This window comes from Ipomoea nil, unplaced genomic scaffold, assembly GCF_001879475.1.
Source record: "Ipomoea nil cultivar Tokyo-kokei standard unplaced genomic scaffold, Asagao_1.1 scaffold0873, whole genome shotgun sequence".
Taxonomy (NCBI): Eukaryota; Viridiplantae; Streptophyta; class Magnoliopsida; order Solanales; family Convolvulaceae; genus Ipomoea; species Ipomoea nil.
In genome coordinates, this window is record NW_017617301.1 from 855,718 (window position 1) to 916,351 (window position 60,634).

Genomic DNA, 60,634 nt, shown 5'->3' on the forward strand with positions numbered 1-60,634 from the left:
AGCGTTCCACGCTTGGGTCAAGCAGGATCAAGCGATCCTCTCTCTTGTGATCTCCTCAATGTCAGATGAGGTCCTGTACCTAGCTCTTGGCCGCAACACGTCTGCTGCAATATGGGAATCCATTACCATGGCGTTAGGTTCCTCCAGCCAAGCTAGGTGTCTCAATTTGTTGGGACAATTCCAGCTTCTCCGCCAAGGGAATTCCACCACCGCCGATTATCTTGGACGTGCGGGGGTGTTGGTGGAATCTCTCATTCAAGCCGGACGGCCCTTGTCGTTGATGGAACAAAACCTGTACGTCATTCGCGGGTTGCGTCCAGAACTCAAGACCTTGGCTGCCTCATTCACCTCCGGCAACGCTGTTACGCTCTCACATCTCTCGGATTACTTGCAGGCGAATGAATTCATTCTCGTCGATGAATATCCTTCGGTCGACGGAACTGCTGCCCAAACTGTTTTTTACGCTGGCTCGGGTCGTGGTTCGTCTACTGGAGGGGGACGGCAGCAGCAACAGCAGTCCGGTGGCCGAGGCTCGCAGCAGTCCGGTGGCCGAGGAGGGCGCGGTGGCCGGCAGAACAGAGGGGGTCGCGGAGGTCCACGGTGCCAGATCTGTCGGTCCCATGGACATTCCGCCATATACTGCTTCAAGAGGTACCATCCGCAACCTGCTGCACCGCAAGCCCACGTGGCCGTGTCAGGTGAGACTCCGCCGGCGCCGGTGCATGCTCCTACGGACGGATGGTACCCAGACACCGGTGCGACCGCACATGCGACTCCAGATGTAAACATGATGGCCCAGTCAGAAGAATACACTGGTTCTGATGTACTCCGTGTGGGCAATGGTGCAGGTTTGGCCATTACTAGAGTCGATCGTGCATCCCTCCCGTCCGCGTCAAAGTCTCTTAATTTAAACAATATATTACATGTTCCAAATCTATCGGTCCCGTTACTTTCTGTACATAAATTTACAGTAGATAACGATGTTTATTTTGAGTTTCATGATTCTTGTTTCTTTGTGAAGGATTCCATCACCAAAGCGGTCCTGCTTAGGGGTCCAGTTACAGGCGGGCTCTACAAGCTTTCGGCGTCACCTTCACATTTTGCATATGTCAGTTCCCGGGCCACTCCTACAGTTTGGCACCGAAGGCTCGGTCACCCGCACAAAACGGTCCAGAATAAAGTCCTACAAATTTGCCCAGTCAAACCCAATAAAAATGATCCAGTCAACTCGTGTCACTTGGGGAAATCGTCGCGGTTTAAATTAGACAATGTACTACGTTCTAGTGAAAATGTACTAGATCTTATTTTTACCGATATTTGGGAACCATCCCCGGTCCTGTCTGTTAGTGGATATCGTTATTTTTGTTTGTTTGTAGATGATTTCTCCCGTTTTTGCTGGTTTTATCCGTTACGGGTAAAATCAGACATATATAAATGTTTCGAGTCGTTTCGTGTTCTGGTCGAGCGCCAATTTGGGCGTTCTATAAAGTTAATCCAATCGGATCTAGGGGGTGAATACAGAAAATTACACACTGTATTTCAAACCTTAGGCATTAATCATCGCCAGTCATGTGCATATACACATTAGCAAAATGGGCGTGTAGAGCGCCGCAATCGACACATTGTCGAAATGGGCCTAACTCTACTTGCTGAGGGCCAAGTACCTCATGAATACTGGGAATATGCCTTTGAAACGGCCACTGTCTTAATCAATTACTTACCATCTTCTGCTATTAATTATGATAGCCCATACTCCCGTCTGTTCAAAACACCACCTCCATACACCTTTCTTCGCGTCTTTGGGTGCCAGTGTTACCCGTATCTACGCCCGTATAACAGGCATAAGATAGAGTATCGCTCCACCCCGTGCGTCTTCCTAGGTTATCCACCCTCCTTTAGGGGATATAGATGCACTGACTTGGCTACTGGTAAGACCTATATCTGTCGCCATGTCCGTTTTGATGAACATGTGTTTCCCTTTTCAGCGAAGAAAGTGCAACAAGTTACGCCTCCCCCGAGCTTACCGTGGGCGGCAGCACCTGTTGTCACGACGAGTACATCTTTGGTACTCACTGATCCGCCGGGTCCACAAGAGGTTGTTGAGCCTGACCCCATGCCCTTAGCTCGTGATCCACCGCAGCTGGCAATCACCCACACCGCACCGGTTCGAACCCGGAAAAGGCGTGTTCAGTTGCAAGGACGAGACCATGTCATGCGTCTCCGGCACATGACTAAAGGTACAGACGAGCCCTTTCAGGCCTTAACTATCACTGCAGACCCGACGTGTTATTCCCAGGCCGTTGGGCATGCCCATTGGCGTGAGGCCTTGGATCAGGAGTTTAATGCTCTTCTCCATAATCATACTTGGCGCCTTGTCCCACCAGAACCCCATATGAATATAATTGGGTGCAAATGGGTGTTTCGCACCAAGCGCACCGCGGATGGTTCAGTAGAGCGGTATAAGGCTCGTTTGGTTGCCAAGGGGTTTAACCAGGTTGCCGGGGAGGACTTCTTTGACACATTTAGCCCTGTCGTCAAACCCACCACTGTACGCATGTTGTTTTCTTTGGCGGTATCCAAAGGTTGGACTTCACGGCAGTTGGATGTCCACAACGCCTTTCTAAACGGCCATCTGGACGAAACAGTTTATATGAAACAGCCGCTGGGGTACGAGGACCCCACCACACCGGGTCATGTTTGTCATCTACAACGGTCCTTATATGGTTTGAAGCAGGCACCCAGGGCCCGGTTCAAGCGTCTTCACGATTTTCTACTGTACACAGGCTTCCAGGCGTCCAAAACCGATGTTTCCTTGTTTTACTACACTGCAGGAGATTCTCGAGTGTTTTTGTTAGTCTACGTAGATGACATCATTATGATGGGCAATGATGTCAAGCTTGTGGCCACTTTACTTCAGAAACTGTCTACGACCTTCAAAATACGAGATCTAGGGACCCCGGGATTCTTTTTGGGTATCGAGACAGTTGTGGTAGGTACAGGTCTTCTCTTATCACAACGGCGCTATATGACAGATCTGCTTGGTCGTTCGGGTATGGTAGACTGCAAGCCCCTTACTACTCCAGCTGCTGTAACCAAACCAACCACTACGGCGGACACCCCGTATGATAATCCGACGCAATATCGGCGTATTGTTGGCGCGTTACAGTATTTAACGATCACTCGACCAGACTTGGCTTATGCGGTCAATCGGCTCTGTCAGTTCATGCATTCCCCAACCGAAGGACACTGGAATCTAGTCAAACGTGTGCTGCGTTATATCAAGGGTACCTTAGACTATGGGTTGCAATTCACACCGTCTACTTCTACTGTCATTCATGCCTACTCTGATTCAGACTGGGCTGGCTGTCCCATTGACAGGAAGAGTACTAGTGGTTATGCTGTTTACTTGGGTTCCAATCTCATCTCATGGCTATCCAAGAAACAGCGCACTGTGGCTCGTTCTTCCACTGAAGCTGAGTATAAGGCCTTGGCTGATGTTTCGGCTGAGGTTACCTGGATTGTTTCGTTACTCAAGGAGCTTGGGTTACATTCTGGTCAACCTGCGACTCTGTGGTGTGACAATCTTGGTGCTACGTATTTGTGTGCAAACCCGGTTTTTCACGCTCGCACTAAACACGTAGAGATCGACTACCACTTCGTCCGTGATAAAGTGGCTGCAGGGGATTTCATGGTGAATTATGTGTCGACTAAAGATCAACTAGCGGATATTCTCACCAAGCCGCTACCGTCACCGCGTTTTGCTACTCTCCGAGGCAAGCTCAATGTGGCCTCACTGCCACCTTGCGCTTGAGGGGGTGTATTAGTGTTATTATTATTTCAGATTATTATTTTATAATATAGTCTTGTAATATATAGTTGTTATTAGTTAGTCAAAGCTTGTTCTATATGTCAGGGACAGTTAGAGTTTTAGCTGTTCTGATATACTCTGTAATCTCTATCTGTTTTGAATTGAATCGAAGACATTCTCTAATCTAGTGCACAACTTACAACACTAGGTTGCACAATCAACACACACGAATGCACAATCGTACTACCCAAGCATTTATACATATACACGACAATCCAAATATAGACAATATTATACTCAAAACAACGAGCGAAAAAAAAATAAAAAATACTGATTAGTTTGCATGGGCGAACACTCAATTAATGATGAAGAAATCGCGGCTCCAAATTGCAATGGTGATGATCCAAGAAAATAGGAAACCAATTTGGGCAAGGATTACACATGCGTTCACACTTTAAAAAAATAGAAAAAGACACTACTACCCCACTTTAACAAAAAAGATCAATCCATGTCATCTCAAGAACTCAAATCTGGGTCATCCAAATAAAAAAATAAACGCACAAGATTAGTCCTCACGTCCTCATCTAAGATTAGGTCCTCACCTGATCCGGATCCTATATATATATATATATATATATATATATATATATATATATATATATATATATATATATATATATATATATATATATATGTATGTATGTATGTATGTATGTATGTATGTATGTATGTATGTATGTATGTATGTATGTATGTATGTATGTTATGTATGTATGTATGTATGTATGTGTATATGTATATGTATATGTATGTACGTACATATAATTTATTTAAATTTATATTTATTGATAGATAAAAATTATAATTAATTTAATATATACATTTATATAATACATTATATTTATTAAATATAAATATTAAATAATGAGCAAGGGGTATTTTTGGTATTTCTGATATGAAAGCTATTCCCAAGGGCATGGGAATAGCTAATACTAAGCCCCCCTAGGAATGGCTATTCCCCTTGCAAAGGTAATAGCTCATTCCTAAGAATGTTATTCCCATGACAAAATGACCCAACCAAACAATGAAATAAGTCTAATCCAAGAAATGTTATTCCATTCCTGACCTATTCTATGAACCAAACATGCCATTAGTCTAATCTATCAAGGTGATCATGTAACACCCCCGATTTTCAACAACTTTTAAAACCAATCAAAGCTTAAGAAAAGGGATAAAGTCTATTCATTAAGATTAAATAAGGCGGAAGCTAACTAAACAAATCGGAAGGTGCTATGCCACACCTATATCAAACATAAGTGCACAGGCAGATACTACAACTACAGCAGTCTAACTAATCAACTACTTAGGCTCACAGGCCTCAATGACTATTAAAGGAAGAGATTAATCTATCTACAGGCCACTAGCGCGCTCTCCAAAGCTACCCAACCTGTAAAGCAACAAATAGAAATGGGACGACGCCCGGTCAGCGAAAAATGCTGGTAACCCACCAATACCTGTTAAGTATCATATGTAGATAGGATATATATACACAAAATCATTTGCGAAACGGGATATACATATATATGTTCAAAACCAAGAGCAAAAGTCAACACAAGACTCAAAGCACTCACAACAAGGTAAGGGAACACATCCCAAGACCACAAAGGACAACAACAACTCACAAGGACGGCTCAAGGTATAATCTATCATCACACAATAGATTAACACCCGACATGCATAACACAAGAGATAGGACACAACCAACGACAACACATGCCTTTGTGACTACACACTTCACAAAAAAAAAAAAAAAAAAAAAAAAAAAGGAATACACAACAACGGCTACATAAGCCTTCGTGACATCACCCATCACGAATTGAGATGCCTTCCTTATGGCCGGTTCCAACCTTATGGCTACCCCCAACCTTATGTCTAGTTCTAACCATTACCTCCAGGACCCCTGTACTTCTTAGTCCAACTTTTTCCCTCCTGGGACCGTCGTCCCCCACCAACAAGACCACCGATTCATAGTACACAAGGTACCGATCACACACATGGCAACACATGCCACCCAAGAAATACGTGAACCCATCACTCAGGTCACAAACTCCATAATCGCGTCATGGCCACCACGAGGACCACTGCAATACCTTGGTGACTAGTGTCCCATACCACTAATCGTGCAATCCAGGTAAAGCCACACACACATCACACCACAACAGGAATCAATCAACGGATCACAACGAAGATATGAAACCATACTCAATCAAGGAATGGATCACAGTCCAACAACAACGATGAGTAACACAAGTTATCATCAACTATAGGAAGGTACAAACAACACACACGCTAGCATTTAAACACCGAACTATCATGCTTATCAAACGGGTAAACCAAACGTAGTTCCGAAGAACACACAAGACTCATCACGGTTCAACGAAACACAATGTTGAACACTTAGCACGATTCAAGATACCAAAACCTACATGGATTCCTACCATATAGTTCTAGACATACGAAACATCAATAAGACACTGAAATAGTTCCACAAAAGAACATCGAGAAGTCAAAAGACCAAATACCGAGTCAAAAGAATCACAGGGAACAAATCCCAAACATCAACCATAATGTTCCCCGCGGGTGGGACCACGGGTAGTGCCCTAGCCGTGCTCCTGCCCGCAGGGTACATACCCAACCCCACATTGTTCCTCACGGGTAGGGACACGGGTAGTGCCCCACCTGTGCTCCTGCCAGCGGGGAACACGAAGCCACACATAAGTCCCTTCGGGGATTTTCAACACCAAGCTCAAATTCAAGTCCAAAACATGCCAAATCTCACCAAATACAACAAAATGACTTGAATCAAAGGAATAGCCAAGCAATGACATACAAGAACCCTAATAACAAGCTCTAGATATGCATTTTCACAAGACAATGCATAAACACTCACATTTCATAGCACATTCGCTTAACATCCAAAAACCACACCACTTAGGCTCAAATCACAAAGCCAAGCTACCGGGAACCTGTGAATCAAACCGATCATTCAACTATTAACACAAGCTATTATTAAAACATTAATAGCCACTAAGGGGATTTAAACCCTAACTTAACTCAAGATTAACCCCCAAGCTCAACCATCTAAGCTAGGCTTCCTATTATGAATTAATCACAACATTATTAAACCAAAAGCTAAGCTAGACAACTAAGCATTATTAAGACTAATAAACAAAACCAAATTATTAAGCTTTTAGGATTTGAACTCTACCCAAACTACCACATTATACACCCCCTTACCACCACACTAATTAACCACTTGGTGACATAACTTAACAAAACTAAGCTAATAAGAAACTAAACAACAAGAACAAGGAAAGAAGCAGCTCACCAACTGCCATCTTCTTCTTCGATCATCTTCATGCAAACATGAGGCAGCGGGTGGAACACGGGTACATCACCACCCATCCGACTACCCGCGGGGTACACCGGAGCCACTACGTCGCCGGAGAACATCCACCATGCCCGAGGAAGAGACTCTAACCGCGAACCTGCCTGCCACCGCCGCTTGTCCTGCTCCGATTCGCCGGGAACTCCATACTACTCCATGGAAAGACAGCCGCTGCCATCAAGTTCCCAAGCTTCATCTTTGACGGCCTCGTACTGCCGGAACTGGGCAGAGTCGAGGAAAGGGCTGATACTGCTGCACCGTCGGAGAAACAAGCCACCGCCACCGAAACTGGAGCTCGCCGGAGATGGACCACGTCGTCGGAGCGGTCGCTGCCCTGCTTGTCGCGACTTTATGCTGCCGGAGCTATCATCTCCACTGCTGAGACACAACCTGCTACGCTGGTCTTCCTCTGCCATCACATGCTGCCGTTTGGTTGAGAAGAAGAAGAACGGGAGAAGGGATGTAGGTCCACCGTCGTCATAGCTTTGTTCTGCCGGTCGAACAACCATGCCGGGAAGGTGGGGTCACTAGCTTCTCATCCATGGAAGCTGATCGGTGAGGAAGGAAGGAAGATTGCGGCTGACATTTGGAGAGGAAGGAATGATACCATACACACAAACACACAATAGAAGGTAGGGTTCACAATACTAGTTTGGACTTAGACTAAGCTTGGGTTGGGTTTAGATCAATCGTTATATCCACACCACGGCGCACATAGCACTGTGCGCCGCGCGCCTCCCAAAACGACGTCGTTTTGGGGTAGTGTTGGGAGGCGCGGTAGGAAGTTGCTGAGATTATGTGTATTTGTTCACAACGTTATGTGTATTTGTTCACAACATTATGTGTATTGGTTCATACAGTTATGTGGATTTTTTATACAATTATGTACATCCGAATCAGAAAATTTGTATGTATTATGTTAAGAGTTGATGTGTATTATGTTAAAAGTTTATGTTTATTATGTATTATGTTAGATTATGTGTATTATCTTTTAAAAAGAGTATGTATATTTTGTTATATAATTATGTACATTCATGTATAACATTATGTGTATTCTAGTATAACATTATGTACATTCTTGAACAGCGGGTTTTTTTTAAAGAAAAAACTACTGCCATTCACTGGGGCGGGAAATTTCAAAAAAAAAAAATAATTAAAACGATGTCGTTTTGCATCTGGGCGCATAGTGCAACGCGCGCCGTGGTGTAAGATATAAATTGCCGGTTTAGATAGGTTTAGGGCTTGATAGAAATTACACATTATTTTGGGCTCTCAAAATAATAATAACATATATATTATACAAACATGTGGGCTTGACTAGTTTGGGGTTCAAAACTTACATATCATATAATAAATACATTTTTGGGCTTAAGGCATTTGAGCACAAAAATGCCGGTTCACAATAATGGGTAGACCCGAGCCCTTTTAAATTAATTAGCTATGTATAAATATTTTTATTAAAAATATTTATTATCGGGACTATAATTTATTTTAGGAAAATACGGGGTGTCACAGATCAAGACTGCCAAATAATAATGGCGGCCAGGAGTTGAGCAATAAACGCAGAGCCAATGCACTTAAAGCATGGCCACCATCTCATGAAGAAGCAAAAGTTATGGAGGGTCAGGGCCCTTATAAAGGAGAGCACCCCGCACTTCTTAGGAGGCTATTGTGATTATTATTATTGTAAATATTATGTTTTGTAGCTATCCACCAGTATAAAAACTAAGCTCATGTGATAGGCGGGGGACACGCTCACAAACTTGTATTGAGAGTAATAGCAATACAACTTGTATGTTACTTACTTGTAATAACTTATGCCAAGAGTTCCAAGTACTACTAGGTCAGCCCGCAACCAACTAGTACAAAAATGAACAAAGAATACTGACTTTTAGCAATATTTCTAAAAAGAACAGTGGTGTATTCTTTAAAAAACACATGCGGTGGCATAATTGTAAATATTTGAATAAAAATTCGCGACAGTTTTTCGCAAAAAAAAAAAAAAAAATGCTGTTAGTTTTCCGCAATTGTTCCTTTAAAGAATAGTTGCGGAAACTACCCGCATTTAAAAAATAAAAAATAAATAATTAGTTTCCGCTACTGTTCCACAACAGTCGTGAAAAGTCCAAGGTGCGTCAACCTAAAGCTTTAGGTGCGTGGTTTTCCTTCTTAAGGTGCGTGATTTCTATGTTTAAGGTGCATTGTTTTCCTTATTAAGGTGCGTGATTTGTATGCTTAAGGTGCGTCAGTTGTTGAAACTTAATGTGCATCATTTTAAAACTTTAGGCGCGTGGTTTGTGTTCTTAAGGTGCTTTGTTTGTGTGCTTAAGGTACGTAGTTTGTGTACTTAAGGTGCGCAAATTTTAAAACTTTTGGTGCATAGTTTGTGTTCTTAAGGTGCTTTGTTTGTGTGCTTAAGGTGCGTGATTTGTGTACTTAAGGTGTGACATTTTAATGTTTAAAGTGCGACAACTGCACAACCACACAGGAAGCTATACCTGCACCTAAACCTAACCCTTCCACATATATATATATATATATATATATATATATATATATATATATACATATATATATATATATATATATATATATATATATATATATATATATATGTATATATATATATATATATATATATATATGTATATATATATATGTATATATATATATATGTATATATATATATATGTATATATATATATATATATATATATATATATATATATATATATATATATATATATATATATATATATATATATATATATATATTGTGACACCCCGTAAATCCAAACAGTAATCGAGGATTAATTGAAGCTAACCTAGCAAGACTCTCTAAACCATTTCTAAAAATCCTGAAATTTAATAGTCGAGGGACTAGATTTTGACTAGTCACTTAAGTCAAAAGGTTGTACCTTGTGCTTATTGAGTTGTGCCCTTGCTTTTCCAACTTTAGTAAGGGTAGAAATGTCTTTTCACCTAAGATTTGTGATTCAAGCTAACCTAGCAAGACTCTCTTATTTCATTCACCTTTCAAAGAAAAACTCAAAAAACTCTAGCCTCTCTCTAAAATGATTTAGCTTCTTCTTCAAGCAAGAAATTGAGCATCCAAGCTTTGCAAGATTTTTACCAAGATTCTTACTTTCTCCTTCTTGAGCACAGGAAAGGGTAAGATCCTTAGCTTTTTGGTGTTTTTAACCTTCTTTTAGGTGTCTTTTTCTAAAGTTAGGATTTTTGTTGTGTTTTGGTTTGTGTATGAAGTTGGTGTTTTTTCCTCCTACGCCTGTGTGCATGAAAGTATGTTAATGTGTGCACGAGCTTTGATGGATGGTTGTGATTTTTCCTCCTACGCGTTATGTGCATGTAAGTATGTTAATGTGTGCACGATCTAATCCCAGAAACTGTTGGCAGTGCGCCCTGTGTGCATGTAAGTATGTTAGTGTGTGCACGAGCTCAAGTTTGTATTTTAAGGGGGTTTGTATTTGAATGCAACCCCATATATATATATATATATATATATATATATATATATATATATATATATATATATATATATATATATATATATATATATATATATATATATATATATATATATATATATATATATATATATATATATATATATATATATATATATATATATATATACATGTATATATATATATGTATATGTATATAGAATGACTTCCCGTGCGGTTGGATGCACATTAAGCATTAAATTGACGCACTTAAGCACACAAGCAAAACACCTAAGAACAGTAATCTCACACACATTAAGCACAAAACTCACGCACCTTAAGCACAAAACTCACGCATGATAAGCACAAAACTCATGCACCTTAAGTTTCAACAACTTAAGAACACAAATCTCACGCACTTTAAGCACAAAACTCACACACCTTAAGCACAAAACTCGCGCACCTTATGCACAAAACTTATGCACCTTAAGTTTCAACACTACTCACATTAAGTACACACCCACGCACCTTAAGCACAAAACTCACGCACATTAAGCACAAGACTCACACACCTTAGGTACAAAACTCACGAACATTAATCACCGCACAAGCGCACAACCGCGCGGAACAGGAACTTAATTCCATATATATATATATATATATATATATATATATATATATATATATATATATATATATATATATATATATATATATATATATATATATATATATATATATATATAACACTCCCGATTTTTACCACATTTTTAAAACTTAAATCTCAAAGGTAAGCATATAATCATCAAGACACAAAGCAAGCGGAAGCTATATAAAATCGGTAAGCGTTATGCCACACCCATAAACCATGGGTGCACAGGCTAGTCAACAACAATCTATCAAAACAATCACACTACTAAAGCACACAGGACAACAAAGGATAAACGTCTAGCAGGGGATCTATTCTATCTAAGTCCACATCTAGCACGCTCGACATTTACTCAAAACCTGTAAAATCAAGGGATAACACCTGGTCTGCGAACATTGCTGGTAACCCATCAATACGCGTTAAATATCATAGTAAAGATAGTTATAATCAAAACCATTTGGAACGGGAATACAATATATATCATTTCAAAACCAAGGAGGAAAGTCAAAATCAAAGACTCATCAATCACTCACAATAAAAACACGAGGATCATCATCCTCACAATAACAACAACCACAAACATGAAAGGCAACACAACTCAGGATGCATCTTACCGTTCACAAGGTAGAATACATCAAGACATGCTCATCAACAAGGAAATAACATCCATACGGTGACAACTACATGTCACAAGTTACATAGTTCCAACCTTATGGCTACCCTCGGCCTTATTTCAGTTCCAACCATTACCTCCTAGTGCCACCCTGTACTTCTGAGTCCAACCTTTTGCCCCCGGGGACCGTCGCCCCCCCCTCCCCCCCCCCCCCCCCCCCCCCCCCCCCCCCCCCCCCCCCGCCCCCCTCACCGCCTACACTCCTATTCACCGTCGATCTCTCAGTACACGAGGGTACCATTAAATATCATAATCACACAACCGCCAATCTCGTGAGCAAAGCTCAAGTAACAAACCACCAATCTCAATCATAGTCACACAAGGTCATCATCATTACCAAGAAGACTAAGGCTCAACAATAGCCTCAATCAAGTATCAACAAAGGTTACAACGATTTACATACGATCACATCATAGGAATCAATCAAGAGATCACAATAAAGACATGAGACCATACTCAACAATCAAAGGATCACAATCTAACACCAAATGATTGTCAACACAAGTTGCCAATCTCAATAAGAAGGAACAAACCGCACATACTATCACATCAACATCCAACTAGCATGCTTATCAAACGGGTAAATCAAAATTAGTTCCAAAGAACATTCAAGACTCACATTAGCCCAACGAATCACAAGTTGAACCTTTAGCACGATTCAAGACAACAAATCCTACATGGATTCCTAACACACTGTTCTAGACATACGAAACATCAAGAAGACTCACAAATAGCCCAATAAATCAACAACGGGAGGTCAAAACATCAATACCGAGATGAAAGAATCACCGGGAACAAATCCCTGGCATCAACCCACAACGTACCCTGCGGGTACATACACCCACGAGACCACGTTCCCCGCGGGTGGGACGGCGGGTAGGCCTCCGCCCGCGATTACACCCTCCTGTACACAATAATCCCTTCGGGGATTTTCAACAACAAGGCCAAGTTCAAGTCCAAAACACCCAAAATCTCACACACAACAACAATATGACTTGAACCCAAGAAATAGCCAAGCAATGACATTCAAGAACCCTAAGAACAAGCTCTAAACATGCATCACCACAAGATAATGCATCAAATCTCAAAAATCAACACAAGAATCACAAGTAGAAGCCAAGAATCATCATATAAGTAAGAAAATAGGTTTTGTAAAGCATGGGTTACCTTTGTAGCCTAACAACTTCCTCTTTTCACCCTTAAAAGCCTTTCCTAGAGCTCCTCTTCCACACCAACTTCATACACAAACCAAAACACAACAAAAATCCTAACTTTAGAAAAAGACACCTAAAAGAAGGTTAAAAACACCAAAAAGCTAAGGATCTTACCCTTTCCTGTGCTCAAGAAGGAGAAAGTAAGAATCTTGGTAAAAATCTTGCAAAGCTTGGATGCTCAATTTCTTGCTTGAAGAAGAAGCTAAATCATTTTAGAGAGAGGCTAGAGTTTTTTGAGTTTTTCTTTGAAAGGTGAAGGAAAAAATCACAGTCATCCATCAAAGCTCGTGCACACATTAACATACTTACATGCACACTGGGTACACTGCCAACAATATCCTGGATTAGCTCATGCACACATTAACATACTTACGTGCACACAGTTTGTATTTTAAGGGAGGTTTGTATATATATATATATATATATATATATATATATATATATATATATATATATATATATATGGGGTCAGAACATGTCAAATTTTTTTTTTAAACCATGTCATATTAACAAATAGATGTTAGCGGTTGGCAGAAAAGTTATGGCCTTGTTTGATAACATAGTTAGCTTATCAGTCAATTTTGGCTTATTTGACTACTATTAGTTGTTTGATTTGGTTTAATAGTCGATATGAGTGTTTGTTAATCAGCTTTTTGTAATACCTTATTGCTCCAAAACGTTAAAATCCAAAAAACTGCTCAAATTAACTTTTTGAGAAAATAAATTATACCTTTAAAGTAATTTTACATGTAATCAGCTATTAGCTAACAGCTAATTTACCAAATTAAACATCTTTCTACAACCAACTAATGCTATTAGCTAGTCAAACCCGCTAACCCATTCCGCTAAAAGCTATTTTCCAAGCACTGCTATGAATCATGGAACTTTGATAAATTGTTTTTACACTTTTAGTCCCACGAGTATTATGACACTAACAATTTTGATCCACAACTTTCAAAACTTGCACAATTGGTCCATGAGTATCAATTTCTTAGCGCAAATGGTCTTTATGGTGAAATCTTCGTCAATATTTCACTAGAAAAGTAATTTCCCCTCTATAGTAGGGGTATAATGATCTTTTCCTTTTCATCAATTTTTAATTTAACACTTTTGGTCTCACAAGCATTGTAGCACTAACAATGTTGATCCACAACTTTCAGAACTTGCACAATTGGTCCACGAGTATCAATTTCTTAGCGCAAATGGTCCTTCGGTGAAATCTCCGTCAATTTTTCACTGAAAAAATTATTTTTATTTTTTAGTATGGGTATAATGGTCTTTTCCTTTTACCACTGTGTTTTCTCTTTCATATCCGAAAACAGTTCTCTATATCTTCTCTTGGGATTATCATGTCTTCGGTTTCACCTCTGCACATACAATCTGATTCCGGTCCAAAAAACATCCACCAAGTATTTTGAGTTGGTGACTTAATTTCCCCATTGTGGGAAGGAGAAGACCGAGGTTCCGATGGTGAGCGCTTCAATGGATGAATTTCACCCTCAATGAGTCACGAAACATGCCACGGAAGGGTGGGTCAGTTCATGTTCTTGCAGACACCATTGCACCATTTTGGCAAGCTCACCCGCTTGAAAGCTGAGCCTCTGCTAGGTGGCCTCATGGACCACAGGAAATAAACGCCGGAGTTCACTAACCCGTGGGCTATATTGTCGACTTGTTCTTGTCTCAAGACGACGATACTCCCGAATGATATGTATACCACAGAATGGGTTATTCTAGTGAAAATTAACGAAAATGAAAAGGCCATTATATCCCTGCTATAAAGGTGGAATAATTTTTTCGATGAAAAATTGACGAAGATTTTACCATTTGCGCTAAGAAATTGATCCTCATAGATCAATTATGCAAGTTTTGAAAGTTGTGGATCAACATTGCTAGTGCCACAATACTCGTGGGACCAAAAGTATAAAAAAAACTAATAATTAACAAAAAAGAAAACATCATTACACCCCTGCTATAAACGGAAAATAATTTTTTGGTGAACATTGACAAAGATTTCGCCGGAAGGACCATTTGCGCTAAGAAATTTACACTCGTTGACCAATTATGCAATTTTTGAAAGTTGTGGATTAAAATTGTTAGTGCCACAATACTCTTGGGACGAAAAGTACAAAAAACTCTTATATTTCACAACTAGACTTTTTGGCTCAAGTCACACTTGAATTTTCGAAAAACATATAATGTTATAAAAGTTTTTTTTTTCGAGTTAATTCTAATGGAGGTCCCTTGTCTTTGGTTGCAATTTCAAATTTAGTCCCACACTATCGTTTTTGCTATTTAACACCCAAGACTATCATATTTTGGACACTTTTGGTCCTTCCGATGACTTTTCCGGTGAAACCATATTTTAGGCAAGGATATTTTCGTCTCTTTAATTTTTTATTATTTTCACAACAAGTTAATTCTAGCGGAGGTCCATTGTCTTTTGTGTCATTTCCAAATTTAGTCTTAAACAATCATTTTTGTCATTTAACACCTCAAACTATCATATTTAGAATACTTTTGTTCCTTTAGATGTGTGTCCAAGTTCAATGTAAAAATTATGGGAGTTTGTGGCCCTACTAGGCTGGGAAACAAACGAGATCATGCATGTCTGATGGACTTGCTTGGATTACATTGAAAAGAAAAGGGAGAAAGTTTGTTTCATTTCAAACAAAGAATTCAGTGTATTACATTTTTGGGAGAACTAACTACAAGGCTGCAAAAGAAATTGAATTCGAATAGGAGGGAAAACATAGGGTTTTTAAAGCTAGCTAACTGATTCTAACCAACTAACTGAAACCTAACTATCTGACTGTAATTACAGAAAAGCCCTTTGCTAGAAGTAACTCCTTGTCTACTGTTGAGCTGCTTACACTTGCTGCTAGGATGTTTGCTTAGTTCATCACCCCCCCCCCCCCCCCCCCCCCCTTAAGTTGGAGAGTGAAGGTCTTAAAGTCCCAGCATAAAATGAAAAATTTCAAACAGTGAAATTGGTAGAGCCTTAGTGAAGCCATCTGCAACTTGCTTGTGGGAAGGAAAATTGATCAACTTGATCACTCCTTCATGGACTTTCTGTCTAACAACATGGCAGTCAATTTCAATATGTTTAGTACGCTCATTAAAAACATGATTCTCTCCAATAGCCACTGCAGACTTGTTATCACAGAATAAAGGTATTGTTGTGTTCTTGTTGACTTTCAAATCTGTTAACAGATACAAGAGCCACTAAATTTCACAAACAGTGGTGGCAATGGCCCTGTACTTTGCCTCAGAAGATGACCTAGAAATGGTAGCGTGTTTCTTTGTTTTCCAAGAGATGAGAGAGTCCCGAATGAAAATGCATAAACATATTATAGACCTTCTTGTCTCAGTACATGTAGCCCAGTCTGAGTCAGAAAAGCCTTGTAGTTTAATCTCAATGTTGAAAGAATAGAACAACCCTTTTCTAGGTTAGCCCTTGAGGTACCTTAATTAGCACTCTATGTGCTGCAACAAGGTGAGTGTCTCTTGGTTTATCAACATATTGACTCAGCTGCTGCACAGAATAAGATATGTCAAGCTTTGTGTTGGTTAGGTACAGCAGTTTACCAACCAATCTCCTATGCGATTCTGGATTATCAAGCAAAGTTCCCTCAAAGCTGGTATGTTTTGATCCTGGTCTGCAGGGTGTCTTTGCTAGTTTAGCATCTAGAAATCCATTTTCTTGCAGTATTTCTAGAGTGTACTTTCTTTGGCATAAGTTGATACCACTGGGAGTTCTAAAAGCTTCAATTCCCAAGAAATAATTGAGCTGTCCAAGATCCTTTATCTTGTAGAGAGCATTCAACATACACTTCAGCTTTCTTATCTCATTTGAATATGTGCCTACCATAAGTATGTCATCAACATACACAAGTAAGGTAATAAAAGAGTTGTTGCATGTTTTAGTAAATAGGGAAGGATCAGCTAAGGATTGTTTTTCATCCAGTTGACTTTGAGTATTGTGGATGGCATTGGATTGAACAAAATCATTGGCCCTTTGGGCAATTGCCCCTTTGATTTTCCTCCCAACCTTCAATGTCATGTTTAGAACCTTTTCCATATCTGGAATTGGATCCATGACAAGAATTCCAGACTTAACTATCTCATATTCTTCATTCAAACCTTCTAGAAATCAGATTATTTGATCATGTTCCCTTTGTTTCTGCATTCTATTGATTAAAGTACAGGAGCATCTAGGAATGCATTCACAAAGTAGTAAGGACCTTAAGGCATTCATTTGCTGCCATAAGGCATTGCTCTTAGTAATGTATTCATTCACAATCATCTTTCCCTGGACATTCGTGAAAATTTCATTTTAAATTTCAGAAATTTTGTGAGGATCGGATTGGGAATACCTTTTTTGCAAAGCATTCTAGATATTTGTGGCCTTGTCAAATTACATTATGCTCTCTACAATGCTTGGACTGACGGATCTCAAGATCCATGAACAAACTATTCAATTGTATCTCCTCCAAGTTCCGATTCTTGGATCGGTTTCATTTGGGATTGGAGCTGCTCCGTTGACAAAAACAAACTTGTTTTTTACTTCCAGTGCGATTCTCATCGCTCTACTCCAAGATGCGTAATTGATCTCGGTGAGGGGGGGGGGGGTGAAACAAGACTGAGATTGGGATTTTCTGTGACATACATGTAAAAGGGGTCGTCGAATTCATCGATGAGTTGGTTCTGTGGATTCTAATTCGGAATCTGGCTGGAAGAGGCTCTGGCATGTCTTGTTTTGCTGGGATTACCATTACCATCAGGTTCCATCACCACTGCCGCAACGTAGCTTCTCAACCGCTCTGATACCATGATGGACTTGCTTGAATTACATTGAAAAGAAAAGTGAGTAAGTTTGTTTCATTTCAGACAAAGAATTCAGTGTATTACATTTTTAGGAGAACTAACTACAAGGCTGCAAAAGAAATTGAATTCGAATAGGAGGGAAAACTTAGGGTTTTTAAAGCTAGCTAACTGATTCTAACCAATTAACTGAAACCTAACTAACTGACTGTAATTACAGAAAAGCCCTTTGCTAGAAGTAACTCCTTGTCTACTACTGAGCTGCTTACACTTGCTCCTGGGATGTTTGCTTACTTCATCAATGTCACAAGGCTAAAATATACATAGTTACATCATAATGTTTGGAACTACTTCACATGGATTTGATTAGATCTACTCAAGTTGAGAGTGTCGGTGGTAAGAAGTACATATATGTGATTGTTGATGACTACTCATGGTTTACATGGGTGATGTTCATCAAAGACAAGTCTAAAACCTTTGTAGTGTTGAAGAAGCTGTGCCTGAAGCTCCAAAAGGAAAAATGACATCCTATTGTTAGGATCATAAGGCTACAATCTGATTGTGCAGTGGCAATGAGTTTGAAAATTCTGAGTATAGTGATTATTGTGATGCCCATGAAATATGACACGAGCTTTTTTTGCCCCTAAGACTATAACATAATGGAGCCGATGAGAGGAAAAATTACACAATACAGGAGATAGCCCATGTGCTGATAAATAGCAAGCGACTACCACAATTTTTTCTGGACATAAGTAGTGCATACGACATGTCACATAATCAATAGTATATATCTTGGACCCCACATGGCTCAGACACCATATGAGATTTGGAAGGGCAGAAAACAAAATCTGAAATACTTTCACATCTTTGGAAGCAAATGCTATGTTCTAAATGATTGTAAAAGACATGAGAAGTTTGAACCTGATAAGTGCCCAAAGGTACTTAATTATTTCCATTAGATGTTTTGTTTCAATTTGATTTATTTCCTTTTTAGATTGCTTGAATTCAATACTAAGTTCCTTATAATTTGATTTTTATGAATTTCTAAGCAAGAATGACAAAATAGGACAATTTGCGACATGCTAAAGTGTTTTGACCATAACTCTATCATACGATGTTCGAATGGGGTGATTCAAGTGTCAATGAAAAGGTATGGAAGTCCTCTACAACATTTGTATTGAAATCTTTGAAAGATTCTAGATGCATTGATACCAGAACATCTAAACATTTCGACGCGTATTAATTAAGGAATCAATCATGTGACATGCTAATAGTACTTTTATCATATCTCCCTCATACGATGTCCAAAATTGAGGTTATTCAAGCAGCTATGGAAACCTAAGAGAGTGTCATAACACTTTCATATTCAAAGGATATGAGGATGGGGTATTTAAGCCCATTGTGAGATCTTTTTGAGTACTTTTAGAACCTAGACTTCAAGAAAGGTTATGCTTGGACTCAAGATTTCTTCAACGATTAAAGGAGTTTTCCTATGATATTCAGTTCTTTTATCATTTCTTTAATTTCGTTCATGTTTGCGTCCATATCGATTAAAGGGTTTTTCATATTAATACTTCAGAAACTGTTCTCTATTTTATGTTTTCTAATTTTTCAGTTTTCATTCTCTGTTTTCTATTTTTTTGTTTTGCGTTTAGAAAACTTGTTTATATTACGATATAACATAACTAAAAACATCTGAATAAGAAGCATATTAAGTTCAATCAAAAAATATATAAAACTTGTGTAGAGTTCAAGTTTTAATTTTATAATGTGAATAATGTCTAACTTTAAACTTAAGCAAATAAGTTATGTTTATATAAGTAAATGCGAGTAGAAAAGATAGAAAATGATGATAAATAAAAGATGTTAATGAATGTAATCATAGTAATGAATAAATATGTAAGTAGATAATGATGAGATTGTAGTTATAATGATATATATATATATAGCCAAATAGATGATAGTTGATTTTGTTTTCTATTTTAGAAAACAGTTTTTAAAAATTCTCCATTTTGCTAGAAAACTAGAAAATAATGTTTTCAATTTTTAAAGTAGAAAACTGTGCTAGTAATCATATTTTATGTTTTCTGTTCTCCAATTCTCAAGTTTTTCAGAAAACTGGAGAAATTCTCCAGTTAGTGAATTGGTCCAAAGCAAACTCCAAATGGTTGTAGTTTGGATGGGATGGTGAATAAGGTTGAATTGTCGTCCTCAGGGAATGGATTTATGGCATGCAATTTGTGGAGACTAGTCCTAGACACAAGGGTATGAAGCTATTTGAAAGCTAAGCAAAAGGGAGAATTAAGGAGGGTGACAAAGATATAAAGACCAAGGCAACTAAATGTAATAATCACACGAGATAGGATAAAATAAGGAAGGACCTAGGATGAGGGAGCATGATGTTCTAGGTGCCAATTACTAAAGGGATGGAAGTGAAAAATATCAAAATTAGGATCCAAAATATTACACAACCATAACTCAAGATTATAAACCACTTTCATGGTCAAACGAATTCCAGTCGAGATTTAGAATTGTCCCACTTTCGTGATATATCAATTCCCAAATTAATAAGTCCAAAAGCAATCAAATCTCCCCTAAATCCGTCCCCTATTTTTATAGAAGGAGAAGGGGTACAGTTGCAAAGAGAGGCTTGGGAATATCAATCCAACTTTCATTGAGATTGAATTCCCTCCCAAAATAATGCCAAAGGTGTTGTGCACCACATCTTAACAAGAGAATACAAAGAATCCCCCACAACATTTGGAACCCTAACAGGGCGTTTGGTTGGAGGGATTTTAAATTCCCACCTAATTCCAAAGGCCATTAAATTCCGTAGTTTGGTTGGAGGGAATTGCAATTCCCCCATTTTCATGGAATTAAAATCCCATGTCCCCCCTGGGATTTTAATTCCTGGGAAAAAAAGATAGTGATGAGTCAAAATTACCCCTTCCTTTTTTAACCTAAAATTAATGTCTAACAACAATAATTGACATTTTTGACTTTATACTACTTATTCCCTTTTAATTCCCATGTATACCAAACATTGGAATTAAAATTCCTAGTAATTCTATTCCTGTCAACCAAACACTGGAATTTAAATTCCACTTTATTCCCAGTAATTCAACTCCCATAGAATTACAATTCCTTTCCCCATAATTTTCCCCCTCCAACCAAACGCCCTGTAAATTGAAATTTTACCCCTTTATACAATAATATAATCATGAACACGGCATCTAGAAGCTCAAGTCACCCTCAACCCAAGTCCTAAAAAGAACTACTCAGACATATTTATTGTAAAGAAAGCGAAGATATAAATGACAACCAACATCATAAAAGCAAGAGAATAAACTTATGGTATATAAAGAAGAGTCAAGTATGTGCTTTAATTAGTTCCAACCCACAACTTTTCAAGCACAAAATCGAGTAAGTAGAGGGCGAATTATAGACAAATAAAGTGGTTATCAATTAACTAAACTAATACTACTTTTGTTCAATTTCAAGAAAAGCATATCATCTATGAGATAGCAGAAACGAAGTAGATGAAGAGCATCAACAAAAATAGTTCACCAGCTCTACAATTCAACACCACCTATTAGCTTTGGCAATGAGAAGAGGAACTCTTAGGTCATAGAATCACTACCAAAGAAACAAATCTAGATCTCATCAGCCGTATACCATATACCGTTTTAGATTGGGAATCGAAAGAAAGGTTCTAGTAGGGCGGGAGATCAAATAGAAGCCTCTAATACGTTGAATGGTTTTAGTTGACACAATTGCATACTCTGCTTTGTCTTCAACTTCTTTACAGAGATCTTCCATGTGTTGTCATGGCTTTGATTTTGATCTATATATTGCCGATGATCTCTTTTCGCCACTCTGATCGGAAGTCCCAAGATATGATGCCGTAAGTCAAAGTGGTATAGTGGTGACTAATGGAAATGATGGCTGCATGCATGGTGTTTAATTGCCATAAACACACAGCTAAACTAAAGATCGCACCTTTTCTGACAATTCAAGTTAGTTGATCTAATCAAAGTCGTCGTGTATAACTTTTTGGCTAGATTAGTAGTCAGGCAATATAATGGGGCATTCCAAATTTAATTTGCAGATGTGAAGGCAAAAGTGCATCATTTTGGCAACCATGAAAAACAGGCCGGATGACGATAGATCATTAGCAATTTTTTAGAGCTCTGATCTTGATGTAGTGAGAACCATGCACCACGGCGCACATAGCCATGTGCACCCCGCGCCTCCCAAAACGACGTCGTTTTGGTAAGTTATGTAGGGAGTTGACCCGATTATGTGTATTTGTTTATAAATTATGTGTATTTGTTTACACAATTATGTGTATTTGTTTATATAATTATGTACATTTTTTATACAATCATGTACATCTTTTTTATACAATTATGTACATTCGAAATAGGAAATTTATGTGTATTATGTTAAGAGTTGATGTTTATTATGTTAAAAGTTTATGTATATTATGTATTATGTTAGATTATATGTATTATCTTTTTAAAAAAAATGTATGTTTATTTTGTTATACAATTATGTACATTCATGTATACAATTATGCGTATTCTAGTATAAAATTATATACATTTTTGAACTTGAATTTTTTTTTAAAGAAAATTAACCGCCAATACAAGATAGCGAAATTCAAAAAAAAAAAAAAAAAATCTACAACAACGTCGTTTTGCATCAGGACGCACAATGCAATGCGCGCCCTAGTGCAGGATATAAATTGCCAGTGAGAACAATACTGGCATACTCTGTCTAGGAATGGCCCAATAACTCTCCCAAACCAAAATGAAATGTAGTGAATAGCAGAGATCATTGCTTCGATGTCGGTCAAGTAACTCTCTCAGACTCTCTTCTCAATTGAAAATGCATAACACTGGCCAACGACTGTCGAACGGCCGTCGATTGCCTTCTCATCGAAGAAGGTGACCCAAATGGTTTCTTTCTCAACGGCTATAGATGGCGACCATCTGGGCTGCCTTCTCATAGGAGAAGGCGAGTGTTTGTAGCCCGAATAGCGGCATAGTTGATCGGAGGATCGTTGAAATCCTAGTGACCTACTATTATATCACTAATTGATTTTTAATTTGGACTTCAATGCACCAAAATAATATGTTGGTGGATTTAATTGCACATGTTATAATTTTAGGAACCTAATTGACTTTTCGAGTAAAGTTTAGAGTTATATTTAACATTTTTTCCTAAAATAATAGATATTAGAGTTTGAGTAAGATGTGTATAAATTTAACAAATCATTATTGTGTGAACCATGGTCCACACAAGTTGTGTGAACCATATTTTGTATACTGTAAAATAATGTACATTTAGTACAAAAATAATATACATTCAATACAAAAATAATGTACATTATATTCAGGGGATGTACATTATTTTTGTACTGAGTGTACATTATATTGTATAATGTACATTCAGTAAAAAAATAATGTACATTTAGTAAATTTAAATGTATTTTTTGCTATGATCCACACAAGTGACATAACACTGTGTATTAAAGGATATTTGTGGGCCAAATTTTTATTCATCATCGATATGGCAATAAAGCTTTTTTTTTTTTTTTTTTAATTTATTCCGTTGTTTACCTCATTAAAAATGAAGCTCTTTTAAAAATGGAATTTGTTTATTAATTAATAAAATAGAAATCATATAGTGAAACACCGTATGGTTAAATTATTTATGTATTTACATACTGCTTAGTTAGCTTGTTCTCATTGGGCAATCGTTATGTTGTGAGCACGTGCCCACCTTGCAAGGTGTGCACGGTTCCATGCCCATAATTTATATATTGTAGATTCATAATTTCTATACAGTAGATTCACAATTTCTATACTGCAGATTCATAATATCTGTACTGTAACATAATTTCTGTACTATAAATTCATAATTTCTAAACTGTATAGTTATCAAATTATGAACATATAGTTCTCTGATTTGTGAAAACAGAGTTCAACAATTGAAATCTAAAGTATAAATTTTATGAATCTACAGTATAGAAATTATGGATCTACAGTATAGAAATTATGAATATGGAACCGTGCCCACCTTGCAAGGTGGACACGTGCTCACGGCATAATTTGCCCTCATTGGGTCTCCCCTTCCAAATAAATAAATATTCTTTTTATTCATTTTTTGTGACGAGAGAAATTCAGTCACTATTCGTAGGTGCACTGGATAAGCTCTTCCTTATAACCCTAGCCGGTAAAGGAGCACAAGGAAATATGGTGAATTTTTATTTTTTTTATTCATATAACACATTAAGACTATCCAAATTTAAGACACCAATATCCTAACCAAATATGTACACGAATATATCTTAAATTCACTTCAAATTTCTTGTTTTGGTTCAAATAATCCAAATAAGGTGACATGTTCATAATACTAGATTTACAACCATATATTATTCAATAAAAATTATTTTATTGCCTTAATATGAACACAATTAATGATAACTTTGACTAATTGATTAAACTTGACTACCAGGACTATGTGGTCTAATGGTATCCGAGTTGGACTTCCAATTGGAAGATTATGAGTTCAAGCCTCAGTGGAGGCGTTATTGGTTCTTTGTGTTTCAGTAGGTTGAGAAAGTATATGAACAGATACTACAATGTAATAGAACCAGTAGCTTTCAAAGAAAAAAAAGATTAAACTTGACTAAAAATAAAAATCCATTGCTAAACCTAAGGAACAATCAAATATTGGGTGCTGCAGTTTCGTACAAGTTAATACATATGTTTCTGTTACCAATGTTAAAACAAGATGACATGAGTATAAAGCATAATAAATACTCCGTAAATACCATCAAACTACCATATATACTAAGGAAAATATAACGTTGTTTTCGTTTTGACAACAATTTACATGCATGTACCTACTACGATTCAAATGTACAATTTATCTGATAAATGGAGTGTATGCCAGGAGTAGGGAAATAGCTACATAGCTCCATACAAACGTGGTGGAGGGACTGTTGCTCGATGGATTCCCGCGTGGAATAGGAAGCGGCCGTGCCCCGGTGGCTCCTCCGGTAGTTCCACCGTTGCTTCCGCTATTTCCACTACCGGGATCTCCGTCATCACCACCACCACCATCTCCACCATTTCGGCCGCCTCTATTATTATTTGTACCGCCACCTGTTCTAGTTCCACCACCCTTTGCACCACCTCCGCCGCTCGCTCCACCTCCCTTTGCTCCACCACCACCGCTACTGACGCCGCCGCCACCGCCCCGGGCTCCTCCTCCTCCTATGCTGCCGCCACCACCCCGGGCTCCTCCTCCTCCACCTCCTACACTACCACCGCCAGCCGGAGGAGCAACCACAGACGTTACAAGAATGCATATTAAAGAGAGCATAAGAATTGCCTTCACAACTTGCTGCATTTTCTCATATACTTGAACATGTATGTTCTTCTCCTTCTTATAATGGCAATCCACATAATGCTTGTCCAAGTCAAACACGAAAACGTGAAACTTCTTAGAACAATCGATGTTGTTATCTTGTTGACGGAATGGAATTAATTCAAGGGCGTTTGTTTGAAAAGTTGGAATTAAAAAAATTCTTACTTATTAATCATTAGAATGAATTTTAATAAAAATAATTTCATTATTTAGATGTAGATAATATTTGAAATTAATGTGTGTGTGGGGACGCGCCTATTATTTAAAAACGATGATAAACACCCTTATATATAATTATTATTCTTGATGTATATCATTTTATTATTTAGATATATGAATTCTTTATTAATTAGTTAAGATGGAGCCACCCAATCCAGGAAAAAAGACTATAATGTGACAAAGGGCTGGTCCATTTCCGTAAATAGGACACTTTTTTTTTTGGACTAAAATGTGAAAAAAAACATTTGGGACATGCGTTTTTGGCATGTCCCAGGTTTATTTTTTTATTTTTTTTATACTTTACCAAAGACGCATCTGGGAATTGCGTCTTTGGTATTGTATACGGCTGTCGCATTTACGAAATGCGATCGCCGTATATCAATAGCATACGTTAAAACGCATGTACGAGATGCGTTTGGAGTATTTACGTCCAACGCATCTCGTACATGCGTTTTAATCACCAGTCAGCCGCCGATTATATCGAATATATGCGTACATACATCCAACGCATCTCGTATTATACGTGTTGAGCGTCTGACAGTTGGACTGCGCACCAAAAACGCAACTCTGAGTTGCGTTTTGACCGCCTGACAGTTGGTTGGCCCATAACACGTATATTCACAATTATTAAACTTTATATTCACAATTACGGAACTCTATGTTCATAATTACAGAACTATGTATTCATAAATATAAAGCTATATATTCATAATTTTTGAACTTCATATTCACAATTATTGAATCTTTATATTTATAACTACAGAATTATATGTTCATAATTATGTTCACAACTCTATGTTCATAATTATAGAACTATATGTTCAAAACTTTTGAACTATATATTCATAATTATGAATAGTTTTGGAACAATGTCCACCTTACAAGGCGGACACGGTTCCACAACATAATTTGCCATTTGATTCGCAAGTGGCCTTGCCAAGAATATGATTTCTTCTTCTTGAACATACACAATCACATATTGTCTAACAGGCTTCATATTTCTTATTCTTTTTTTTGTATCCCAGATTCATTTTTCTAAAATTAATGAATTTTTTTCTTATTGATCCAGACTTTTGATTTGAATTTGTTTAAAGGGTTCTGACAATGTTTATATGTGAACTATCCATATTTAAGAAATGTTTGCTCTTTGGTTAATGGTGATTCCTTGTGGACTGACGGCTCACGGCTCTTGATCATTTAGAATTGATGATGTTTGCAAGTTGGTGGAGAAATTTTACCCTCAAGACTTTATAATATAATGATGTATTTTGGACTATGTTAAATGAATATTAATGTATTTAATTATTCTCTTTCAAATTGTGAATGGCCCCCCGCACCAACAAATCCTGGCTCCGTCCCTGAGTGCAACATCTGGTATATAACTGGGTTGTCTATGAAAACCAAGACAATGATTTTATAAAATAGGTTAGGATGCCTCTAGGAAAAATGGAACCCAAAACTTTTAACATAATAAACTAAGTTAAACCCACCAAGCCACACCAACACTTATGTATTTAAGTGCAACATCAAATATATAACAAGTTTGGTTCTATGTTGTCTCTGAGAACCAAGACAATGATTGTATAAAGTAGAACCAAGCTAAACCCACCAAGCCACACTAACACTTATGTATTTAGGCTAAACCCACAAAGTCACACCAACTCTTGTTTACTAAAGTGTTTCACATTATCTTTTACCTATAATTTGGACCTTCATTGTTTTTGTTACGAGATGACAATAGATGTTTACAAGATCTAGAACAAAAATAAAAATGTAATTAATTTTTTTTTTGTCCAAATATAATGCATAAAAATTTAACAAAGAAAGAATACAATTCAAAAGTTAATTTAATAGTTCTATTTTCATTTATATTTAAATATAAAATTATTCACCAAAATTTCATTGTCAATTTATTAAAGTTTTATTTTCAATTACAATTAAGACCAATCTATAAATTCAAATAATAATAATAATTATCATGTTGGTAATCGACCCTTCCGACATGCATGGGACAGGTGGAGAATGGATATGAAAGCAATCATTATTGCATGGACCATGGTCCACACAATTGTGTGGACCATAAATAAAAAGTACATTTTTAATATACTAAGGGTACATTATTTATGTACGTAAGGTACATTTTTTGAAAGTACATTTTTAATATACTAAGGGTACATTATTTTACATAATGTACCTTCAGTACAAAAATAATGTACCTTTAGTACAAAAATAATGTACTTTTAATATATTAAAAATGTACCTGATATTCATGGTCCACACAATTGTGTGGACCATGGTCCATGCAATAATTTGCCATATGAAAGAGTAGTTGATGTCGTACAGTTATCTATAACTCATTTCTTTTGCCGTGATCTTTGTAATAATTGGGCCGCCAGCTGTCTGGGTAATAAATCTCTGGGTAATAAACGGCAAATTATGTTGTGTAACCGTGTGCACCATAATGTTCTATGTTCATAATTACCGAACTATATATTCATAATTTTTTTGAAATTCATATTCATAATGAATGAATTCTATATATTCACAATTACAGAACTCTATGTTCATAATTTTCGATGTTCATATTTCTAATTGTTGAACTCTGTATTCACAAATCACAGAACTATATGTTCATAATTTGATAACCATGAATATACTTATTTAATTTGGAAAAAATGAAGGCTTATTATAAAATTAAAATAAAATTTCGTTATTTTCCTTATTACGGAGTATATTAATACATAGTATATAGTATATTGTATATGTTATGTTATTTCCCTCTTTGCAAAATAAAAACAATTCATTCAATTCTTTCCCTCTTTGCAAGTTTTAACTTAGTGCGAATTTTTCCCTCTTTGCAACATTTGCCTTCAACAATTCGACCGTCGAATTTCTCTCCATTGCAAATTTTCTCCTTCGACAATAACACCGACTAACACCGTCGTTACCAGTGCTCTCACCGCCTCCAACCACTACAAGAAAAACAATTTTTAGTGACAAAAAATTAGTGACGGGTAAAAATATCCATCACTAAATGTATTATTTGCCTAACTTTTATAAGGATTAAAAATTACTCTACTTAAAAATTTATGAGTTAGTGACGAAATTTACATTTTATAATTATTTTAAAAATTTACTCTTGCTATTAGTACAAAAGCTATTGTTACTCTCGCTATTGATATTTGAAAATTATTTTATTACAATCTAATTTGCACCAAAATTTTGTATTTGGCGGCTTGGCGCCCTCTTTAAGTCTTGTACATAAAATTCCCCAAATCCCCCAAAATTCCCCAATTCTGAAAATCCCCTCCACCTTCGTCCGTCTGAACACAGCCAAGCCCTCCGTCCTCCATCCGTCCGTCCTCCGTCCATCGCGGCTCCACCGTCCACTGCCAACCGCGCGCCTCTCTGGACGACTGGATTCCACCCTCGGCGAGTCGGCGAACTCCGGTCACTCCCTCACGCCCTCCGGTTTCTCCATAGTCCGTCCTCCAACGCCAACTCGCCAACGCCTTCTGGGCTTCCGCCTTCCGGCCTTCACTCCTCAGGTCAGTCCTCTCACCGACTCACGGTCCTCACTCCTCAACCGGCGGTGCAACCCCTCAGCCAGGTATTTATTTTTTTTTTCTCTGTTAATATTTTGTTAAATGTTTAATTAAATAAGTAAATTTTTATGTGTTATTGTTAATTTTGAGTGTTGAGTGTGGTGTTGCATTGTTTTAAATCCCTCTACCAGTGTTATTGTTTACGCCATTGAAGATTTAGTTCGTTAGCATTAAGGAGACATTCACTTCTGTCCCTTCATCCCACCACCTCAGGTGTTTTCAAATATTTTACCTTCCTATTTCTCTGATTTTTTTTGAAGGGAATAAGGCAAGAAATTCTTTAATGCAGCTTTACCTTACTACTTTTCCTATTCTGTCATTGGTTTCATGTTGCTTCTGGTTTGATATCTGTTGCAGGTAGCCAAGACTTTTGAGTTTAGTTTGCAAATATGTTCTCAATACCATCAAGATCTTGCAAATATGTTCTCAATACACTTATGCAGGCAATTTCCTTTTACCATTCACTAACCTTCTCTTGACTTTATAGAAATATTTTAGGTTCGGAAGGCACGAACTGGGTGGGACAGATTTTTGTTTTGGAACAATCTGTGTATCTAAACTGTTTTCCTTTTATATCTTCATGCAGACTTTTCAAAATAAAAATCTTGCTCATACTGCCAAGGAGAGCACTGTTCCTATACTTATTACTGAGCTTTTGCTCTGGCTTCTAGATGAAAGGGTTCCACGAATGGATGATGGTAGTCAGCTTCTGAAAGCCTTGAATGTTCTGATGCTTAAGATTTTGGTGAGTCTGCTTTTGGAAATTTAGTGATTTTATTCTTGTGTCTTAACTATAATTGGTTGGTCATATTCTGCATGTTCTATAATGCTGATCGAACAACATCATTCGGTGTGCTCATCAATCTTTTACGGCCTTTGAACCCATCAAGGTGGCCATCTCCAACAGCAAATGAGTCCCTAGCTGTTAGAAATCAAAAGTTCTCCGTTGGTTGTGAAATGTCTTATCAAACTTACCAAGGTGATCCTCTTGTAATTGTTATCAGTGGTGACTTGTGATTGTCATCTATTTGGAATATACTCTTAGGAACGTATTGGGTTAGAAGAAATCTTTTAAAGCATTACACATTCATTCAATATTGCATTTATTATATGCATATACATGTATATATTATCACATATTTGTGTAATTTTTTTGGTACTATTCTTAATAGGTAATTTGTGTAGCTCTGTGTTTCAAGTGAACTGTGTGTAGAGTTTTAGTAAGGATTAAAAGCTCTAATGGGTAGTTATTCTTTTTTTTTTTTTTTATGGCTATCTGTTAATTAGTATATATTTATAAACCTTTTTTGTGGGAAATCTCCAATTTGCTTCATTATAATATTTAGCAACTAAGCAAAAAAACTAATTTTTTTTCCCCCTAAAATTTTCCCAAGTTTTGCCTCAGATGGGAATTGCTTTGTTCTTGTCATTGTATGATGTTGATCAATTTTTCTTGTATTTAGTTTAAGGCTCATCATCTATGTTACTTAATGAACTGACTTGTAGTATTGTTAGAATTAGTATGAGAAACTTTCTTGGTAGTTGTGTTTGATACCCCAATGGTAAGAACCACCTTGGATTGCCGGAACATCTCTCTTTAGTTTTCTCAAGTGAGACTAGACAATCGAGGAGTATTGCCTACCAAGTGTAAGGTGGCAATCTTCACGTGATTCTTTCCCTTGGGAAGGTATCAACCATATAAGTATTAGGAATAGTAATATACATTTTATGTATTTGAGGTTTACAATTCTCTGAATCATTTTCATATGTTATAGGTTCTCCAAAGCACCATTTATGAGGTTGACCTACACCGAATTCTTCAAAGCATTCACATATACCTACAAGATCTTGGTATGGAAGAAATCAGGAGGAGGTATGTATAGACATAGTAAATAGATTGCATGATTATTCTTGTTTGTCTGGAATTTTGGTATATCTTGCTGAATGCTTGGCTCTGCTTCATTAATTAAATATTTTCTTCGGGTTTTGGTTTGATGGATTACTTAGAGCTGGAGCTGATGACAAACCATTACGAATGGTAAAAACAGTTCCACACGAACTTTTTAAGCTTCGTGGTACTGCCATAAAGGGTATGCTATATGCATGCTAGCTATCACAAAACCCTATAACTTAGGGACGAAAAGTCTATTTTTTTCTTTTAGTTCATTCATTTCGATCATGCAGCATGCAGCTAATTTAATTATTTAATTTAATTTGCAGACAATGAAATTTACAAGTGCAAATGTGAGAGTAGTGATGATACTCTCCTCTACCTTTACCATAGAGAGGACATGTCAGAACTGCTACTCACTGCAAACAAGTTTGAGGTTGATGATGATGCAATACATCAACAAGTTGACCAACAAATCAATGCTCACTCCTGCTTGCAAACCATAAGAACATGCCGGACATTGATGATAAAGATTCTGCTCAAGCACTGGTAATACATTTCATTTCTATTTTGTGTTTAAATTTATTCAGATTTGAATGTTTCAAAGTGGAAATATGATGCATTTGATGCTCCAGACTTCGATGATAAAAATTCTGTTCAAGCACTGGTATTACATTCCATTTTTACTCTCTCTTCCTTGTTTCTTGCTGTTATTTAATTGCAGAATGGTTCTAGGTTTTTAATGCTTTGTTAGCTTGGGTTTAAGCCTCTCTCTTTTTCACTTGATTTGGACAGTTATTGATGATAAATTTGATTTTTATTTTTTATTTTTTAGAATAAGTTTGTTGCTCTGAAATTTGGGTGTAGAATGCGTGTGAAAGCTCGAAATTTTGGGCATTTTAGTGCTTGATGTTTTGTAATTAATAAGAGATTTCTTTGTCGTTTGTGTTTAAGTTTCATGCATTATATTCTCATGAGATTTTATCTGAATTGTTTATCAAATTTGGGTGTCTAGTAATCTCTCAAAGACTTGAAGGCTAAGACAAGAACCTGAATCATGTGTATCTGATTTGTTAACATTTTTTTTTGGGAGTGCATTTGTATTGCTTTTTCAAGTGTCTGTCTTTACTTGTTGGCTACACTTGTTATGATTCTCTTTAGGGAACTCATTATCTTGTTATGAACAGCTTGAGTATGAATGTGGTGAGAGTAAGAGGGCAGTTTCATTTCATTGCAAATTATTTATATCTATACTAATTTATTTTCTTACTTTTTACATGTAGTTTCAACAAGTTGATTATGACAAAGCGGTTATTGATCTGGTGTGATCTGAATGAGCCGATATTCTATCAAGTCATATAGAGTAGGTATGATTTGGTCATTCGAACGCTGTGATCATTTGGACTTGAATTGGTTCGGGGAATTGTTTTTTGTGTAGTAGTATTATAACTTGGATGATAATTAGAATTGGTCATGGAAGTCTTTTGACTTGTTATTTTGAACCTTATTAGCTTGTGCACAATTATGTAACTACACTTTGCAACATATGGTGAATGGATAAATTAGTTTTTTTTATACGATTATAATTTAAACAGGTGAAAAACGGTTAAAAACCGTTGTCTATTTTACAATAGACAACAATTAGAAACCGTTGACTTTTCTACAAAAGAAAACAGTTTATGGGTGTGACAAAAGCGATTTCAACAACACACAATAGACAACGGTTTATAACTGTTGTCTTTTAAAGAAAAGACAACAGTTATTAAAAGACAACAGTTAAAAACCGTTGTCTATGTACGTGACTTTTAACAACACTGGTTTCAACAACGTTTAATAGACAACGGTTAAAAAACCGTTGTCGTTGGTAGAAAAGACAACGGTTATTAACCGTTGTCTATTGCGTGACTTTTAACAACACCGGTTTCAACAACACTTAATAGACAACGGTTAAAAAACCGTTGTCGTTGGTAGAAAAGACAACGGTTAATAACCGTTGTCTATTGCGTGACTTTTAACAACACCGGTTTCAACAACACTTAATAGACAACGGTTAAAAAACCGTTGTCGTTGGTAGAAAAGACAACGGTTAATAACCGTTGTCTATTGCGTGACTTTTAACAACACCGGTTTCAACAACACTTAATAGACAACGGTTAAAAAATCGTTGTCGTTGGTAGAAAAGACAACGGTTAATAACTGTTGTCTATTGCGTGACTTTTAACAACACCGGTTTCAACAACACTTAATAGACAACGGTTAAAAAACCGTTGTCGTTTCTAGAAACGACAACGGTTATTAACCGTTGTCTATGTGCGTGACTTTTAACAACACCGGTTTCAACAACACTTAATAGACAACGGTTAAAAAACCGTTGTCGTTTCTAGAAACGACAACGGTTATTAACCGTTGTCTATGTGCGTGACTTTTAACAACACCGGTTTCAACAACACTTAATAGACAACGGTTAAAAAACCGTTGTCGTTTCTAGAAAAGACAACGGTTATTAACCGTTGTCTATGTGCGTGACTTACAACAACACCGGCTTCAACAACACTTAATAGACAACGGTTAAAAAACCATTGTTGTTTCTAGAAAAGACAACGGTTAAAAAACCGTTGTCTATGCGCGGGACTTACAGCAATACCGGCTTCAACAACAGAAACTATATCCCTACGACAACGGTTAATAACCGTTGTCTATGTGCATTTTTCTTGTAGTGATGATTGATCTCAATATGGAGTTCTCCTCCTCATCCTACCTGAGAACTGCGAATTGAAATCGATTTTAGGATTTAAATCCATTTATTCATGCTTAAATTGAGATCGTAATTTAAAAAGGACGAAAATACCCTTAATTATTTCATATTTCGGCATGTCTTAAACGGAGGGGTGACAAGCGTGATGAATTTTGGCACTAAAGAAATAGTTGTGGATGAAAATTGGTACTAAAACAATAGTCGTGCATGAAAATTGGTAACAATAATTAAACATGTGGATCCAAACTGTCATTTTACTAATATTCGTGAGACCAAAATTGGTATTTTGCTCAAATATTGTCTAAGGAAAGGAAGAGCCTGTGAACAATTATGCTCTATTTACAGAGACAAATAATATATTAAAGTTCTCATTCAACTATGCTCCCAATTGTAACTTCTGTTGGTTAGTCAATTAGAACCTGTCTATCAATATATAAACAGCATTGACCTTGCTAGCTTAGCTTATAGTTTCACCTTCAACATCACATTATCAACACTGCCATCATATCACACTGAGCTGCAACTGCAATTGAATTCCTATCATCGCTTTCGTTCTGAGGAAGTTGAAACGATTGGTTTAAAGATGCTGATTGTCTCAAGTCAGCAGGGGGGATGAAACAGTCTAATGATAAGCCTGGAATGTTGAAGCCCACCTCTTCAATTGTCCAAGCTTCTTCCATGCTGGTCTTCGTATGGCTCACCGCCGTGTCCCCAAACCGGAAGAGAGTCACAGTAGACCGACCAGAGTGGGCAATCATGATTCCTTCAACCGGACGGTAATCGTCCAGGAAAGAGCTTATGGTTGTTTCCCAATACACTGGATCTTCCCCATTCGATTCGATGCGGGTGAGCTGAGAATCTTGGATATGTACGAGGAGCCCAGACTTCTGGCTGAAGTATCCGAAAACGACGTGTCTTATGATCTCTGCAGATGATAATCCTTCAGTCCTGGCCTTCAATGTCTGAGGATCAGAAGAGAGCTTGAGGATGAAACAGTCGTCGCCATTGATGTTCTTCTCTCCTATGGTTCTAGCATTGGCAAACATAGTAGCGGTTGTTTTTGGATCCAGACCCTGAAGGGCTCGTCGCAGTGGCCTAACGGGTCCTTTTGCCGGGAGAGCACCCAGCCATGGAGTTTGCCGCCACATAATCTTGCCATTACAGCCTGCATGAATCTGGGTTCCTCCAATCGCAAGCTCCATGAACCACATGTCTGGGTTCATTTGCCAGATCACAAACCCACCATTTCTACTCTTCTTCACTGTTTTCGTAGTAGGAGTTTGGATCTCATAACACAACATCTTAAGCTTTCCCCTGGCGTAACTAGCGTTCTTGACTGAATAATTCTGGAGTTTTTTCTGCCCTCCGGAAGCCGCAATATACTGCTGCAGAATGTACTGGGCAGACGAGGTTTTGATAATGTCGTTTAGGGTGAGAAGAGGGAGAGGGTCGGAGGTGCTAACGTGCACCGGCGCGAGAGGGGCGCCCATTAGCAGCCGGAGATCGAGGTCGGAGACGGAGGGAGTTCGCGTGAGTTGTCCCTTCACCCACCGGCAGATTCCTGACCCGACCCGCTTCGGTTGCTCCCCGTCCGTATCCGGACCCTCCATCAGCGGCGTCAGGGTGGATCTAGAGACGAAATGGCTGCTGCTATTGATGATACTCCTCCTCCTCCTCCTCCTCGCCGGAGAAAATCCCCGAAACACGTCTTCCTTCAACGCCGAGAAGAACCCCTGCTTGCGCTCCATTTCTTATATGTATGTATACACGTTACAAATATCCTAACCAATTCAAGCTCAATACGCAATGCACTCTCGGAGCGGGAAACAATAACAATGTATTTGAGGAGTTGTCATGGAAAAACTTCCATCCACAGAATCAAAGCTAAAAATCAAAGCAAAAAAAAAAAAAAAAAAAAGGAAGGACTAAAATATGGTGAGGATCGGAAAAGAAAATATTTACAAAAATATAGAATATATATATTTGTAAAGAGAATCCAGATTCCATATGATAATGGTTAAATTTCTAAGTTATTTAGGAATCTTTAATTCAGAATTTTTGATAAAGTTATTACTTCTATGGGGGATGGTGATAGAATAATTGGACAAGTACAGACTCGCGCATGCTCCAAGAAAGCCAACGGTCACATAACGAAAACATTTACTTGACATTGACTTATTCAAGGCAGGACAGAATGTAGAGTTGCTAAATTGGCTCCTCATTACTAAGGGAGCGTTAAGTAACCAGAAGAACTCTAGAGACTTTAGGATAAATAGAAGACTTTTCATTCAGAAAAGGACACTCTCAAAGTTTTGTACTCGTCACACTCTAGCAATACGATTACTTTACTTAATTATTATTTTCTAAATTATATTCCGGTAACATATTTATCGTAAAAATGTAATTCTAAATTTTAATGCATCACATGATGTCAGCAGGACAGCAAGGTTTTAGTTTTGGAAGTGCAAATCCCAGTAGAAATATCCCTAGCAAGATCAACTTTCAGCAATCCGTACAGCTTGGAAACAAAGATATGGGTATTCTTGGAAGGATATGATACCACTGCCATTAGGAAACAAATATATGGATATTCTTGGAAGGATATGATACCAATACCGGCCATTATGACTTGATCAAGTGCAAAATAATGAATTAGGAGCTACTCACCGTCACCCAATAATAGTTTAATATCTATTAAATTATACCCGCATGAGTAGCTTAACTGATCATAGAGGTGAAAGTTTGAAAGAATGACAAGGGATTGAGTCTTACCAGCGGCCATGGTTGCAGTAGGCGCTAGTCGGGCACCCAAACAGCGCCTAGCGCCTAGGCGGAATCTAGGCGGCGCTAGGTGGGCGCAAAAAAAAAACAGCAATAGACTTGCAATTTGACAATTTTAATGAGGTTGTTTTCAACTTTTAATCAAATAACACATCCAAATAAATGAATCAATGATAATTCATAAGTCATAACATCAAAACAATGATTTAAAAAAAAAACATTAAAACAATATTAAAAATTAAAAATACTCAAATACTTCAATCATCCAAAGATTCAAAGTATCAAACTAGTCTACGAGTGTATATATGTCATATTATATATAAGTATGCACGCGCGCGCACTCACACACACATATATATAATAAAAAAAATAGGCCGAGCCGATCAGGTTAACTCGACCGAAATGGACGAGTTAACTCGACTAACTTAGATGCTAGGCGGCCAAATCGGCCGAATTAGGCGCTAGGCGGACGCCTAGGCGGCCGATAACCTAGGCGGGCGCCTAGGAGGGAAATCGTCACGGTCTAGAGGGGCCTAGCGCCTAGGCGGGCGCCTAGACCGATTTTTACAACCCTGCCAGCGGCAGTGTGGAAGCAACCTCTCAAAGTGTGAGGGGGCTCATTGTGCGCAGTGAGCAAATGTCTAGCCTCTATGGTTCAGGTTCAGTTGAGTCACCATGATTTACATCCTCCTAAATGCCCTGTCGGGCCGGGATATGGGGGTCCGGGCCCTTAGGGTTGAGGTTCAACCTTTGGAAGAATATCTATTAAATTATAGTATAAGAGTTATATCAACTACTATATAGTGTGATGATATATTATTTGTTACTATTTTAATTGGGTGGTCACAAGATCGAAATATTTTGGTGTAATCATGTGCATTGATAGTTGCTTGTACATTTTAATTTCGTCATTGTACAATGATAAGATATTTTTAAATTTATCATATTTTCTTTTTAGCTTTTTCCTTTATGTACAAATTTGGCAGAAGGGTCAAATAGGCTCATGTGCTAACACTGATTGTTCATTTAGCACCATGAACTAAAATATGGTCCATCTAGGCCATTATCAATCGTTATGCTGTGAGCATGTGCCCACCTTGCATGGTGCGCACGAATCTATATCCATAATTTTTATACTGTAGATCCATAATTTCTAGACTCTCGGTGAGTTAAAATTTATACTTTAGATTCATAATTTCTAAAACCGTAGGATCCATAATTTAAATACAGTAGACCCATAATTTCTATACAGTATATTCATAATTTCTATACAGTAGATCCATAGTTTCTATACTGCACTGATTTGTGAAAACATGGTTCAACAATTGGAATCCGGAGAGTACGCGTCTAGAAATTATGGATCTACAGTATAGAAATTATGGATATAGATTCATGCGCACCATGTGCATGGTGGGCCCGTGCTCACAATATAATTTGCCGGCCATTATACTCCTAATTATTGTTCATTTAACAATTTTAGCTTATTTCTAACAAGTAACCCATCTAATTTGCTGACATGAAAATCTAATTTGCTGACATGAAAAAATAAAATAAAAACAAAATGCTGACATGTTATTTAATTATATGGATGTTTTGGATTATTTCTACCCTATAATTACCAAACCAACATGGTGTTTTAATCCTTAGGATTTTAGGAACCAAATCTGATTAGATCAATACCACCACAACTAGAAAATAAAACAATAAAGCTTAAATTATATCATATATGGCATTGTGCCATAGTCCCCAGCTAGAAACCATACATTAAGGCTTGTAAGATGATCAGTAAACTGAAGAATCAGATAATTTATATTTGTCTGGGTTAAATTTGACAAATGTCTATGTTACTGTCAAACAACAATATCTACACTGCTATCCTGAATAACCAAACTTTTATGCAAAATCAGTTCGTCATTTTAGCACTAAATATGCAAAATTTTCAAGTTATGCAACAACACATAACATATGATTATGGTACAAAACACACGTAACTACAAATTAAGCCAACAAATAAATAGATTGTTCATTCTATTTAATAAGCCAATAAGATTGGTCAATCTGATTACAAAAGGATTGCCAAAATGTTCCTTACTCATCATTACAAAATGCACTACAGAATTGCCAAAAAATAGCATTATAAGTGACAACATTAAAATGTTCCCTACATAGCAATTCATGGATCCACAGTAGAAAGAGTTGCAGTAGATTGGTTAGATCGAAGTGACAGTAGGACAATATTTTTTGTTATGACCCTTTTTCTTACAAATGCTACAAGTCATTTCCCTTCCTTTTCTAGACAAGTATTTTCCTTTTTTAGAATTTTTTGGCTCATTTTCTTCACGGTTTCTTTTTTTCTTTGACCTTCCGGTCATCTTCTTTGGAAGAGGTGCACGGATTTCTTCAATTTGAACTCTTGGCCAAAATGCTTCACCATTCAGTGGGAGGAGTGCATGTGCATATGTTTTCGTGTACATTTACCATGAGAAGAAGTAATGAATGTAGGTTTGAGGTTGTCTACCTTTGTCAAAGATGGCACAAATCAGGGACGGAGTCAGAAATTCGATTGAGGGGGGGGGGGGGGGGTCGAAGTAGGACAAATTCAGAAATTTTTTCTAGTAAAAGCGAAACATTAAAACAAAAGATATAATTTAAAAAAAAATAAATAAATTACCTAAGAATTTTTTTTTATAACCATTACTTAAGAAATATAATTGTAATTTAATAAAATAATTTGAATAGAAAACATATTATAAATTATACATATCACTATTAATATAAAAGAATGTTATATATATATATATATATATATATATATATATATATATATATATGTGTGTGTGTGTGTGTGTGTGTGTGTGTGTGTGTGTGTGTGTGTGTTAAATATTTAAAAAGTAAATGTGTTAAAGCCATAGGAGAAGGACAAAATATGCTAATGCAAGATTTCGAACCCAAAACCTTTCCTATTACCACAAATATACTCTACCAACTAATCTAACTCCTTACCTATTGACATTTACTAGTTTGTTTATACTAATACTAAAACATATATTATATATACATATATACATATCTACTATACAAATAAGAGCCCAAGAGAGTTAGGTCTATAATGGGTAGAAAAAATGGCGGTCACAGATTTTAATCAAATGAATGGTTCAGATTGATTAAAAGATTGATTAGATTTAAATTTTACACTAAAATTTCCTAAAATACCCACACACCATTACTAATTCCGTTAAAATTTTAAGAATTGCCGTTAGTTCACCGTTAACTTACTCATTGATTTCATAAAAAAAAGTCTTAGGTTCGAACCTCATCCCAATCAAAGTTGGTATAATTAGTACTCTATTTTACTCTTATTAAATTATATAAATAATAATTTAGTAGTTTTTTTTTGAATGCTACTAGCTCTATTACATTGTAATAATTTAGTAGTTATAACAAAAAATAATACATATGCATTTCTTTAATTTAAAATTATGTGTCCACAATGCCTTTATTAAAAAAAAAATATTTATTATCAATAAATTTTTTTTTTTGAAAAGTTATTATCAATAAATTAAATAAGAGAAATAATTTTATTAGTTATATTGTCTTTATTTTTCTTCAATATACAAATTCTTTATATTCAAATTTATTAATTGATTATATTCGCTACATTCTCCTTACAATGTCTTTATTCAGTGAAAAAATTTATTATTAATTATCAATAAATTAATTAAAAGAAATATTTTCATTAGTTATATTGTCTTTATTTTTCTCAAATGTAAAAATTTTAACATTCAAATTCATCAATTGATTATATTCACTACATTATCTATTATCCTTTTTGTGCACTATTTTTCTAATTAAATATCAAAGTTATAATACAAAATAATGCTATATATTTATTTACCAAGTATTTTATTAATACCATGAAAAAATTAAAAAAATATAATTAATAAAGCCAACCATATTAACTACTTGAGAGATTTTGTGACAAAGAAAGTATTCAAATCACACAACAAATTGAAGTGAGAACTACCTCGCAATGTCCTTGTTTGACAATCAGCAGTTAGCGGTTAGCGTTAGCGGATTATACTAGCGGATTTGACCAGCGAATTTATTTAATTATTAACATTGGGTAGAAAAAATGACCGCCAAATTATTAAATCAAATGAATGATTCATATTGTTCAGGTTTTAATTTTTTTCTTTTAAGATTTTATAATTTATCCTTAATTATATGATTATCCATTTAACTTTTCTGTTAATTCACCGTTAGTCTAATTCTAATATTAAAGTCTAATATAGAATTATAACTACACCATTAATCTAATTCTAATATTAAAGTCTTAATAGAACTTAACCACAAATCCTAATGTCGGAATCTCCTCAAACAATATTAGTATATATTTAATATTTTATCCCTAATTTTTATTTGTTCTCCCTTATGTCCCGTATTTGGTTTCAACCATACCTATACAATTATTTTATTGACAATTATAATCAATCTTGACTATATTATCTTGCATTTGTAAACTTGGAATTACCTATTTAACCCGCACGGGCTTAGCTCAATGGTTTAGTGGGTAGTATTTGGGAGAAGAGACCAAGGTTTGAACCTCGGCGGCGGCAGTGCAGGAATTATGTCCAAAGTGGGCAGATTCCTTGTGCGTATCAGCATTTGGCCATGTCTGCTAAACCATTGAGTCACCGTGATTTACAACATCCCACAATGCTCTGTCGGGTCGGAGTGTGGGGGGCCCTTAGGGTTGGGGACTCAACCTTTGGGAGAAGAATTACCTATTTAAATACGCAAATTCAACCTTCAATTATCTATGCATGAACAATTTCAATATAATCCTGCCTTAATATACTTTAAAGTACTTATTTAAAAAAAAACATTGGGCATTATTCCAATCGCGCAATGCGCGTAAAAAACTAGTACATATTATATATGGGGTGGGGGTGGGCAGCTGACCCCCCTGCCCCCCCTCTGCCTCCGTCCCTGGCACAAATGGCATGTGCACATGGGATACCTGTCAGATTCCAATACCTACAAGAACATGTTTTATTTTCTAAACTCACCTTGAATTGATTTATTCTTCTTTATCTCAAATCCATCATCACCATTGAAATCAACCTCCCACCCTACACTTTCCAGAATATTTTCATTCAACTTCTTCATAATAAAATCACCATAATTTCCATTCCATTTCTCAGCAAAAGCTTTTTTCTTGGCAATTCTTTTCATAACAGAAACTCGGATGTCTTCAAGCATTGGAATGATCATCTTTAACCTTGCTGAAACCATTGTGTTGTTAAATGTTTCACATAAGTTGTTATCAATAATGTCACACTTCACAGATTCTTTGAAATAAGCCTTGCACCATTCTCATCTTCTTTCTCACCTTCAGCCTCATCATCATCATCATCTGCATCATCATTATCAACATCATCTCCATTTATATTCAAATCCTCATTCTCACCACCATATTCCTCATCAGGTTCTGCCCCAAACTCTGCAACATTCTCAGTTTGCTCTTCCTCCACTATCCCATGTTCAACATATATATCACACTTTTTTTAATGGGATAAAGCTAATTGAGCTAAGTGTAAACTGCTATGATCATCTTCAAAATTTCTTAAAGACTCTAACAGCATGTTTGGTTCACGGAATGAATTTTGAGGTAATAGGAATGTTATTCCATAAGGAATGGAATAGGCAAGGAATAGAATAGGAATTGTATTCTATTGTTTGGTTCGCGAAAGGAATAGACTTTAGGAATTATGTTACAGTGTTTGGTTGATTTAAGGAATAGAAATGAAATATGTTTTAAAAGAGTACAAAAATACCCTTATAAAAATATGTGATGGTGGCGATGGTGGTGGTGGTGGCGGCGGCGGTTGTGGCGATGGCAACGACGGTAGCGATGGTGTTGGTGGCGGCGGTGGTGATGAAATAGAAAATAAATTTAATTGAGGGGTAAAATAAGAAATAGAAACTTTAGGCTCTCAGGAATAGCTTAATACTAGAGGGCCCCCAGGAATCTCTATTCCCCTTGCAAGGGGAATAGGTCATTCCCGGGAACAATGTTCCTGGGAATAGAAGTGGTTACCAAACAGAGGAATAGACCTACTACTGGGAATGCTATGCCAATCTAGGCCTATTCCGTGAACCAAATAGCCCTAAGGGTTCATGTGGGAGTTTATAAGATAAGGATTTAATTGTTCCATATCTTTGCTCTGTAATGTATTTCAAAAGATGTGGATAACAAATAAAATTTGGATCTAGTTCTATTGTTTCTACTTCACCATTTATATAATGAAGCTTTGGATTTTGGATAAAGTTTCCACCATGGTGAATACTTAATTTCGCAAAGTCTGACATGCTGAAAAAAATAAAAAAATAAAAAGTAAGTGAATAATTAAATCAATATTGAACTACAGAATTGCCAAAAAAACATATAGTATGTAATGGATTTTTATTTTGAAATGATTAGAATCCACTTTTAGTATGTAAGTGCAGTATGTTTTTTGGTTTTGAAATCAATATGTAAGTGCAGTAATTATAAAATCAGTAGAATCCACATTCACGCTCTTCTTTACCCCCCCCCCCCCCCCCCCCCCCCCCCAAAAAAAAAAAAATCGCACATTCTATTTAGCGGGTCGTTATACCCTACACCACAGTGCGCGTAGCACTGTGCGCTGCGCGTCTCCCAAAACGACGTCGTTTTGGGAGGCACGGTAGGAAGTTGCTGTGATTATGTATATTTGTTTATACAATTATGTATATTTGTTCATACAATTATGTACATTTTTTTATACAATTATGTACATTCTTTTTATACAATTATGTACATTCGAATCAGGAAATTTTTGTGTATTATGTTAAGAGTTGATGTGTATTATGTTAAAAGTTTATGTTTATTGTGTATTATGTTAGATTATGTGTACTATCTTTTAAAAAAGAGTATGTATATTTTGTTATATAATTATGTACATTCATGTATAAAATTATGTGTATTCTAATATAACATTATGTACATTTTTGAACATGGGTTTTTTTTTTAAAGAAAAATTAACTGCCAAACACTGGGGCGGGAAATTAAAAAAAAAAAAAAAAAAAAAATTGAAACGACGTCGTTTTGCATCTGGGCGCACAATGCAACGCGCGCCGTGTTGCAGGATATAAATTGCCCTATTTAGCACTATCATTTGGGCCAATTTGGACTTGATTAACTTGATAATGGCAAATCATGGTCCACACAATGTTATGTAGAGCATAACAAAGAGTACATTTGTAATATATTAAATGTATATTATTTTTGTACTGAATGTACATTATACAATATAATGTACACTCAGAACAAAAATAATGTACATTTCCTTAATACAATGTACATTATTTTTGTACTGAATATACATTATTTTACAGTAGACAAAATATGATCCACACAACTTGTGTGAACCATGATCCACACAATAATAATTGCTTGATAATTATTTGGGCCAAAATTGTTTAGCAGTTCTAAAAGGTCATGGGAATTATCATTTAGATAAGGTCCTACTAATTTAACTACGCAAATTATGCTATGGAAACATGCTTATCATGCGCATGGTGAACACAGGGGTAGATCCATAATTTTTATGTTGTAGATTCATAATTTCTATGCTGTAGAAATTATGAATCTACAGTATAGAAATTATGAATATACAGTACGGTATAAAAATTATGAATCTACAGTACGGTATATAAATTATGAATTTACAATATAGAAATTATAGAGATCCATAATTTCTATGTTGTAGATCCATAATAATTATGAATCTACAGCTTAAAATTTATGGATCTATCATGTCTTCACCATGCGCATGGTGGACACGGTTCCACATCATAACTATTGATTTAACTAACTCCATAGTTAAATATCTCTCTCTAGAATTCTAGGGTTTTTTCTCTTCCACTAGGATTTCTAGGCTTCCGTCGCTCCTTCGACTTATACTCCGGTTGTTTTCCGGTTTTCCGACGTCAGAAGTTTCCGCATGGCGTCAACATCGAACTCCGGCGTGGCTGGGGTGATTTATCTCTGGAGGAGGAGGAGACGGCTTTCGAACCAATCTTGGATGCGGCTGAGGACGGTGGTGCTATAGATGTTGGCGAGGAAGCGTGGATGGTGGTAGGCCGATTTCTAGCCAAGAAGTTGATCAAACTCGAATTTATGAGTCAGGTTATGGCTTCGGTTTGGCAGCCTGTTAGTGGGATCCAAGTTATGGAGGTTAATCAAAGCTTGTTTTTGTTTGTGTGTTCACCATGTTACGGACATGGAGCGGGTTTTGGAGGAGGGTCCTTGGTCTTTTGATAATAGTCCGTTGGTCTGCAAGCAGGTTCCGGAAGGGGTGCTGCCAGTGAATGTCGTCCTTGACACCATAACCATGTGGGTTCAAATTCATGACCTACCATGGGGCCATACAACTGAACCTATCCTGGAGCAGATTGGGAATTTTCTTAGGAAGTTCATAAAAAGTGATGACAGATTTGTTGATGCACCTTGGAGAGCTTTCTATCGCATTCAGGTTTCACTCCCCATCACCAAACCGCTAAAACAGCGCATGAGGTTCATTAAACGAGACAAGTCGAGTTGTTGGGTATCTTTCCGCTACGAACGCCTCCATACTTACTTCTTTTTATGTGGTTTATTAGGCCATAATTATAAATTCTGTATTCGGGCAAGGGAGTCGGTCATGTCGGTGGAGGTAGGGGTGGGCACGGGTCGGGTTCGGGTTCGACCCGTGCTAATTAGGATCACCCGAGCATTTTCGGGTTCCATCGGTTATAGTCCGAAAACCGAACCGAATTTTTCGGATTTTTTTCGGGTTCGGGTGCTTCGGGTAAGGTTCGGGTCGGATCGGGTGCTACAAACCCGAAAATGTATCATTGTTCAAAAAAAATTGCAAAAATCAATTTTTGAGCAAAAAAAATTATGGAAGCAAACAGCAAACCAAAATTCTAAATCCAAATATCAAAAACAAAATAAAAAAACAAGCAGAACAATAATTACAATATGAAAACCCAAAAGTCAATTTGCTAATATACTTAATTACAACCACAAAAAAACAAAAACTAAATAGAACATAATAAAATATGATGAGGGAATGCTAAGTGTTCATTTTCTGGATTTAGTTTCATCCCATTCAAATAAGCAAATATTGATCTAGTGATGCTTGAGTGCTTGACCTTCACCAGTGGCATGCTATTCATTCTGCTAATTATGACCTACAACAAAACAACGTCAACAATAACATAATAATAATATAATAATAACAAATTCTGGAAAAAAAAATCTTAGTTAAATTAATGCAAAGAAAACATTCTCATAACACTTTTAAAAGTCTTAGAACTTTAATTTTCTGAAAAAAATAGCAGATTTTTTTTTAAAGCAAAATAGCAGATTAGCAGTACCTATCACTTACCAACTGCAAATAGGCAATTTTAGACGTCCAACAAGTTACAAAATTTCATTGTTAGCTACTTAGCTTCCCAAAAACATGCCCAAGACAAACAAAAAATCTATTAACAATTAACCATTAAATTTATAAATGTGCTAACAGTTAAAATGAAGATTAGAAAAATGTAAACTTTGAACTGTAGACACTTACCAAAAACACATTGTTACAGTGTTACCAACGGGATCACAAAAATACACAGTTTGTTAATATACTATTACATCTCCCAAGAGAATAGCATTGCAACAAAATCATAACCTCCAAAAAAAATCATTAGATATAATATATAGTTAAAAACAAAAAACAAAAATCTGGCAACTTGCATCCATATTACTTATCATCAATATTTAATTCCAAGTCCTTGGCAGCCACATCTATGACATAAAATACAAATAGATGCGTAAGAAATTAACTCACAAATAATGTATATGAAGTTAAGAAGAAATAAAATATATTATTACCTCTCTCTATGTTCTCAAGAATATTGCAATCTTCTTCAACAATAACTGATTTTTTGTCAACTCCAATCCAATCTTGGGCACAGACGAGTGCTTCCACCATTTTTGGTGTTAAGCTACTTCGGAAGTCATCTAGCACCCTTCCACCAGTGCTAAAGGTAGATTCAGATGCAACTGAAGAAATTGGGACAACTAGAACATCTCGTGCCATTTCAGCCAATATAGGAAATCTAGGTTGATTAACCTTCCACCAATGAAGAATATTAAAAGATTGTTCATCTTCTATATCTTCCCCCAAATATTTGTCTAATTCTGTTTTTTCAATTCTAGAACCAGATTGGCTTTTGAATATTTTAAATCTGCTCATTACAGATGCAACGCCTTGACTACCCAAATCACTAGTTTCAACAGTTTCAACGGAAGAAATTGAACCCAAATTTTCAGAACCAGATTTTAGAACATGAGATGACTGATGCCAACTTTTGTACTGATTAAACAGTTTGTAAGTTGCATCTTTGATCATGTCTTCCAACTTTTTTCCATCCTTTTCCCCATGCATTTCTCTTAACACAAATGTAAGGAACCCTAACTTCTTTGTTTGATCAAGAATTACTGCTATGAAAATCAGTTTGTTCATCTGTTCAGGTTGTCCCCAGTACTTTTCAAATTTTGTTATCATTCTTTCTGCCATCAAACTGAGTTCATTATCATCACAACATTTCCACTCTTTCAAGATATTATCAATTGCACTTATTTCAGGTAGAAATGTATTAGCAGTAACATATGAATACCCTGAAACCCTAACTGTCATTTCATAGAGGAATTTTAAAAACTTGACCATTTTTCTCACAACTTTCCAATCATTTTCAGTTAGTACATTAAATAATCCAGCTTTCAATTCCTTTTCAAACTGAGGATCTTGCCTCTCATACCTCTCAAAAGCCCTCTGAAATTTTTCTGCAACATCTAGCATCATGTAAGTGCTATTCCACCTAGTTGTCACATCTAAACAAAGAGCTCTTTTACATTCAATTTTCTCCCTCTCAGCACAGTCCTTAAACTTTTTCAGCCTAGCGGGGGATTGCCTAACATATCTAATTGCAGCTCTAACAGCATTCACAGACTTAGATATGTCTTTTAAACCCTCTTGAACTACTAAATTCAGTATGTGGGCAACACACCTCATATGCAAGTGTTCAGAATCACAAATGCTAGTACCCCAATTCTTTAATGCAGCTTTTAAAGATCTAATTGCAGTATCATTAGCACTAGCATTGTCTAATGTAACACAGAATAGTTTGTCAATCCCCCATTCAATAAGGCATTTCTCAATTGCTTCAGCAATATCAGCACCTCTATGAGATTCAATGGGAGTAAAATTTAACACACATTTTTGCAAACCCCATAGTTCATTTATCCAATGTGCTGTTATACACATATATGAAATTCTTTGATTAGATGTCCATGTATCAGTTGTAAGAGATACTCTTTGTTTACTTTGCTTGATTATGCTCTTCATATCATCTTTTGTGTCAGCATAAATTTGCAAGCAATCTCTAGTTATTGTTCTCCTAGATGGCAGCGCAAATGTTGGTGGTAAGCAAGTACTAACAAAGGTCTTGAAACCAGATTTCTCAACCACACTAAATGGCATTTCATCTGTTATTATCATTGAAGCTATTGATGTTCTTGCAATGCAGTGATCAAATCTCCAATTACTTGGCTGACCTAAAACAGATTCACCCTTATCATTTACAAAGAGCTTGTTAATTTGGAATTGAGTTTAACCTGGATTTTTTATGTTAGGGTTCTGTTTGCAGGTTACCATGTGATTTCTAAGATTGGTTGTTCCATGTTTTTTCGGCTCTGCTGCCCACACCCTCTTACAATAGATACATTTAGCTTTCACCAAATTGCCCTTATCATTGATTTTTTCAAAATGAGCCCAAACATCTTATCTATCTTTCATGTCTTTCCTTTTTTTTTTTGGATTTCTGTGTAGTTCTAACAGGTTCTATTTGTGGATCAGCTGTTTCTAAACCAATTTGTTCAACTGCTTCATTAGGTTCAGCCATATGTGATAATTTTAAAACCCTAAAGGAATATTAAAGAATTTCAAAGAAACATTAAACAATTTTTTGGGCACATAAACAAATTTTCTGATATAGAAAAAAAACAAAAAAACAAAAAAAAAAATTTTGTTTTAGTTTACATTAAATTATAAAATTCACAGTATGTTCAATTCACCCTAAGATATGACAATATAAATTCAAGAGTATAAATTCACAAAATAAACTAAATTCAAGACTTTATCACTATATTCACATATAATCACATTTTGACACACATATATATACTATATACAAATACAATTCACAATTAATTTTACTTACCTCTTTCTTCATAAAGCAAGTACAAAGCCACAAACAAATATAAACAAATTTTCTGAGCAGTGTATAACACTAGCACTAAAAAGCACATAAAATAAAATATAAAATAACATACTAACATACACAAACAAATTTTCTGGGCAAACTATAATGATAATTTTAAGACCCTAAAGGAATATTAAAAATTTTCAAAGAAACATTAAACAAATTTCTGGGCACAAACAAATTTTCTGATATAGAAAAAAAAAAAAAAAAAAAAAAGTAAGCAATCAAAACTGCCAGACGCCCTGACTGCCAGAGAGGAGAAAATAGGGTTTCCTATTAGAGTTATAGCTTTATGCATATCAGAATATCGAAGGAGATCTTTAGATCTAGACAAACTTGAGAGATTTCTATGGCGAATAAATAAATAAACACACAAATAAAGGAACGGAGGTTACCTTTCTTTCGGCCTAGTTCTTGAGTAGTTGAGTGAGAGCTCAATCCCTTACGGTCTAGGGTTTATGAACTTTGAGTCATTGAAAAAACTCCAAAGTACAAAAAAAAAAAATTAAAATTAGAGAATCGTTTATCAGAAGATCAGAAGATCGAATGAGATCTTAGATCTAGATTTTTATGGTAACTAAAGAAGTAAAGAGAGGATGCGAAGCTTACCAGTCACCGGAGAGCGGAAACTCTTGAAGGCTTGAACAGTCTAAGTCGAGAGTGGAGACCGGCGGCTTTTAACAGTTTGAGTGGAGATCTGAAGCTTCACTGCTTCAATCTTTCATTGTTACAGCCTTACAATGAGCGAGGGGGTGAGCCGGTGAGAGTGGGAGAGTGACTGAGTGAGGCGTAGACGACGGAGAGTGAGATACTGAGAGAGGGTGACCGGTGAAAGTCGAATGAGAGATTGAGAGATGCGGAGAGTGGAAGAGGGTGAGAGGCGCAGACTCGCTGAGGCGAGAGGCCTGAGGGTTAAGAGTGAAATTAAATGAGATGTGTGAATATTCTGGAAACCTTAGTTCGTTTATATAGTGCATCGGGTTTCGGGTCGGATTCGATTAAAAATTAATGAACCCGAAATCCGAACCGTATTTTAGAAACCACTGCAGCCCAGATTCGGGTTGGACCCGTTTCAGTATGGATTCGACCCGTTTCGGGTTTAAACGGGCCAAATCCGCGAAAAAACGGGTCAAACCCGAAAATTGCCCACCCTAGGTGGAGGAGTACCCATACGATCCGGAACTTAGAGCGGGGGGTGGTTCGCGTGGGCCGAGGCCGGTCGGAGGCAGTTGGCTCCTTCCGGCTGCCCTGCCAAAGTCTATGGTAGCCCCGAGGGCAACTGGGGAGGTCAGGCAGTGTGTGATTAATGTGGTTCCAATGCAGGAGGGTGAACGAGAGGTGGAACGGGAGGGGATGGTGGCGGTAACAAAACAGAGGAGGGAGTTGTCCGCCGATGGTGCGAGGAAACAATCACTGGTGGGGTTTGATGTGACTATGACCGAGGTTCCAAAAAACTTGCGTACGGCGGGCTCTGGTTCACAGGTCCGCCCGTCATCATGAGTACGTTAAGTTAGAACTATCGTGGCTTGGGCAATCCACGTACAGTTCGCGAGGTGGAGGACATGGTGGTCCGTAAGAAGCCCGAGTTTGTGTTTTTAATGGAAACTAAAGTTGAACGGACACATGCTGAACGTCTCCGTATCAAGCTTGGTTTCGAAGGATTATTCTATGTTGATAATGCAGGACTGAGTGGTGGCTTAGCGTTGTTTTGGAGGAAAAATAATACTGCTAGCCTTTTGAGCTTCTCCAAAAATCATGTGGATGTGGAAGTTCGTAGTAGTGGTAAAGTGTGGCGTATGACGTGTTTCTATGGTTTCCCTGAGCGAGGTAGGAGGAGGGAATCATTGGAGCTACTTAAAACTCTGGGTGGCAGATCTTTGCTACCTTGGGTTGTGATAGGGGACTTTAACGATCTACTCTATCAGCATGAGATGAAAGGAGGGAATCCACATCCGAATAATCTCCTTCGCGGTTTTGGGGAGGCTGTGGATAGCTGTGGTTTGATACAGTTGGCCATGAGAGGCCATTCGTTTACTTGGAATAAGAGCAAGGGCACTTGTACCTGGATTAAGGAGAGATTGGATAAAGTGCTGGCAACGACATCATGAGGTGAGGTGAATGGACATGCGAATGTGGAAAATTTACAGACTCGTACTTCGGATCACTCGGCTCTCTTTCTTAGTATCAATGCACCACGTATGCGAGGAGGGAGGGACCCGAGGGGTTTTAAGTTTGAGATGGCTTGGCTTCTGGATGAAGGATGTAGGGATGTGGTTGAGACTACCTGGCAGGATGGGAGGATTGAGGGGTTACTGAATTGTTAGCAACGATGTGGAAACAGTCTAATGTGGTGGGGTGGTGAACATTTTCAAAAGTTCGGGGACCGAATAAAACAGTTACGGAAAAAAACAGGATGAAAATTAGACACAGACGAGACCCAGAGGCGGTCACCGAGTTTCACGATTTGGAGAACCGGTTATCCCAACTGGAGGCCCAGGAGGATATTTTCTGGAGGCAGCGAGCGAAGCAGCACTGGCTCCGTGGAGCTGATGCAAACACAAAATTCTATCATAGGTATGCTTCTGCACAAAAGAAAAAGAATTTTATTGACAGATTAAAAAATGATGATGGGGTGTGGGTGGAAGGGGAGAATATGAGCTCTATTATAGTGGATTATTTTATGGTTATTTTTGCCTCTAGAAACTCTGTATGCAATGATCCTTTGTTTGATAATTTCACCCCACGAGTATCCTTGGCCCAAAATACCTCTCTTCTGCGATCTTTTGATATTGATGAGGTCAAAGAAGCAACCTTTGCTATGTTCCCTGATAAGGCGCCGGGGCCAGATGGTATGAACTCGGGTTTTTATCAATATTTTTGGGATGTGGTTGAAAGGGATGTGTCTGAGTTTATTGTTAATTCCCTTAACTCGTGCGTGTTCCCGGATGGTTTAAATGATACAAATATTGTGCTAATTCCTAAGAAGAATGTGCCTGAGACAGTAGCAGATATGAGACCGATTGCTTTGAGTAATGTTTTATACAGAATTATGGCTAAAATGATATCTAACAGGATGAAGCCACTTATGGGGGACTTAATTTCGGAATCCCAAAGTGCTTTTATTCCTGGAAGATTAATCGCGGATAATATTTTGGTGGCATCTGAGGTGGGCTATTTTTTGAATAGAAAATAGTGTGACTTAGTGGAATAGGGAGCTCTTAAATTGGGTATGGCGAAAGCCTATGATAGAATGGAATGGTCGTTCCTGAAAAAAATGCTGGAGGTGATGGGTTTTGATGACAGATGGATTAAATTGATTATGTTGTGTGTAACTACTGTGACATACAATATTATGGTAAATGGCATGAACAGTGGCCAGATCATCCCTACCCGTGGTCTCAGGCAAGGAGACCCTCTGTCCCCTTATTTATTCATTATTTGTGCAGAAGGTTTATCTATGTTGTTACAGAGAGCTCAGATGGCAGGCACTATACATGGGTGCAGAGTGGCTAGGCGAGCCCCCCCCCCCCCCCCCCCCATCTCACATTTGTTCTTTGCAGATGACAACCTATTGTTCTTCAAGGCAAATATTCAGGAAGCCAATGTGATTAAACAATGTTTGGTAAGGTACGGAAATTTATCTGGCCAAATGGTGAACTATCATAAATCTAGTATCTGCTTCAGCAAAAATACCATGGGGGATGACAGGGAAGAAGTGGCAAATTGTCTAGGAGTAGTCCAGGCTCCCAATTTTGGAAAATATCTTGGCCTACTGTCATAAAATCAAACAGAGGATTGGGTCGTGGAACAAAAACCTGCTCTCTCAGACAAGTAAGGAGCTACTTTTAAAAAGTGTGGCTCAATTTATGCCTACCTTTTCAATGAGTGTGTTTTTGCTACCTGAGACAGTCTGTTTATCAATTGAAAGAATTTTGAATAAGTATTAGTGGGGAAAGGGCACAGATAGGGTATTCATTGGAAAGTCTGGGATAAGTTATGTATTCCTAAGAAATATGGAGGATTGTGATTTAAAGAACTCTGTGCTTTTAACCTGGTTATGCTAGGGAAACAGGCATGGAGGTTTCTTACTAACCCAAGTTCTCTAGCTGCGAGGGTGTACAAGGATCGGTATTACCCAACAACCTCCTTTATTGATGCAACTGTAGGAAATTGCCTAAGTTTTTGCTAGCGGAGTATTATGGCCGCACATGATATGGTCTGCTCTGGTGTTCGAAGGAGGATTGGAAATGGCGCAACAACACTAATATGGGGCTACCCGTGGTTACCTGATGATCCTAGCCCTTTGGTGCAAACCATTATGCCTGAGGAGTTACGAGAGGTTTTAGTGGTAGGCCTAATTGATCAGCATACTAATACATGGAATCCTCATATTTTATCAGATTTGTTTGATCCGGATGATGTGGCTCATATATCTAGGATCCTGGTTAGCCCGAATTATGAGGACTCGTGGTATTGGCTTAGTGACCAAAAAGGATTATATACGGTTAAAAATGCTTACAGGCAGATTGTTGGAGATTTTGGCCTTAACCCTGGTGCTTTTGATAAATGGGTTACATTGTGGAAATTGAAGGTCCCCCGAAGTGGAAAACTTTTTTTGTGGAGAGCTTTGTGTGATATCCTTCCTACCACAAACAATTTACTTATAAAGAGAGTGGAAGTTGAACCGACATGCCCAATGTGTGGTTTAATTCATGAAGATGTTATGCATTCACTTGTTTCTTGTGATTATTCTTAACTTGTTTGGAATGTTATGGAGTTACCCATCACAAATTTTGTAGCTGATTCTTTTCCTATATGGTTCATGGGTGCGATGGTTATTTTGACAGAGGAACAATTTTGCATGGTGGCTGCGGTGCTTTATCACTTATGGAGTGCTCGGAATGGAGCCGTGTGGGAGGGTATGTTGGCACGGCCGGAGCGCCTTTGGAGGCGGGCAGCCGCGACTTTGCATGCATACACGTAGGTGCATCGACGCAACCCCCGACAGCAGCAGGTAGAGGCAGCAACGGCACTTCCATGCACTCGGCCACGCTGCTACTTCGATGCGGGTTTTCCGACCAGCTGACAGGGAGGAAAAATATGGCGTGCTGCTATTAAATCCGGATGGCTCATTCAAAGCGGCAACGAGCGGCAAGCTCCCGGGCTGTTTTTCACCCCTTATGGCGGAGGCACTCGCTTGCAAAGAGGTCTTATCCTGGCTTAAGAACCAAAACGAACTGGATGCGGATCTCCTCACAGACTGCTCAGAGTTACAAAGTTCCTTATGTTCAAGTCCTGCGACTATCCTATATTACGTCGGGATGGTTGTAGACCAGTGTCGGGCGACTTTAGCTTTGTTTAATCATTACTCTTCAAATATTGTCTCTAGATCAATTAATTTACATGTTCATACTTTAGTTTCGGTAGCTTTTAATCAGGATGACTCTATGTATTGGGACTTTGTCCCTCTTGACTCTATTGCTTCATGCCTTCATTCATTCATTAATATATGCCAAACGCTGTTGGTTTTCAAAAAAAAAAAAAAAAAAAAAAAAAAAAAAAAAAAAACTAACTCCATAGCTAAATTGTATGGGGCTATCCAAACCAATATGACTTACTTTAATTAAATAACTAGGCTAAGTGGCTAACCAAATATTATTGGATTATTTCAAATAACACAAATAAAATAAAATTAGCCTAATTAATGTGATCGGCAAATTATATCGTGCACTGCAGTGATAATCGATTTTGCACCGAGCTTCAAAATGACGTCATTTTGTTTAATGAAAGAAACGGGCACCTGTTTCGCACCGTTCCGCAAAAAGTAACTCTATTATTCAGTTTCATTTTGTATACATTGCAGTTTCACTTCAACACAACTACAGTTTCATTTCGATATAACTACAGTTTCATTCGATATTTATACACTTAAATATGTGAAAATGTTATTTAATTTTATTTTATATACACTATAGTTTCATTAAAATACAACTACATGATAATTTTGATATAACTACAGCTTCATTGCACAATATACACTCGAATATGTGAAATGTTATTCAGTTTCATTTTATATACACTGTAATTTCATTTCAACACAACTACAATATCATTTTGATATAACTACAGTTTCGCTGGGTTATATACACTCAAATATGTGAAATTGTTATTCAGTTTCATTTTGTATACACTGCAGTTTCATTTCGACACAACTGCAGTTTCATTTCATTTCAATTGCAGTTTCGCTTGATAATATAAAAATAATATGTGAGGCAGTGTCAGTTTAGATATACAATGTAGTTTCAGTTGGTAAAAAAAAAAAAAAAAAAAAAAAAAAAAAACACGCTCCATTAACTGTAACGGCGTGCCGTTTCTTTACTTAAAGAAACGGCGCCGCTTTTGACCATGATGCACATGCACTGCGGTCCACGATATAACGACCCAATGTGATAATATCGGTAATTCAATAATACATCTTTAACTGCGCCCAATGACATACTTATTGGTCCATTTATCAATGGAATGACTAACAAGTCTATGAAACTTGCAATAATTTGATGTCTCATGTGGTTGCTTCATTTCAAGCAAGTCAATGAGATTAAGCATCACTAAAAGATCATTCTAATTAAACTATAATTTCATTTAATAATATGTGAAAGTTGTTATTAAGTGTCATTTTATGTATAATGTAGTTCCATTACAATACCACTAACGTATCATTCTTATTCAATTGCGGTTTTATTTGACAATCTACACTAAATATGTGAGAACTGCTATACAGTTTCACTTATACACATTATTGTTTCATTACAACACTATTAAAATATCATTATTTTTTTACCATATTATCATTATAATTATACAATTTCATTTTACATATATATACACTCAATATGTGAGATATATTATTCATTTTTATTTTATATACACGGCGTATAACGCAATGAAGGTAAGGACTGTCATTTCTTTTCATTAAAAAAAAGGCACTGTTTTGATCATAGTTCATGTGAACCATGATCCATCGTATAATGATGGAATCTAATGGCATTGGAACCTATTGTTGAAATATAATCAATAATGTGCAATCCAACTATCAGCTTAGGTTTTTAGTTGAGATGGAGCACATGCTTCGACTCCCATTACCCGACAAATTATGCTGTGGAACCGTGTCCACCTTGCAAGGTGGACACGATTCCAGAATTGTTCATAATTGTGAATATAGAGTTAAAAAATTATGACATAGAGTTCTATAATTATAAACATAGAGTTATATAATTATGAACATAGAGTTCTTTGATTGTGAATATAGAGTTCAACAATTGTGAATATGAAGTTCAAAAATTATGAACATAAAATTTTATAATTATGAACACAGAGTTAAGTAATTATGAACATAGAGTTCTGTAATTGTGAATATAAAGTTCGATAATTGTGAATATGAAGTTCAAAAATAATGAACAGAGAGTTTTATAATTATAAATATAGAATTCAGTAATTATGAACATAGAATTGTGTCCACCTTGCAAGGTGGACACGGTTCCACGGCATAACAATCCCCCATCACCCAATCTATATCTATATCTATATTATATATAAAAACAAAATCCTGAACTTTAACGTCCCACCCAATTCCTAAAAAATCTCTTTCTAATAAAATATATGGTTTTCTACTTTCCTATTCATACTATAATCCCCCATTACCCAATCTATACTTCTATACTATATATAAAAACAAAATCCTGAACTTTAACTTCCCGCCCAATTTCTAAAAAATCTCTCTTTCTAATAAAATATATTGTTTTCTACTTTCCTATTTGTAATATAATTCTAGGTTAATATTCCTATTCTAATATTATAAAATAGTTAATACAATTCCTAAGAATATATTGTTTCCTACTTTCATATTCGTACTATAATTTTACATTAAAATTCTTATTCGTAATACAATAGGACAATATATATATATATATATATATATATATATATATATATATATATATATATATATATATATATATATATATATATATATATATATATATATATATATAATCGCACTCAGGTGCGAATGCTTCGCCCAGGAGCGAAATAGGAATGAATTCTGTCCGTCCACATGTCCAGATCTAATGGATGAGAAACACTGATTTTTTTTAAAAAGCGGGGTGGCATTTTCGGAATTAATTGAACATCGAAGTGCAAGTAAAATGTATTACAAGTGCATGTAAAATGTATTATAGGTGCAAGTAAAAATTTACACCGAGTATCAATACTAAGTGCACCTATAGTTATAAGTAGTTACACCTATAGTTCTAAGTAGTTGCACACATAGTTATAAGTAGTTGCACCTAGGTGCATGAATGTTTGCGGGTGGTTTTCAGGGGTATTACTACCCGCTGAACTCAGATCAATGAATGTTAACAATGCAAAACTACATGCACTTATAGGTGAAAGTAGGTGTACATATAGTTATAAGTAGTTGCACCTATAGTTATAAATAGTTGCACCTATAGTTATAAGCACACCCAAGTGCATGAATGTTTGCGGGAAGTGAATGCTAACAAGACAAAATTACATGCACTTATAGGTGAAAGTAGGTGCACTTGTAAGTGATTTTACTTGCACTTCGATGTTCAATTATTTACAAAAATGTCACTGCGTTTTTTTTAAGCTATTAGAAAGCTATTAGATCTTGACACGTGCCGCGCGTTGATTCGTTCGCATATTCCTTCTTAGGCACTTATTCGCACCTGAGTACATCCCTCTCTCTCTATATATATATATATATATATATATATATATATATATATATATATATATATATATATATATATATATATATATATATATATATATTAATGTAATAATAAAATAAAATTACAACAACAACAACAACAATAATAATAATAATAATAATAATAATAATAATAATAATAATAATAATAATAATCCAAACAACACTACATACAAAATAAAATTAAAATTAAAAAAAAAAAAAAGAAGAAGAAGAAGAAGAAGAATACAAAGGGCTCCTCTTTGTAAATGATGTTTGATCATTTTGATCCCAAATCGAAAATGTTATTAAAGAGGAGCTCTTGAGGTCCTCTATATAAGAGGAGCTCTTGAGGTCCTCTATATAAGAGGAGCTCCTCTTACAAACATAATTGCTTTCCCATCAATGTAGGCAAGTATTAAGAAGTCAAAAAAATTCAAATTTAAGAAGTCTTAGCTTAATGACTTTTTATTTTAGTTTTTTTTAAAAAAAAATTATTATTTATTATTTATTATTAGGGGGGTTTGGGAAAGATTAACCCAAAATGCATGTGTTGTTTTTGTTTTTAGCATGAGTTATTAAATAAATAATATTTTTGGTGTTTTTGATTAAAGACAAAATGTTAAAATGGCGAATTTATTAAAATTTTGGCGAATTTGTCAATAATCTAATAAGGCCATTATCTAATAATTATTATGCAATTTAACAAATTAATTGTATAGATATAAAAGTTCATTTGGAAAGTAGGAAAATAATTTCTGGAAAGAAAACATTTTTCTTTTGGGAAAAGGGTCAAATAGGCCCTCAAACTTTTTAAAGAAGCAATTACACCCATGAACAATACATTTTGATGCAATGAAGCCCAAATACAGGTAAATGACTTGCTATTATTACAGATCATGCCACTTCTCGACATATATTTAGGCAAAGAAGTGACTGGAGAAGGCGACACCTCTCGGAGAAGACAACCCAGATCTGGGTTGCCTTCTCCGGTCGTCTAAATCCTCTTAGGAGACTCTAGCTTTAAAACCAGGAATAGACTCGATAGGTAGGGATAAACACATTAAACAATGATAAACAGTTATATAGAGACAATATCATAAAGAACATGTATCTAAGGTCACAGTTCACTTTCAAATCATTCACATCATCATTCAATCATCATTCAAGTCATGCAAGAACACTTTGGTGGCGCCTCGGGACCAATCGCATGCCCCGAACATGAGGGTTAGTACATATAGTACTAACACGGCCCCGCAGCACCCTACCTCAAACCGCAATATGGAGGGGTTGATCGCAACCAACCGTATAGACCGTCGATAGTTTCATCGGCGGATCACAGTCCTACACACCGCTGACGCGCTTAGTCGGTGGACTGTGATCCTCTTTTGGGGACTGCGACCCTACACACCACTTGACGAGCTTAGTCGGTGGGTCGTAACCGATCAAAGCCCTACACACCGCCTGGGGGACTCATTCGGTGGGCGATGATCTTCGGAGACTACGACCCTACACACCGCTGGCACATACACTCGGTTGATCGCAGCCGACCATAGCCCTACACACCGCCTGATCACTCATTCGGTGGACTATGGCCTTCCTCGGGCTAGTGGCCCTACACACCCCTGGCGCGTCCAGTCGGTGGACCATAGCACACGAGGCCCATGTGGACCGCAGTCCAAAAGAATGAACCGCAGCTCATGAGTAACCAGTTTGACCGCAGCCAACTTCAGAATCGCAGCTCAGGAATATCCAATTTGATCGTAACCAAATTGGGGTATCATGCTCACATAACACATAGTAACACATAATAGCACATTGGGAAGGGGGAAAGCGTATAAATAAACTTATGCGTGATTATCCACATACTAAGAATAGTCCTAAGGGGTTCATACATCTTTCTCCTAGGCCAACGGGTTACCGATTCAACTAGCATGCAATAAATGAGACTCTTTTATCCTACGAACGGTACCTGAAACATCAAACTAGGCTCATGCACGACAAACGGGGTCCGTTGGGACACCACGGGGGGTTGGGGAACATCAAACGGGGAAGCCAAAGTCCCGAGGTGGGCAACGACCAGCGGGTAGCCGGTAGGTGGAGGGTCACCCGCCGGCGACAAACTTCCGGGCAGCGGGTGCTCGGCGGGCAGTCACCTGCCCGCCGGCTGTCCGCTGCCGGCTACGTTTCTTTGGGCAGCGGGTAGGTGTCGGGTCCCCCTACCCCCACCTACCCCCCACTGACTCTTTATCAAAATAAACGTCCCGGGATCCTTTGTGGAACCCGAAACCATGCTTAGACACTTTTAAACGCAAATAACGACACCATGTAGGTAATTAACGGATCAAAAGCAAAAATCACGTAGAACACAACCTATCATGACTTCTAAACATAAACAACACCCGAACATGTGGATTCCCACCCAAATATACCAAGAAAATCCCCATACGAAATTCATGATTCAACCTAGGGCTCTAATCATATTTAAATCAACAAGATCGTAGTTTTAATATCAAGAAACACCAAGAATTATCAAGAATATTACACAATCATCAAGATCCCCTTATCATCATCAAGATTATCAAGATCACACATAAAATCATCTTATCAATTATCAAGATTTCATCACAATTATCATATCAAGACACAAGCATATAGAGGAAGCCAAAGAAGAAGATTATAGCAAAGAAAATAGGTTTTGTTGAGACATGG

General features: G+C 36.9%; 3 protein-coding genes and 1 long non-coding RNA gene across 6 annotated transcripts; 2 read left to right on the forward strand and 2 right to left on the reverse strand.

Moving 5' to 3' along the window:
- Positions 1 to 24,797: 24,797 nt before the first annotated feature.
- LOC109178824 (glycine-rich cell wall structural protein 1.0-like) lies at positions 24,798 to 25,510 on the reverse strand. 3 transcript variants are annotated; one of them, XM_019328377.1, is made up of 2 exons: positions 25,419 to 25,510; positions 24,798 to 25,331 (listed from the first exon to the last, which is right to left on the reverse strand). In XM_019328377.1, exons 1-2 carry the CDS (start codon positions 25,500 to 25,502, stop codon positions 25,017 to 25,019), a joined length of 399 nt encoding a protein of 132 aa, XP_019183922.1. In that variant the 5' UTR covers positions 25,503 to 25,510; the 3' UTR covers positions 24,798 to 25,016. The 3 variants fall into 3 exon arrangements, with proteins under 3 accessions (XP_019183922.1, XP_019183923.1, XP_019183924.1); XM_019328378.1 differs by having other exon boundaries at positions 24,798 to 25,185; positions 25,291 to 25,510; XM_019328379.1 differs by having other exon boundaries at positions 24,798 to 25,182; positions 25,288 to 25,510.
- Positions 25,511 to 29,704: 4,194 nt separating this feature from the next.
- LOC109178826 (protein MOR1-like) lies at positions 29,705 to 30,133 on the forward strand. Its single transcript, XM_019328380.1, has 2 exons — positions 29,705 to 29,787; positions 29,931 to 30,133. The coding sequence occupies exons 1-2, from the start codon at positions 29,734 to 29,736 to the stop codon at positions 30,111 to 30,113; spliced, it is 237 nt and encodes a 78-aa protein (XP_019183925.1). The 5' UTR covers positions 29,705 to 29,733; the 3' UTR covers positions 30,114 to 30,133.
- A 91-nt stretch (positions 30,134 to 30,224) lies between these two features.
- Positions 30,225 to 31,435, forward strand: LOC109178827. The gene is made up of 3 exons (XR_002053767.1): positions 30,225 to 30,323; positions 31,120 to 31,217; positions 31,352 to 31,435. It is a non-coding gene; the product is annotated as an uncharacterized LOC109178827 (long non-coding RNA).
- A 3,037-nt stretch (positions 31,436 to 34,472) lies between these two features.
- LOC109178844 lies at positions 34,473 to 35,744 on the reverse strand. The gene has a single exon (XM_019328396.1). The coding sequence runs from the start codon at positions 35,736 to 35,738 to the stop codon at positions 34,473 to 34,475; it is 1,266 nt and encodes a 421-aa protein (XP_019183941.1). The 5' UTR covers positions 35,739 to 35,744.
- Positions 35,745 to 60,634: the final 24,890 nt, after the last annotated feature.

What these genes read in the sequence shown, in the direction of transcription:
- LOC109178826 (XM_019328380.1), top strand. Translation starts at nt 29,734, where the DNA reads ATGTTCTCAATACCATCAAGATCTTGCAAATATGTTCTCAATACACTT. An exon ending in TTCTCAATACACTTATGCAG is followed by an intron (nt 29,788 to 29,930) that starts GCAATTTCCTTT and finishes ATCTTCATGCAG; the next exon opens with ACTTTTCAAAATAAAAATCT.
- LOC109178824 (XM_019328377.1), bottom strand. Translation starts at nt 25,502, where the DNA reads ATGCAGCAAGTTGTGAAGGCAATTCTTATGCTCTCTTTAATATGCATT. An exon ending in TTGCTCCTCCGGCTGGCGGT is followed by an intron (nt 25,332 to 25,418) that starts GGTAGTGTAGGA and finishes GGCGGCGGCGTC; the next exon opens with AGTAGCGGTGGTGGTGGAGC.
- LOC109178844 (XM_019328396.1), bottom strand. Translation starts at nt 35,738, where the DNA reads ATGGAGCGCAAGCAGGGGTTCTTCTCGGCGTTGAAGGAAGACGTGTTT.